The sequence below is a fragment of the Oryctolagus cuniculus genome, chromosome 21 (assembly GCF_051225735.1).
Source record: "Oryctolagus cuniculus isolate XC-2025 breed Fujian yellow rabbit chromosome 21, ASM5122573v1, whole genome shotgun sequence".
Lineage (NCBI taxonomy): Eukaryota > Metazoa > Chordata > Mammalia > Lagomorpha > Leporidae > Oryctolagus > Oryctolagus cuniculus.
In genome coordinates this window covers 38,083,976-38,156,064 of record NC_142887.1, presented here as the reverse complement: position 1 = coordinate 38,156,064, position 72,089 = coordinate 38,083,976, and the positions used below count along the sequence as shown (strand labels likewise).

At 40.0% G+C, this 72,089-nt stretch overlaps 1 pseudogene; it reads right to left on the bottom strand.

Moving 5' to 3' along the window:
* Positions 1-48,031: 48,031 nt before the first annotated feature.
* LOC149119940 (U6 spliceosomal RNA) lies at positions 48,032-48,099 on the bottom strand (annotated as a pseudogene).
* Positions 48,100-72,089: the final 23,990 nt, after the last annotated feature.

The window sequence follows — 72,089 nt, the reverse complement described above, 5'->3', positions numbered from 1 at the left end:
CACTGCACTCCCTGGCCACAGCAGAGGGCTGGCCTGGAAGAGGGGCAACCGGGACAGAATCCGCACCCAGACCGGGACTAGAACCTGGTGTGCTGGGGCCGCTAGGTGGAGGATTAGCTTAATGAGCCACGGAGCCGGCTGGGAATGGTGTTTTTCAAACAGGGCACAGCTCTTGGCCTGCTCCACTTCTGGCTTGCTGTCATTGTTTTGGGTGCCTCCGCTGATTTGAAGTTTCTTGAGCATCAATATCCTAAATGTTTTCTTGGTCTGAGTTGGTTTTCCTTCTTCCTTCCCAAATTTTGTATTCTGACACAATACAAACAAGAGTTTGGACAGAGTAGCCATTAGGAAATAAAAAACACAACAAATAGGCTTTTGAAGATACAGGTAACACGACCAAGGTGAGATTGTGTGTTTTGGAAAATCAAATGGAACAAGTTGGCTGTGGTGACAGATATTAACTGCCTCCGTTCAGGTTAATTCAGTCAGAATTCCACAGGCAGTCAGCTGGAGGGGTGGATGAATCCGGGAATAGCCGGTTTCATTGCAACTAAATGAAGCCCAATATCATTATGGATTCTTGCATTTCTTTGGCTTTATTCTGATATTTCTTATTTATCATGGTTTGTAATGAATTTTCTGATGTGAGCTTTGGTTTTGAGGCTGCAATATGGAGTTCAGGGCACCGGAGGAATGGTATTTTCCAATCAGGGCTCAGTAGCTGGCTAGCTCCAATTCTGGCTTGCTGTCATTGTTTTGGGTGCCTCCGCCGATTTGAGGTTTCTTGAGTGGCAATTTCCTAAACGTTTTCTGAGTCTCAGTTGTTTTTGTCCTCTTCCTTCCCAAATTTTGTATTCTGACGTAATACAAGCAAGATTTTGGACAGAATTGACATTATGAAATAAAAAACACATCAAATAGGCTTTTGAAAGCTACAGGTAACACGACCAAGGTGAGATTTTGTGTTTTGGAAAAAGATATGGAACACTTTTGCTGAGGTGACAGATATTAATTGCCTCCAAACCGAGTTTCACAGCGAATTTCATTTTAATTCAGTCAGAAACCACAGACACTCAGCTGGGAGGTACAGAAGAATCTGGAAACAGCCATTAACAAGGGAATAAATCAAGCCCAATATCACTAAGAACTCCTGCATTTCTTTGGATTTTTTCTGATTTTTCTTATTTATCATGGTTTGTAATGAATTTTCTGATCTGAGGTTTGGTTTTGAGGTTGCAATATCGAGTTCAGGACACCGGAGGAATGGTCTTTTTCAATCAGGGCACAGCTGTTGGCTTGCTCCAATTCTGTCTTGCTATCAAGGTTTTGGCTTCCTCAGCGGCCCTTTGTTACTTGAGCGGCAATTTCCTAAATGTTTTCTGGGTCTGAGTTGGTTTTGCCTTCTTCCTTCCCAAATTTTGTATTCTGACGCAATACAAAGAAGAGTTTGGACAGAGTAGCCATTATGAAATAAAAAACACAACAAATAGGCGTTTGAAGCTTAGAAATCTACAGGTAACACAACCAAGGTGAGTTTTTGTGTTTTGGAAAATCAAATGGAACACTTTGGCTGAAGTGACAGATATTAATTGCCTCCAAATTGAGTTTCACTGCGATTTTCAGGTTAATTCAGTCAGAATTCCACAAGCTGTCAGCTGGAGGGGTGGATGAATCCGGGAACAGCCGGTTTCCTTGCGACTAAATCAAGCCCAATATCATTATGGATTCTTGCATTTCTTTGGCTTTTTTCTCATTTTTCTTATTTATCATGGTTTGTAATGAATTTTCTGATGTGATCTTTGGTTTTGAGGCTGCAATATGGAGTTCAGGGCACCGGAGGAATGGTCTTTTTCAAACAGGTCACAGCTGTTGGCCTGCTCCAATTCTGGCTTGCTGCCATTTATTTGGGTGCCTCAGCTGACTTTCGGTTTCTTGAGTGGCAATTTCCTAAATGTTTTCTGGGTCTGAGTTGGTTTTGCCTTCTTCCTTCCCAAATTTTCTTTTCTGATGGCATACAAACAAGACTTTGGACAGAGTAGACATTATGAAATAAAAAACACATCAAATAGGCTTTTGAAAGCTACAGGTAACACGACCAAGGTGAGATTTTGTGTTTTGTAAAAAGACATGGAACACTTTTGCTGAGGTGACAGATATTAATTGCCTCCAAACCGAGTTTCACAGCGAATTTCATTTTAATTCAATCAGAAACCACAGACACTCAGCTGGGAGGTGTAGAAGAATCTGGAAACAGCCATTAACAAGGGAATAAATCAAGCCCAATATCACTAAGAACTCCTGCATTTCTTTGGATTTTTTCTGATTTTTCTTTTTTATCATGGTTTGTAATGAATTTTCTGATCTGAGGTTTGGTTTTGAGGTTGCAATATCGAGTTCAGGACACCGGAGGAATGGTCTTTTTCAATCAGGGCACAGCTGTTGGCTTGCTCCAATTCTGTCTTGCTTTCAAAGATTTGGGTTCCTCAGCGGCCCTTTGTTGCTTGAGCGGCAATTTCCTAAATGTTTTCTGGGTCTGAGTTGGTTTTGCTTTCTTCCTTCCCAATATTTGTATTCTGCCCAAATACAAACAGGAGTTTGGGCAGAGTAGCCATTATGAAACAAAAAACACAACAAATAGGCGTTTGAAGCTTAGAAATCTACAGGTAACACGACCGAGGTGAGTTTTTGTGTTTTAGAAAATAAAGTGGAACACTTTAGCTGAGGTGACAGTTATTAATTTCTTCCAAACTGAGTTTCACTGCGATTTTCAGGTTAATTCAGTCAGAATTCCACAGGCAGTCAGCTGCAGGGTTGGATGAATCCGGGAACAGCCGGTTTCCTTGCGAACAAATCCAGCCCAATATCATTCTGGATTCTTGCATTTTTGGGTATTTTCTCATTTTTCTTATGTATGAAGGTTTGTAATGAATTTTCTGATGTGAGCTTTGGTTTTGAGGCTGCAATATGGAGATCAGGGCACCGGAGGAATGGTCTTTTTCAATCAGGGCACAGCTGCTGGCTTGCTCCAATTCTGGCTTGCTGTCATTGTTTTGGGTGCCTCCGCCGATTTGAGGTTTCTTGAGTGGCAATTTCCTAAACGTTTTCTGAGTCTCAGATGGTTTTGTCCTCTTACTTCCCAAATTTTGTATTGTGACGCAATACAAACAAGAGTTTGGACAGAATAGACATTATGAAATAAAAAACACGTCAAATAGGCTTTTGAAAGCTACAGGTAACACGACCAAGGTGAGATTTTGTGTTTTGTAAAAAGACATGGAACACTTTTGCTGAGGTGACAGATATTAATTGCCTCCAAACCGAGTTTCACAGCGAATTTCATTTTAATTCAGCAGAAACCACAGACACTCAGTTGGGAGGTATAGAAGAATCTGGAAACAGCCATTAACAAGGGAATAAATCAAGCCCAATATCACTAAGAACTCCAGCATTTCTTTGGATTTTTTCTGATTTTTCTTATTTATCATGGTTTGTAATGAATTTTCTGATCTGAGGTTTGGTTTTGAGGTTGCAATATCGAGTTCAGGACACCGGAGGAATGGTCTTTTTCAAACAGGGCACAGCTGTTGGCTTGCTCCAATTCTGTCTTGCTTTCAAAGTTTTGGGTTCCTCAGCGGCCCTTTGTTGCTTGAGCGGCAATTTCCTAAATGTTTTCTGGGTCTAAGTTGGTTTTGCCTTCTTCCTTCCCAAATTTTGTATTCTGACGCCATGCAAACAAGAGTTTCGGCAGGGTAGCCATTATGAAATAAAAAACACCACAAATAGGCTTTTGAAGCTTAGAAATCTACAGGTAACACAACAAAGGTGAGTTTTTGTGTTTTGGAAAATAAAATGGAACACTTTGGCTGAGGTGACAGATATTAATTGCCTCCAAACTGAGTTTCACTGCGATTTTCAGGTGAATTCAGTCAGAATTCCACAGGCAGTCAGCTGGAGGGGTGGATGAATCCGGGAACAGCCCGTTTCCTTGCGACTGAATCAAGCCCAATGTCATTATGGATTCTTGCATTTCTTTGGCTTTTTTCTCATTTTTCTTATTTATCATGGTTTGTAATGAATTTTCTGATGTCAGCTTTGGTTTTGAGTCTGCAATATGGAGTTCAGGGCACCAGAGGTATGGTCTTTTTCAAACAGGGCACAGCTGTTGTGCTGCTCCAATTCTGGCTTGCTGTCATTGTTATGAGTTCCTCAGCCGATTTGTGGTTTCTTGAGCGGCAATTTCCTAAAGGTTTTCTGGGTCTGAGTTGGTTTTGCCTTCTTCCTTCCCAAATTTGTATTCTGACGCAATACAAACAAGAGTTTCAGCAGAGTAGCCATTAGGAAATAAAAAACACAACAAAAAGGCGTTTGAAGCTTAGAAATCTACAGGTAACACGAACAAAGTGAAGTTTTGTGTTTTGGAAAATCAAATGGAACACTTTGGCTGAGGTGACAGATATTAATTGCCTCCAAACTGAGTTTCACTGCGATTTTCAGGTTAATTCAGTCATAATTCCACAGGCCATCACCTGGAGGGGTGGATGAATCCGGGAACAGCTGGTTTCCTTGCGACTAAATCAAGCCCAATATCATTAAGGATTCTTGCATTTCTTTGGCTTTTTTCTCCTTTTTCTTATTTATCATGGTTTGTAATAAATTTTCTGATGTGAGCTTTGGTTTTGAGGCGGCAATATGGCGTTCAGGGCACCGGAGGAATGGTCTTTTTCAAACAGGTTACAGATGTTGGCTTGCTCCAATTCTGGCTTGCTGTCATTGTTTTGGGTGCCTCAGCTGACTTCTGGTTTCTTGAGCCACAATGTCCTAAATGTTTTCAGGGTCTGAGTTGGTTTTGCCTTCTTCCTTCCCAAATTTTGTATTCTGATGGAATACAAACAAGAGTTTGGACAGAGCAGTCATTATGAAATAAAAAACACAACAAATAGGCGTTTGAAGCTGATAAGTCTACTCGAAACACGACCAAGGTGAGTATTTGTGTTTTGGAAAATAAAATGGAACACTTTGTTGAGGTCACAGATATTAATGGCCTCCAAACTGAGTTTGACTGCGATTTTCAGGTTAATTCAGTGAGAATTCCACAGGCAGTCAGCAGGATGGGTGGATGAATCTGGGAGCAGCCGGTTTCCTTGCGACTAAATCCAGCCCAATATCAGAAAGGTCTCCTGTATTTCTTTGGCATTTTTCTCATTTTTTGATTTATCCTGCTTTGTAATGAATTTTCTGATGTGAGATTTGGTTTTGAGGCTGCAATATGGAGTTTAGGGCACAAGAGGAAGGTTTTTTTTTTTTTTAAACAGGGCACAGCTCTTGGCTTGCTCCAATTCTGGCTTGCTGTCCTTGTTTTGCATGCCTCAGCTCAATTTTGGTTTGTTGAGTGGCAATTTCCTAAATGTTTTCTGGGTCTGAGTTGGTTTTGCCTTCTTCCTTCCCAAATTTTGTATTCTGATGGAATACAAACAAGAGTTTGGACAGAGCAGTCATTATGAAATAAAAAACACAACAAATAGGCGTTTGAAGCTGATAAGTCTACTCGAAACACGACCAAGGTGAGTTTTTGTGTTTTGGAAAATGAAATGGAACACTTTGGCTGAGGTGACAGATATTAATTGCCTCCAAACTGAGTTTCACTGCGATTTTCAGGTTAATTCAGTCAGAATTCCACAGGCAGTCAGCTGGAGGGGTGGATGAATCCGGGAACAGCTGGTTTCCTTGCGACTAAATCAAGCCGAATGTCATTATGGATCTTGCGTTTCTTTGGCTTTTTTCTCATTTTTCTTATTTATCATGGTTTGTAATGAATTTTGTGATGTCAGCTTTGGTTTTGAGGCTGTAATATGGCGTTCAGGGCACCAGAGGTATGGTCTTTTTCAAACAGGGCACAGCTGTTGTGCTGCTCCAATTCTGGCTTGCTGTCATTGTTTTGAGTGCCTCAGCCGATTTGTGGTTTCTTGAGCGGCAATTTCCTAAAGGTTTTCTGGGTCTGAGTTGGTTTTGCCTTCTTCCTTCCCAAATGTTGTATTCTGACGCAATACAAACAAGAGTTTGGGCGGAGTAGCCATTATGAAATAAAAAACACAACAAAAAGGCGTTTGAAGCTTAGAAAAATACAGGTAACACGACCAAGGTGAGTTTTTGTGTTTTGGAAAATAAAATGGAACACTTTGTTGAGGTCACAGATATTAATAGCCTCCAAACTGAGTTTCACTGCGATTTTCAGGTGAATTCAGTCAGAAGTCCACAGGCAGTCAGCTGGAGGTGTGGATGAATCCGGGAACAGCCGGTTTCCTTGCGACTAAATCAAGCCCAATATCATTCTTGATTCTTGCATTTCTTTGGCTTTTTTCTCCTTTTTCTTATTTATCATGGTTTGTAATGAATTTTCTGATGTGAGCTTTGGTTTTGAGGTTGCAATATTGAGTTCAGGGCACCTGAGGAATGGTCTTTTTCAAACAGGGTACAGATGTTGGCTTGCTCCAATTCTGGCTTGCTGTCATTGTTTTGGGTGCCTCAGCTGACTTTTGGTTTCTTGAGCCACAATGTCCTAAATGTTTTCAGGGTCTGAGTTGGTTTTGCCTTCTTCCTTCCCAAATTTTGTATTCTGATGGAATACAAACAAGAGTTTGTACAGAGTAGTCATTATGAAATAAAAAACACAACAAATAGGCGTTTGAAGCTTATAAGTCTACTCGAAACACGACCAAGGTGAGTATTTGTGTTTTGGAAAATAAAATGGAAGACTTTGTTGAGGTCACAGATATTAATGGCCTCCAAACTGAGTTTGACTGCGATTTTCAGGTTAATTCAGTGAGAATTCCACAGGCAGTCAGCAGGATGGGTGGATGAATCTGGGAGCAGCCGGTTTCCTTGCGACTAAATCCAGCCCAATATCAGAAAGGTCTCCTGTATTTCTTTGGCATTTTTCTCATTTTTTGATTTATCCTGCTTTGTAATGAATTTTCTGATGTGAGATTTGGTTTTGAGGCTGCAATATGGAGTTTAGGGCACAAGAGGAAGGTTTTTTTTTTTTAAACAGGGCACAGCTCTTGGCTTGCTCCAATTCTGGCTTGCTGTCCTTGTTTTGCATGCCTCAGCTCAATTTTGGTTTGTTGAGTGGCAATTTCCTAAATGTTTTCTGGGTCTGAGTTGGTTTTGCTTTCTTCCTTCCAAAATTTTGTATTCTGTCGCATTACAAACAAGAGTTTGGACAGAGCAGCCATTATGAAATAAAAAACACAACAAATAGGTGTTAGAAGCTTAGAAATCTACAGGTAACACGACCAAGGTGAGTTTTTGTGTTTTGGAAAATGAAATGGAACACTTTGGCTGAGGTTACAGATATTAATTGCCTCCAAACTGAGTTTCACTGCGATTTTCAGGTTAATTCAGTCAGAATTCCACAGGCAGTCAGCTGGAGGGGTGGATGAATCCGGGAACAGCCCATTTCCTTGCGACTGAATCAAGCCCAATGTCATTATGGATTCTTGCGTTTCTTTGGCTTTTTTCTCATTTTTCTTATTTATCATGGTTTGTAATGAATTTTGTGATGTTAGCTTTGGTTTTGAGGCTGTAATATGGCGTTCAGGGCACCAGAGGTATGGTCTTTTTCAAACAGGGCACAGCTGTTGTGCTGCTCCAATTCTCGCTTGCTGTCATTGTTTTGGGTGCCTCAGCTGATTTGTGGTTTCTTGAGCGGCAATTTCCTAAAGGTTTTCTGGGTCTGAGTTGGTTTTGCCTTCTTCCTTCCCAAATGTTGTATTCTGACGCAATACAAACAAGAGTTTGGGCGGAGTAGCCATTATGAAATAAAAAACACAACAAAAAGGCGTTTGAAGCTTAGAAAAATACAGGTAACACGACCAAGGTGAGTTTTTGTGTTTTGGAAAATAAAATGGAACACTTTGTTGAGGTCACAGATATTAATAGCCTCCAAACTGAGTTTCACTGCGATTTTCAGGTGAATTCAGTCAGAAGTCCACAGGCAGTCAGCTGGAGGTGTGGATGAATCCGGGAACAGCCAGTTTCCTTGCGACTAAATCAAGCCCAATATCATTCTTGATTCTTGCATTTCTTTGGCTTTTTTCTCCTTTTTATAATTTATCATGGTTTGTAATGAATTTTCTGATGTGAGCTTTGGTTTTGAGGTTGCAATATTAAGTTCAGGGCACCTGAGGAATGGTCTTTTTCAAACAGGGTACAGATGTTGGCTTGCTCCAATTCTGGCTTCCTGTCATTGTTTTGGGAGCCTCAGCTGACTTTTGGTATCTTGAGCGGCAATGTCCTAAATGTTTTCTGGGTCTGAGTTGGTTTTCCCTTCTTCCTTCCCAAATATTGTATTCTGATGGAATACAAACAAGAGTTTGGACAGAGTAGTCATGATGAAATAAAAAACACAACAAATAGGCGTTTGAAGCTTATAAGTCTACTCGTAACGAGACCAAGGTGAGTTTTTGATTTCGGAAAATAAAATGGAACACTTTGGCTGAGGTGACAGATATTAATTGCCTCCAAACTGAGGTTCACTGCGATTTTCAGGTTAATTCAGTCATAATTCCACAGGCAGTCAGCTGGAGGGGTGGATGAATCTGGGAATAGCCGGTTTCCTTGCGACTAAATCAAGCCCAATATCATTATGGATTCTAGCATTTCTTTGGCTTTTTTCTCATTTTTCTTATTTATCATGGTTTGTAATGAATTTTCTGATGTGAGCTTTGGTTTTGAGGCTGCAATATGGAGTTCAGGGCACAAGAGGAAGGTTATTTTTCAAAAAGGGCACAGCTGTTGGTTTGCTCCAAGTCTGCCTTGCTGTCATTGTTTTGGGTGCCTCAGCTGACTTTTGGTTTCTTGAGCGGCAATTTCCTAAATGTTTTCTGGGTCTGAGAGGTTTTTACCTTCTTCCTTCCCAAATTTTGTATTGTGACGCAATACAAACATGAGTTCAGACAGAATAGCGATTATGAAATAAAAAACACAACAAATAGGCGTTTGAAGCTTAGAAATCTATAGGTTCATGACCAAGGTGAGATTTTGTGTTTTGAAAAATAAAATGGAACACTTTGGCTGAGGTGACAGATATTAATTGCCTCCAAACTGAGGTTCACTGCGATTTTCCTGTTAATTCAGTCATAATTCCACAGGCATCAGCTGGAGGGGTGCATGAATCTGGGAACAGCCGGTTTCCTAGCGACTCAATCAAGCCCAATATCATTATGGATTCTTGCATTTCTTTGGCTTTTGTCTCATTTTTCTTATTTATCATGGTTTGTAATGAATTTCCTGATGTGAGCTTTGGTTTTGAGGCTGCAATATGGAGTTCAGGGCACCGGAGGAAGGTTATTTTTCAAAAAGTGCACAGCTGTTGACTTGCTCCTATTCTGCCTTGCTATCATTGTTTTGGGTGCCTCAGCCGATTATTGGTCTTTTGAGCGACAATTTACTACATGTTTTCAGGGTCTGAGTTGGTTTTGCCTTCTTCCTTCCCAAATGTTGTGTTCTGACGCCATACAAACAAGAGTTTCGGCAGAGTAGCCATTATGCAATAAAATCACAACAAATAGGTTTTGAAGCTTATAAATCCATAGGTAACACGAGCAAGGTGAGTTTTTGTGTTTTGGAAAATAAAATGGAACACTTTGGCTGAGGTGACAGATATTAATTGCCTCCAAACTGAGTTTCACTGCGATTTTCAGGTGAATTCAGTCAGATCCACAGGCAGTCAGCTGGAGGTGTGGATGAATCCGGGAACAGCCGGTTTCCTTGCGACTAAATCAAGCCCAATATCATTCTTGATTCTTGCATTTCTTTGGCTTTTTTCTCCTATTTCTGATATAGCATGCTTTGTAATAAATTTTCTGATGTGAGCTTTGGTTTTGAGGCTGCAATATGGAGTTCAGGGCACCTGAGGAATGGTCTTTTTCAAACAGGGCACAGCTGTTGGCCTGCACCAATTCTGGCTTGCTGTCATTGTTTTGAGTGCCTCAGCCGATTTGTGGTTTCTTGAGCGGCAATTTCCTAAATGTTTTCTGGGTCTGAGTTGGTTTTGCCTTCTTCCTTCCCAAATTTTGTATTCTGACGCCATGCAAACAAGAGTTTCGGCAGGGTAGCCATTATGAAATAAAAAACACCACAAATAGGCTTTTGAAGCTTAGAAATCTACAGGTAACACAACAAAGGTGAGTTTTTGTGTTTTGGAAAATCAAATGGAACACTTTGGCTGAGGTGACAGATAGTAATTGCCTCCAAACTGAGTTTCCCTGGGATTTTCAGGTTAATTCAGTCAGAATTCCACAGGCAGTCAGCAGGAGGGCTGGATGAATCCGGGAACAGCCCGTTTTCTTGAGACTAAATGAAGACCAATATCATTATGGATTCTTGATTTCTTTGGCTTTTTTCTCATTTTTCTTATTTATCATGGTTTGTAATGAATTTTCTGATGTGAGCTTTGGTTTTGAGGCTGTAATATGGAGTTCAGGGCACCGGGGGAACGGTCTTTTTCAAACAGAGCACAGCTGTTGGCCTGCTCCAATTCTGGCTTGCTGTCATTGTTTTGGGTGCCTCCGCCAATTTGAGGTTTTTTGAGCAGCAATTTCTTAAAAGTTTTCTGGGTCTGAGTTGGTTTTGCCTTCTTCCTTCCCAAATTTTGTATTCTGATGCAATACAAACAAGAGTTTGGGCAGAGTGGCCATTATGAAATAAAAAACACAACAAATAGGTTTTGAAGCTTAGAAATCCAGAGGTAACATGACCAAGGTGAGTTTTTGTGTTTTGGAAAATCAAATGGAACAGTTTGGCTGAGGTGACATATATTAATTGCCTCCAAACTGAGTTTCACTGCGATTTTCCGGTTAATTCAGTCAGAATTCCACAGGCAGTCAGCTGGAGGGGTGGATGAATCTGGGAACAGCCGGTTTCCTTGAAACTAAATCCAGCCCAACATCATTATGGATTCTTGCATTTCTTTGGCTTTTGTCTCATTTTTCTGATTTATCATGGTATGTAATGAATTTTCTGATGTGAGCTTCGGTTTTGAGGCTGGCATATGGAGTTCAGGGCACAAGAGGAAGGTTCTTATTCAATCAGGGCACAGCTGCTGGGTTACTCCAATTCTGGCTTACTGTCATTGTTTTGGTTGCCTCCGCCGATTTGAGGTTTCTTGAGCATCAATTTCCTAAATGTTTTGTTCGTCTGAGTTGGTTTTCCTTCTTCCTTCCAAAATTTTGTATTCTGACCCAATACAAAAAAGAGTTTGGACAGACTTGCCATTTTGCCATAAAAAAAAAACACAATAAATAGGCGTTTGAAGCTTAGAAATCCACAGGTAATACGACCAAGGTGAGTTTTTGTGTTTTGGAAAATAAAATGGGACACTTTGGCTGAGGTGACAGATATTAATGGCCTCCAAACTGAGTTTCCCTGCGATTTTCCGGATAATTCCGTCAGAATTCCACAGGCAGTCAGCTGGAGGGGTGGATGAATCTGGGAATAGCCGGTTTCCTTTTGACTAAATCAAGCCCAATATCATTATGGATTCTTGCATTTCTTTGGCTTTTTTCTCATTTTTCTTATGTATCATGGTTTGTAATGAGTTTTCTGATGTGAGCTTTGGTTTTAAGCTGGCATATTCAGTTCAGGGCACCAGAGGAAGGTTGTTTTTCAATCAGGGCACAGCTGTTGGCCTGCTCCAATTCTGGCTTGCTGTCATTGTTTTGGGTGCCTCAGCTGATTTGTGGATTCTTGAGCATCAATTTCCTAAATGTTTTGTTCGTCTGAGTTGGTTTTCCTTCTTCCTTCCAAAATTTTGTATTCTGATGCAATACAAGCAACATTTTGACAGAGTAGCCATTATGAAAGAAAAAAAAAAAACAAAGCAAATTGGCCTTTCATGTTTAGAACTGTACAGGCAACGCAATCAAGATGAGTTTCTGTGTTTTGGAAAATGACTTGGACTCCTTCTGCCGAGGGGACAGATACTAATTTCCTCCAAATTGAGTGTGAGTGCAATTTTGAGGTGAATTCAATCAGAATTCCAAAGTCAGTCTGTTTAAGGGTGGGATGAATCCTGAAACAGCCAGTTTCCTTGTGTCTAAATCCTGCCAAATATCACAAAGGACTCTTGCATTTCTTTGGCTTTTTCACATTTCCCTTATTTATCATGGTTTGTAATGAATTTTCTGATGTGAGCTTTGGTTTTGAGGCTGCAATATGGAGTTCATGGCACAAGAGAATGGTTCTTTTTCAATTGGGGCACAGTTGTTGGCTTGCTCCAATTCTGGCTTGCTGTCATTGTTGGGTGCCTCAGCTGACTTTTGGTTTCTTGAGGGTCAGTTTGCTGAATATTTTCTGGGTCTGAGTTGGTTTTCCCTTCTTCATACCCAAATTGTGTATTCTCATGCAATACAAGCAAGATTGTCGACAGAGTAGCCATTATGAAAGAAAACAAAAAACACAGCAAATTGGCCTTTCAGGATTAGAAATCTACAGGCAACATGACCAAGATGAGTTTCTGTGGTTTGGAAAATGATATGGAACCCTTCTGCTGAGGGGAGAGATACTAATTCATCCAAATTGAATGTGAGTGGGATTTTGAGGTGAATTCAATCAGAAGTCCAAAGTCAGTCTGTGGATGGGGGGATGAATCTGGAAACAGCCAGGTTCCTTTTGTCTAATCCTGCCAAGTATCACAAAGGACTCTTGCATTTCTTTGGCTTTTTCACATTTCCATTATTCATCATGGTTTGTAATGAATTTTCTGATGTGAGCTTTGGTTTTGAGGCTGCAATATGGAGTTCAGGGTAACGGAGGAATGGTCTTTTTCAAACAGGGCACAGCTGTTGGCCTGCTCCAATTCTGGCTTGCTGTCATTGTTTTGGGTGCCTCAGCTGACTTTTAGTTTCTTGAGCGGCAATTTCCTAAATGTTTTCTGGGTCTGAATTGGGTTTGCCTTCTTCCTTCCCAAATGTTGTACTCTGATGCCATACAAACAAGAGTTTGGGGAGAGTAGCCATTATGAAATAAAAACACAACAAATAGGCATTTGAAGCTTATAAATCTACAGGTAACATGACCAAGGGGAGTTTTTGTGTTTTGGAAAATCAAATGGAACACTTTGGCTGAGGTGACAGATATTAATTGCCTCCAAACTGAGTTTCACTGCGATTTTCAGGTTAATTCAGTCAGAATTGCACAGGCAGTCAGCTGGAGGGGTGGATGAATCCGGGAACAGCCGGTTTCCTTGCGACTGAATCAAGCCGAATATCATTATGAATTCTTGCATTTCTTTGGCTTTTTTCTCATCTTTCTTATTTATCATGGTTTAAATGAATTTTCTGATGTGAGCTTTGGTTTTGAGGCTGCAGTATGGAGTTCACGGCACTGGAAGTATGGTCATTTTAAACAGGGTACAGCTGTGGCTTGCTCCAATTCTGGCTTGCCTTCATTGTTTTGGGTGCCTCAGCTGATTTTGGTTTCTTGAGCGGCAATTTTTTAAATGTTTTCTGGGTCTGAGTTGGTTTTACCGTCTTCGTTTACAAATTTTCTTTCTGCTGCCATACAAACAGGAGTTTGGGCAGAATAGCCATTATGAAATAAAAAACACAACAAATAGGCGTTTGAAGCTTAGAAATCTACAGGTAACATGACCAAGGTGAGTTTTTGTGTTTTGGAAAATCAAATGGAACACTTTGGCTGAGGTGACAGATAGTAATTGCCTCCAAACGGAGTTTCACTGTGATTTTCAGGTTAATTCAGTTAGAAATCCACAGGCAGTCAGCTGGAGGTGTGGATGAATCCGGGAACAGCCGGTTTCCTTGTGACTATTCAGGCCAAATGTCATTATGGATTCTTGCATTTCTTTGGATTTTTTCTATGTTTTCTTATTTATCATGGATTGTAATGAATTTTCTGATGTGAACTTTGGTTTTGAGGCTGCAATATGGAGTTCAGGGCACCAGAGGAATGGTCTTTTTCAAACAGGGCACAGCTGTTGGCCTGCTCCAATTCTGGCTTCCTGTCATTGTTTTGAGTACCTCAGCCAATTTGTGGATTCTGTGAGGCAATTTCCTAAATGTTTTCTGGGTCTGAGTTGGTTTTGCCTTCTTCCTTCCCAAATTTTGTATTCTGAGGGCATACAAACAAGAGTTTGGGGAGAGTAGCCATTATGAAATGAAACACAAAACAAACAGGCATTTGAAGCTTAGAAATCTACAGGTAACATGACCAAGGTGAGTTTTTGTGTTTTGGAATATAAAATCGAACACTTTGGCTGTGGTGACAGATATTAATTGCCTCCAAACTGAGTTTCACTGCGATTTTCATGTTAATTCAGTCAGAATTGAACAGGCAGTCAGCTGGAGGGGTGGATGAATCCGGGAACAGCCGGTTTCCTTGTGACTGAAGCAAGCCCAATATCATTATGGATTCTAGCATTTCTTAGGCTTTTTTCTCCTTTTTCTTATTTATCATGGTTTGTAATGAATTTTCTGATGTGAGCTTTGGTTTTGAGGCTGCAATTTGGAGTTCAGGGAGCAAGAGGAAGGCTCTTTTTCAAACAGGGCACAGAAGTTGGCCTGCTCCAATTCTGGCTTGCTGTCATTGTTTTGGGTGCCTCAGCCGATATGTGGTTTGTGAGCGGCAATTTCCTAAATGTTTTCTGGGTCTGAGTTGGTTTTGCCTTATTCCTTCCCAAATTTTGTATTCTGACGCCATACAAACAAGAATTTCGGCAGAGTAGCCATTATGAAATAGAAAAACACAACAAATAGGCGTTTGAAGCTTACAAATCTACAAGTAACACGACCAAGGTGAGATTTGTGTTTTGCAAAATCAAATGGAACACTTTCGCTGAGGTGACAGATATTAATTGCCTCCAAAGTGAGTTTCACTGCGATTTTCAGGTTAATTCAGTCAGAATTACACAGGCAGTCAGCTGGAGGGGCGGATGATTCCGGGAACAGCTGGTTTCCTTGCGACTGAATCAAGCCCAATATCATTATGGATTCTTGCTTTTCTTTTCTTTTTTCTCCTTTTTCTTATTTATCATGGTTTGTAATGAATTTTCTGATGTGAGCTTTGGTTCTGAGGCTGGCATATTGAGTTCAGGGCAGAAGAGGAAGGTTCTTTTTCAAACAGGGCACAGCTGTTGGCTTGCTCTAATTCTGGCTTGCTGTCATTGCTTTGGGTGCCTCAGCTAACTTTTGGTTTCTTGAGCGGCAATTTCCTGAATATTTTCTGGGTCTGAGTTGGTTTTGCCTTCTTCCTTCCCAAATTTTGTATTCTGACGCCAAACAAACAAGAGTTTGGGCAGAGTAGCCATTATGAAATAAAAAACACAACAAATAGGCGTTTGAAGCTTAGAAATCTACAGGTAACATGACCAAGGTGATTTTTTGTGTTTTGGAAAATAAAATGGAACACTTTGGCTGAGGTGACAGATATTAATTGCCTCCAAACTGAGTTTCACTGCGATTTTCAGGTTAATTCAGTCAGAATTCCACAGGCAGTCAACTGGAGGGGTGAATGAATCCACGAACAGCCGGCTTCCATGTGACTAAATCAAGCCCAATAACATTACGGATTCTTCCAATTCTTTGGCTTTTTTCTCCTTTTTCTTATTTATCATGGTTTGTAATGAATTTTCTGATGTGAGCTTTGGTTGAGGCTGCAATATGGAGTTCAGGGAGCAAGAGGAAGGTTCTGTTTCAAACAGGGCACAGCTATTGGCCTGCCCCAATTCTGGCTTGCTTTCATTGTTTTGGGATCCTCAGCTGATTGGTGGTTTCTTGAGTGGCAATTTGCGAAATGTTTTCTGGGTCTGAGTTGGTTTTGCCTTCTTCCTTCCCAAATTTTGTATTCTGACGCCATACAAACAAGAGTTTGGGTAGAATAGCCATTATGAAATAAAAAACACAAGAAATAGGCGTTTGAAGCTTAGAAATCTACAGGTAACACGACCAAGGTGAGTTTTTGTGTTTTGCAAAATAAAATGGAACACTTTAGCTGAGGTGACAGATATTAATTGTCTCCTATATGAGTTTCACTGCTATTTTGAGGTTAATTCAGTCAGAATTCCATAGGCAGTCAGCTGGATGGGTGGATGAATCCGGGAACAGCCGGTTTCCTTGCGACTATATCAAGCCCGATATCATTACAGATTCTTGCATTTCTTTGGCTTTTTTCTCATTTTTCTTATTTATCATGGTTTGTAATGAATTTTCTGATGTGAGCTTTGGTTCTGAGGCTGGCATATTGAGTTCAGGGTAAAAGAGGAAGGTTCTTTTTCAAACAGGGTACCGCTGTTGGCTTGCTCCAATTATGGCTTGCTGTCATTGTTGTGGGTGCCTCAGCTGACTTGGTTTCTTGAGTGGCAATTTCCTAAATGTTTTCTGGGTCTGAGTTGGTTTTGCCTTCTTCCTTCCCAAATTTTGTATTCTGACGCCATACAAACAAGAGTTTGGGCAGAGTAGCTATTATGAAATAAAAAACACAACAAATAGGCATTTGAAGCTTAGAAATCTACAGGTAACATGACCAAGGTGAGTTTTTGTGTTTTGGAAAATCAAATGGAACACTTTGGCTGAGGTGACAGATATTAATTGCCTCCAAACTGAGTTTCACTGCGATTTTCAGGTTAATTCAGTCAGAATTCCACAGGCAGTGAGCTGGAGCAGAGGATGAATCCAGCTACAGCCGGTTTCCTTGTGACTAATAAGGCCAAATGTCATTATGGATTCTTGCATTTCTTTGGCTTTTTTCTCTGATTTCCTATTTATCATGGTTTGTAATGAATTTTCTGATGTGAGCTTTGGTTTTATGGCTGCAATATGGAGTTCAGAGCACCGGGGGAATGGTCTTTTTCAAACAGGGCACAGCAGTTGGCCTGCTCCAATTCTGGCTTGCTGTCATTGTTTTGGGTGCCTCAGCCGATATGTGGTTTGTGAGTGGCAATTTCCTAAATGTTTTCTGGGTCTGAGTTGGTTTTGCCTTCTTCCTACCCAAATTTTGTATTCTGACGCCATACAAACAAGAGTTTCGGCAGAGTAGCCATTATGAAATAGAAAAACACAACAAATAGGCGTTTGAAGCTTACAAATCTACAGGTAACACGACCAAGGTGAGATTTGTGTTTTGCAAAATCAAATGGAACACTTTGGCTGAGGTGACAGATATTAATAGCCTCCAAAGTGAGTTTCACTGCGATTTTCAGGTTAATTCAGTCAGAATTACACAGGCAGTCAGCTGGAGGGGCGGATGATTCCGGGAACAGCCGGTTTCCTTGCGACTGAATCAAGCCCAATATCATTATGGATTCTTGCTTTTCTTTTCTTTTTTCTCCTTTTTCTTATTTATCATGGTTTGTAATGAATTTTCTGATGTGAGCTTTGGTTCTGAGGCTGGCATATTGAGTTCAGGGCAGAAGAGGAAGGTTCTTTTTCAAACAGGGCACAGCTGTTGGCTTGCTCTAATTCTGGCTTGCTGTCATTGCTTTGGGTGCCTCAGCTAACTTTTGGTTTCTTGAGCGGCAATTTCCTGAATATTTTCTGGGTCTGAGTTGGTTTTGCCTTCTTCCTTCCCAAATTTTGTATTCTGACGCCAAACAAACAAGAGTTTGGGCAGAGTAGCCATTATGAAATAAAAAACACAACAAATAGGCGTTTGAAGCTTAGAAATCTACAGGTAACATGACCAAGGTGATTTTTTGTGTTTTGGAAAATAAAATGGAACACTTTGGCTGAGGTGACAGATATTAATTGCCTCCAAACTGAGTTTCACTGCGATTTTCAGGTTAATTCAGTCAGCATTCCACAGGCAGTCAACTGGAGGGGTGAATGAATCTGCGAACAGCCGGCTTCCATGTGACTAAATGAAGCCCAGTAACATAACGGATTCTTGCATTTCTTTGGCTTTTTTCTCCTTTTTCTTATTTATCATGGTTTGTAATGAATTTTCTGATATGAGCTTTGGTTTTGAGGCTGCAAAATGGAGTTCAAGGAGCAAGAGGAATGTTCTGTTTCAAACAGGGCACAGCTATTGGCCTGCCTCAATTCTGGCTTGCTTTCATTGTTTGGGTTCCTCAGCTGATTTGTGGTTTCTTGAGTGGCAATTTGCTAAATGTTTTCTGGGTCTGAGTTGGTTTTGCCTTCTTCCTTCCCAAATTTTGTATTCTGACGCCATACAAACAAGAGTTTGGGTAGAATAGCCATTATGAAATAAAAAACACAACAAATAGGCATTTGAAGTTTAGAAATCTACAGGTAACACGACCAAGGTGAGTTTTTGTGTTTTGCAAAATAAAATGGAACACTTTAGCTGAGGTGACAAATATTAATTGTCTCCAAACTGAGTTTCACTGCTATTTTGAGGTTAATTCAGTAAAAATTCCATAGGCAGTCAGCTGGATGGGTGGATGAATCTGGGAGCAACCGGTTTCCTTGCGACTATATCAAGCCCGATATCATTACGGATTCTTGCATTTCTTTGTCTTTTTTCTCCTTTTTCTTATTTATCATGGTTTGTAATGAATTTTCTGATGTGAGCTTTGGTTCTGAGGCTGGCATATTGAGTTCAGGGCAGAAGAGGAAGGTTCTTTTTCAAACATGGTACAGCTGTTGGCTTGCTCCAATTATGGCTTGCTGTCATTGTTGTGGGTGCCTCAGCTGACTTAGTTTCTTGAGTGACAATTTCCTAAATGTTTTCTGGGCCTGAGTTGGTTTTGCCTTCTTCCTTCCCAAATTTTGTATTCTGACGCCATACAAACAAGAGTTTGGGCAGAGTAGCCATTATGAAATAAAAAACACAACAAATAGGCATTTGAAGCTTAGAAATCTACAGGTAACATGACCAAGGTGAGTTTTTGTGTTTTGGAAAATCAAATGGAACACTTTGGCTGAGGTGACAGATATTAATTGCCTCCAAACTGAGTTTCACTGCGATTTTCAGGTTAATTCAGTCAGAATTCCACAGGCAGTGAGCTGGAGCAGAGGATGAATCCAGCTACAGCCGGTTTCCTTGTGACTAATAAGGCCAAATATCATTATGGATTCTTGCATTTCTTTGGCTTTTTTCTCATTTTTCTTATTTATCATGGTTTGTAACGAATTTTCTGATGTGAGCTTTGGTTTTATGGCGGCAATATGGAGTTCAGGGCACCGGGGGAATGGTCTTTTTCAACAGGGCACAGCTGTTGGCCTGCTCCAATTCTGGCTTGCTGTCATTGTTGTGGGTGCCTCAGCCGATATGTGGTTTGTGAGCGGCAATTTCCTAAATGTTTTCTGGGTCTGAGTTGGTTTTGCCTTCTTCCTTCCCAAATTTTGTATTCTGACGGCATACAAACAAGAGTTTGGGGAGAGTAGCCATTATGAAATGAAACACACAACAAATAGGCATTTGAAGCTTAGAAATCTACAGGTAACACGACCAAGGTGTGTTTTTGTGTTTTGGAAAATCAAATGGAAACTTTGGCTGAGGTGATAGATATTAATTGCCTCAAAACTGAGTTTCACTGCGATTTTCAGGTAAATTCAGTCAGAATTACACAGGCAGTCAGCTGGAGGGGTGGATGATTCCGGGAACAGCCGGTTTCCTTGCGACTGAATCAAGCCCAATATCATTATGGATTCTTGCTTGTCTTTGTCTATTTTCTCCTTTTTCTTATTTATCATGGTTTGTAATGAATTTTCTGATGTGAGCTTTGGTTCTGAGGCTGGCATATTGAGTTCAGGGCAGAAGAGGAAGGTTCTTTTTCAAACAGGGCACAGCTGTTGGCTTGCTCTAATTCTGGCTTGCTGTCATTGCTTTGGGTGCCTCAGCTAACTTTTGGTTTCTTGAGCGGCAATTTCCTGAATATTTTCTGGGTCTGAGTTGGTTTTGCCTTCTTCCTTCCCAAATTTTGTATTCTGACGCCAAACAAACAAGAGTTTGGGCAGAGTAGCCATTATGAAATAAAAAACACAACAAATAGGCGTTTGAAGCTTAGAAATCTACAGGTAACATGACCAAGGTGATTTTTTGTGTTTTGGAAAATAAAATGGAACACTTTGGCTGAGGTGACAGATATTAATTGCCTCCAAACTGAGTTTCACTGCGATTTTCAGGTTAATTCAGTCAGCATTCCACAGGCAGTCAACTGGAGGGGTGAATGAATCCGCGAACAGCCGGCTTCCATGTGACTAAATGAAGCCCAGTAACATAACGGATTCTTGCATTTCTTTGGCTTTTTTCTCCTTTTTCTTATTTATCATGGTTTGTAATGAATTTTCTGATATGAGCTTTGGTTTTGAGGCTGCAAAATGGAGTTCAGGGAGTAAGAGGAATGTTCTGTTTCAAACAGGGCACAGCTATTGGCCTGCCTCAATTCTGGCTTGCTTTCATTGTTTGGGTTCCTCAGCTGATTTGTGGTTTCTTGAGTGGCAATTTGCTAAATGTTTTCTGGGTCTGAGTTGGTTTTGCCTTCTTCCTTCCCAAATTTTGTATTCTGACGCCATACAAACAAGAGTTTGGGTAGAATAGCCATTATGAAATAAAAAACACAACAAATAGGCATTTGAAGTTTAGAAATCTACAGGTAACACGACCAAGGTGAGTTTTTGTGTTTTGCAAAATAAAATGGAACACTTTAGCTGAGGTGACAAATATTAATTGTCTCCAAACTGAGTTTCACTGCTATTTTGAGGTTAATTCAGTAAAAATTCCATAGGCAGTCAGCTGGATGGGTGGATGAATCTGGGAGCAACCGGTTTCCTTGCGACTATATCAAGCCCGATATCATTACGGATTCTTGCATTTCTTTGTCTTTTTTCTCCTTTTTCTTATTTATCATTGTTTGTAATGAATTTTCTGATGTGAGCTTTGGTTCTGAGGCTGGCATATTGAGTTCAGGGTAAAAGAGGAAGGTTCTTTTTCAAACATGGTACAGCTGTTGGCTTGCTCCAATTATGGCTTGCTGTCATTGTTGTGGGTGCCTCAGCTGACTTAGTTTCTTGAGTGACAATTTCCTAAATGTTTTCTGGGCCTGAGTTGGTTTTGCCTTCTTCCTTCCCAAATTTTGTATTCTGACGCCATACAAACAAGAGTTTGGGCAGAGTAGCCATTATGAAATAAAAAACACAACAAAAAGGCGTTTGAAGCTTAGAAATCTACAGGTAACATGACCAAGGTGAGTTTTTGTGTTTTGGAAAATCAAATGGAACACTTTGGCTGAGGTGACAGATATTAATTGCCTCCAAACTGAGTTTCACTGCGATTTTCAGGTTAATTCAGTCAGAATTCCACAGGCAGTGAGCTGGAGCAGAGGATGAATCCAGCTACAGCCGGTTTCCTTGTGACTAATAAGGCCAAATATCATTATGGATTCTTGCATTTCTTTGGCTTTTTTCTCATTTTTCTTATTTATCATGGTTTGTAACGAATTTTCTGATGTGAGCTTTGGTTTTATGGCGGCAATATGGAGTTCAGGGCACCGGGGGAATGGTCTTTTTCAACAAGGCACAGCTGTTGGCCTGCTCCAATTCTGGCTTGCTGTCATTGTTTTGGGTGCCTCAGCCGATATGTGGTTTGTGAGCGGCAATTTCCTAAATGTTTTCTGGGTCTGAGTTGGTTTTGCCTTCTTCCTTCCCAAATATTGTATTCTGAGGGCATACAAACAAGAGTTTGGGGAGAGTAGCCATTATGAAATGAAACACACAACAAATAGGCATTTGAAGCTTAGAAATCTACAGGTAACACGACCAAGGTGTGTTTTTGTGTTTTGGAAAATCAAATGGAACACTTTGGCTGAGGTGATAGATATTAATTGCCTCAAAACTGAGTTTCACTGCGATTTTCAGGTTAATTCAGTCAGAATTACACAGGCAGTCAGCTGGAGGGGTGGATGATTCCGGGAACAGCCGGTTTCCTTGCGACTGAATCAAGCCCAATATCATCATGGATTCTTGCTTTTCTTTTGTTTTTTTCTCCTTTTTCTTATTTATCATGGTTTGTAATGAATTTTCTGATGTGAGCTTTGGTTCTGAGGCTGGCATATTGAGTTCAGGGCAGAAGAGGAAGGTTCTTTTTCAAACAGGGCACAGCTGTTGGCTTGCTCTAATTCTGGCTTGCTGTCATTGCTTTGGGTGGCTCAGCTGACTTTTGGTTTCTTGAGCGGCAATTTCCTAAATGTTTTCTGGGTCCGAGTTGGTTTTGCCTTCTTCCTTCCCAAATGTTGTATTCTGACGCAATACAAACAAGAGTTTGGACAGAGTAGCCATTATGAATTAAAAAAGACAACAAATAGGCGTTTGACCTTAGAAATCTACAGGTAACACGACCAAGGTGAGTTTTTGTGTTTTGGAAAATAAAATGGGACACTTTGGCTGAGGTGACAGATATTAATGGCCTCCAAACTGAGTTTCACTGCGATTTTCAGGTTAATTCAGTCAGAATTGCACAGGCAGTCAGCTGGAGCAGTGGATGAATCCGGGTACAGCAGGTTTCCTTGCGACTATATCAACTCTGATTTCATTATGGATTCTTCCATTTCTTTGGCTTTTTTCTCCTTTTTCTTATTTATCATGGTTTGTAATGAATTTTCCGATGTGAGCTTTGGTTTTGAGGCTGCAATATGGACTTCAGGGCACCGGAGGAATGGTCTTTTTCAAGCAGGGCACAGCTGTTGGCCTGCTTCAATTCTGGCTTGCTGTCTTTGTTTTGGGTGCCTCAGCCGATTTGTGGTTTCTTGAGCAGCAATTTCCTAAATGTTTTCTGGGTCTCAGTTGCTTTTCCCTTCTACCTTTCCAAATTTTGTATTCTGACGCCATACAAACAAGACTGTGGGCAGAGTAGCCATTATGAAATAAAACACAAAACAAATAGGCGTTTGAAGCTTAGAAATCTACAGGAAACACGACCAAGGTGAGGTTTTGTGTTTTGGAAAATCAAATGGAACACTTTGGCTGAGGTGACAGATATTAATTGCCTCCAAACTGAGTTTCCCTGCGATTTTCAGGTTAATTCAGTCAGAAATCCACAGGCCGTCAGCTGGAGGGGTGGATGAATCCGGAAACAGCCGGTTCCCTTGCGACTAAATCAAGCCCAATATCATTATGGTTTCTGGTATTTCTTTGGCTTTTTTCCCTTTTCTCTAATTTATCATGGTTTGTAATGAATTTTCTGATGTGAGCTTTGGTTTTGAGGCTGCAATATGGAGTTCAGGGCACAAGAGGAAGGTTCTTTTTCAAAATGGGTAAAGCTGTTGGCTTGCTCCAATTCTGGCTTGCTGTCATTGTTTTGGGTGCCTCAGCCGATTTGTATTTCTTGAGCGGCAATTTCCTAAATGTTTTCTGGGTCCGAGTTGGTTTTGCCTTCTTCCATCCCAAATATTGTATTCTGATGGAATACAAACAAGAGTTTGGACAGAGTAGCCATTATGAATTAAAAAAGACAACAAATAGGCGTTTGACCTTAGAAATCTACAGGTAACACGACCAAGGTGAGTTTTTGTGTTTTGGAAAATGAAATGGAACAGTTTGGCTGAAGTGACAGATATTAATTGCCTCCAAACTGAGTTTCACTGCGATTTTCAGGTTAATTCAGTCAGAATTCCACAGGCAGTCAGCTGGAGGGGTGGATGAACCCAGGAACAGCTGGTTTCCTTGCAACTTAATCAAGAACAATATCATTATGGATTCTTGCATTTTTTTGGTTTTTTCTCATTTTTCTTATTTATCATGGTTTGTAATAAATTTTCTGTTGTAAGCTTTGGTTTTGAGGCTGGTATATTGAGTTCAGGGCACAAGAGGAAGGTTTTTTTTCTATCAGGGCACAGCTGTTGGCTTGCTCAAATTCTGGCTTGCTGTCCTTGTTTTGAGTGCCTCAGCCGATTTTGGTTTCTTGAGCAGGAATTTCCTAAATGTTTTCTGGGTCTGAGTTGGTTTTGCCTTCTTCGTTCCCAAATTTTGTATTCTGACGCCATACAAACAAGAGTTTCAGTGGAGTAGCCATTATGAAATAAAAACACAACACATAAGCGTTTGAACCTTAGAAATCTACAGGCAACACAACCAAGGTGAGTTTTTGTGTTTTGGAAAATAAAATGAAACAGTTTGGCTGAGGTGACAGATATTAATTGCCTCCAAACTGAGTTTCCCTGGGATTTTCTGGTTAATTCAGTCAGAATTCCACAGGCAGTCAGCTGGAGCAGTGGATGAATCTGGGAACAGCCGGTTTCCTTGCGACTATATCAACTCCGATATCATTATGGATTCTTGCATTTCTTTGGCTTTTTTCTGCTTTTTCTTATTTATCATGGTTTGTAATGAATTTTCTGATGTGAGCTTTGGTTTTGAGGCTGGCAAATTGAGTTCAGGGCACGAGAGGAATGGTCTTTTTCGATCAGGTCACAGCTGTTGGCTTGCTCCAATTCTGGCTTGCTGTCCTTGTTTTGGGTGCCTCAGCCGATTTGTGGTTTCTTGAGCCTCAATTTCCTAAATGTTTTCTGGGTCTGAGTTGCTTTTCCCTTCTTCCTTTCCAAATTTTGTATTCTGACGCCATACAAACAAGACTGTGGGCAGAGTAGCCATTATGAAATAAAACACAAAACAAATAGGCATTTGAAGCTTAGAAATCTACAGGAAACACGACCAAGGTGAGGTTTTGTGTTTTGGAAAATCAAATGGAACACTTTGGCTGAGGTGACAGATGTTAATTGCCTCCAAACTGAGTTTCCCTGCGATTTTCAGGTTAATTCAGTCAGAAATCCACAGGCAGTCAGCTGGAGGGCTGGATGAATCCGGGAACAGCCGGTTTCCTTGCAACTAAATCAAGCCCAATATCATTATGGTTTCTTGGATTTCTTTGGCTTTTTTCTCTTTTCTCTAATTTATCATGGTTTGTAATGAATTTTCTGATGAGAGCTTTGGTTTTGAGGCTGCAATATGGAGTTCAGGGCACAAGAGGAAGGTTCTTTTTCAAAATGGGTAAAGCTGTTGGCTTGCTCCAATTCTGGCTTGCTGTCATTGTTTTGGGTGCCTCAGCCGATTTGTATTTCTTGAGCGGCAATTTCCTAAATGTTTTCTGGGTCTGAGTTGGTTTTGCCTTCTTCCTTCCCAAATGTTGTATTCTGACGCAATACAAACAAGAGTTTGGACAGAGTAGCCATTATGAATTAAAAAAGACAACAAATAGGCGTTTGAACCTTAGAAATCTACAGGTAACACGACCAAGGTGAGGTTTTGTGTTTTGGAAAATCAAATGGAACTCGTTGGCTGAAGTGACAGATATTAATTGCCTCCAAACTGAGTTTCACTGCGATTTTCAGGTTAATTCAGTCAGAATTCCACAGGCAGTCAGCTGGAGGGGTGGATGAACCCGGGAACAGCTGGTTTCCTTGCAACTTAATCAAGAACAATATCATTATGGATTCTTGCATTTTTTTTGGTTTTTTCTCCTTTTTCTTATTTATCATGGTTTGTAATGAATTTTCGGATGTAAGCTTTGGTTTTGAGGCTGGTATATTGAGTTCAGGGCACAAGAGGAAGGTTCTTTTTCAATCAGGGCACAGCTGTTGGCTTGCTCAAATTCTGGCTTGCTGTCGTAGTTTTGAGTTCCTCAGCCGATTTGTGGTTTCTTGAGCGGCAATTTCGTAAATGTTTTCTGGGTCTGAGTTTGTTTTGCCTTCTTCCTTCCCAAATGTTGTATTCTGACGCAATACAAACAAGAGTTTGGACAGAGTAGCCATTATGAAATAAAAATAACACTACAAATAGGCGTTTGAAGATTATATTCTACAGGTAACACGACCGAGGTGAGTTTTTGTGTTTTGCAAAATAAAATGAAACAGTTTGGCTGAGGTGAAAGATATTAATTGCCTCCAAACTGAGTTTCCCTGCGATTTTCAGGTTAATTCAGTCAGAATTCCACAGGCAGTCAGCTGGAGCAGTGGATGAATCTGGGAACAGCCGGTTTCCTTGCGACTATATCAACTCCGATATCATTATGGATTCTTGCATTTCTTTGGCTTTTTTCTCCTTTTTATTATTTATCATGGTTTGTAATGAATTTTCTGATGTGAGCTTTGGTTTTGAGGCTGGCAAATTGAGTTCAGGGCACGAGAGGAATGGTCTTTTTCAATCAGGGCACAGCTGTTGGCTTGCTCCAATTCTGGCTTGCTGTCCTTGTTTTGGGTGCCTCGGCCATTAGGAAAGAAAAAAAAAAACACAGAAAATTGCCCTTTCGGGAGTAGAAATCTACAGGCAGCACGACCAATATGAGTTTCTGTGTTTGGGAAATGACATGGAACCCTTTTCCTGAGGGGACAGATTCTAACTCCCTAAAAAGGGGGTGTGAGTGCGATTTTGTGGTCAATTCACTCAGAATTCCAAAGTCAGTCTGTGGAAGGGGGCAATGAATCTGGAACCAGCCAGTTTCCTTGTGTCTAAATCCAGCCAAATATCACAAAGGACTCTTGCATTTCTTTGGCTTTTTCACATTTCCCTTATTTATCATGGTTTGTAATGAATTTTCTAATGTGAGCTTTGGTTTTGAGGTGGCAATATTGAGTTCAGGGCACAAGAGGAATGGTCTTTTTCAAACAGGGCACAGCTGTTGGCTTGCTCCAATTCTGGCTTCCTGTCATTGTTTTGGGTGCCTCAGCCGATTTGTGGTTTCTTGAGTGGCAATTTCCTACATATTTTCTGGGTCTGAGTCGGTTTTGCCTTCTTATTCCCAAATTTTGTATTCTGATGCAATAGAAGCAAGATTTTGTACAGAGTAGACATTATGAAAGCAAAAAAAAAAAAACACAGCGCATTGTTTTTTTTGGATTAGAAATCTACAGGCAACACGACCAAGATGAGTTTCTGTGTTTTGGAAAATGATATGGAACCCTTCTGCTGAGGGGACAGATACTAATACCCTCCAAATTGAGTGTGAGTGCGATTTTGAGATGAATTCAATCAGGTTCCAAAGTCAGTCTGTGGAAGGGGGACGAATGTGGAAACAGCCAGTTTCCTTGTGTCTAAATCCAGTCCAATATTACAAAGGACTCTTGCATTTCTTTGGTTTTTCCACATTTCCCTTATTTATCATGGTTTGTAATGAATTTTCTGATATGAGCTTTGGTTTTGAGGCGGCAATATGGAGTTCAGGGTAACAGAGGAATGGTCTTTTTCAAACAGGGCACAGCTGTTGGCTTGCTCCAATTCTGGCTTGCTGTCATTGTTTTGGGTGCCTCAGCTGACTTTTGGTTTCTTGAGCGGCAATTTCCTAAATGTTTTCTGGGTCTGAGTTGGTTTTGCCTTCTTCCTTCCCAAATTTTGTATTCTGACACCATACAAACAAGAGTTTGGACAGAGTAGCCATTATGAATTAAAAAAGACAACTAATAGGTGTTTGAAGCTTAGAAATTTACAGGCAACATGACCAAGGTGAGTTTTTGTGTTTTGGAAAATCAAATGGAACACTTTGGCTGAGGTGACAGATATTAATTGCCTCCAAACTGAGTTTCACTGTGATTTTCAGGTTAATTCAGTCAGAATTCCACAAGCAGTCAGCTGGAGGGGTGAATGAATCCGGGAACGGCCGGTTTCCCTGCGACTAAATCAAGCCCAATATCATTATGGATTTTTGCATTTCTTTGGCTTTTTTCTCTTTTTTCTTATTTATCATGGTTTGTAATGAATTTTCTGATGTGAGCTTTTGTTTTGAGCCGGCAATATTGAGTTCAGGGCACAAGAGGAATGGTCTTTTTCAATCAGGGCACAGCTGTTGGCTTGCTCCAATTCTGGCTTGCTGTCCTTGTTTTGGGTGCCTCAGCTGACTTTTGGTTTCTTGAGTGGCAGTTTCCTACATGTTTTCTGGGTCTGAGTCAGTTTTGCCTTCTTCCTTCCCAAATTTTGTATTCTGATGCAATACAAGCAAGATTTTGGACAGAGTTAGCTCTGTGTCCATTCTTCTGTCTCTTTACTAGATGAATAAAAAGACAGTGTAAAATGATTTGTAAAGAACTATAAGGGGTCAGCGCTGTGCTGCTGCTGCCAATTGAGGAGTGAAGCAGGAGATGGAAAACACCTCTCTCTCTCTCTCTCTCTCTCTCTCTGTGCCTCTCCTTCTCTGTTACTCTGACTTCTAAATAAAAAAATGAATCTTAAAAGAAGTATAAACATCAATAAAACACAAATGAAAATTGTATTCTCAAAACTGGATATTAAACCATGCCTTCTACACCTCTGTTAAAAGTTACATTCTATCATAGTCATTTATGATTTCTAGGGCCAAAGTAGTAAATAAGATTTTTCTGGAAGAGACAGAGGTTATGAGGGAGCCAGGATTTGGGGTCAGTTAGCAGAAGTGAGTGTCACTCTTTCAGATTTGATGCAGGAAAGGAACAGCAACTGATCCCTGAGATTTTGGTGTGTGAAGGAAAGGAAGGAGGGACTTAACAAAAGCAAATGCCCTCTGGTTGTGGGCACCCACCCCTGACTGCAGCTTTTCGGAGGAACAGCTGGTGTCTCTAGGGATGCTGCAGCCTGGACTCCATTTCCCAGAGTTCCCAGTAGCTCCAAGGTATTCTGCTTTCCAAATACCTGTGGGCATGCACCTGCCACTGCCAGTCCCTGGGGCTCAGAGTTGGACCAGGGGAGTTCATTCCTTGATCAGTGTCAACCCTGGGGGCTATGCTGCTCCTTCTCTGGCATTTACTGCAACTCCTGCTCTGCACGTGCGATCCCAGGCAGTTTCCGAGTGCTCACCCTGAGCCTGCCTCCTGCTGCTTCTTCCCTCTTCATCCACCAACTGTGGGTCCCACATGCCAGGGACTCTCTTCTCCACACTCCCAATTTCACTCCCCGTGTATCTGGAAGAAAGGGTACCTGCTCCAGGGACTTTCTGCTGCAGGTTTGGCATGCAGGAAGGGGCGGAGACACATGTGGGAGAAGTGTGCCAGCGATCCTGGCAGCTTCTCCCGAGGTCAGGGCTGGGACCCGGGCTGCTCTGTCTCCCACCTCTATTTCCCAGGCTCAAAGTGCCCGGACTCTCTCCTGCAGTACCTCACCTAAACTGTCCCTAATGTGCTTTATTTAGTGGTTACAGGAGAGAGGGGGCAGTGTTCTGGGAACCTGCACTCACAGGGAAGGAAGGCAGAAAGACTCCTGATCTCCACAGTTAAATAAGCCGGGTTCCCACTGTGGGTGGTCTCAGAATGCAGTCTGGCCTGGTCTCTTGATGTTTCCTGGGCTGGTTCCTGCAGGGTCGGGCTGGATGGCCCTCAGGAGGGAGCCTGGGGCAGCAGAGGGGTGGGCAGGAGGATCTGTCTAGGATCTGCCCCACTGCTCTCATCCTGCACCTCATCTTCCTGGTGGGGAGCAGTGTGAAGCGTGAATAGCTGCTTTGTGTGTTGATCCCTCTCAAGTATTAATTATCAAATTTTTCCAATGTGGAATTTGAAGCTGTTCCAGAAACATGGGGTGGGAAATCTCCCTTCTTTCAAACAGGCACAGAGACAGTGGAGGATCCAAGGAGTTTCTATTAATGGCCCTAGGCTCAGCTGGAATGATTTCCTGAGAATTGAGCATCAAATTCAAGTTTCTTAGCTGTTACAGCATTGGTGGGTTTAAATGGCAGCCTACATGATTAGAACCACATTTCCAATGGTCAGTGGGTCCAGTATGTTTGTAAAAGAGATTCCAGGGACAGATTTATTAGGACAGATTTATGACTGGAGTTTACAAAAGCAGAACTTAGGACATCTTCCCTCCCTAGACAAGATTTCAGTGGGCAGCTGTTTCACTCATTAATTGTGAGCATCCACTTTTAAAGGTTTGTGTTGGATGGGGTCCACTTCTCTTTCTTTGATGATGTATTTGGCTGCTTTTCATTTTCTGTCTTCAGCTATCTCTTCTCCTGTTAGCAAGGCTGTCAACTGTTTTGACCTGCCACTGATCCCTTTGCAAATTGAGAAGGGAACCAAAATTAATGCAAGTCTACTGTGTTGTCAATAACTGGAGCTACTTTTTTAAAGATTTATTTACTCATTTGAAAGAGTTACACAGAGAGGAGAGAGAGAGAGAGAGAAAGAGAGAGAGGTCTTCCATCCGATGGTTCATTCCCCAATTGGCAGCAATAGCTGGAGGTATGCCAATTTGGAGCCAGTAGCCAGGAGCTCCTTCTGAGATGAAGCTGTTTTTTTAAATAATTATTTATTTATTTGAAAGGCAGAACTCTGTCCAGGTCTCATAGGTGGGTGCAGGAGATGAGGGATTTGGGCCAACTTCTACTGTTTTCCCAGTCCACAGCAGAGAGCTGGATGGGAAGTGCAGCAGCCAGGATCCCAACCGGCACCCATATAGGATGCTGACAAGGCAGCAGTAGCTTTACCCACTATGCAACAGTGCTGCCCACTAACGGGAGCTCTTTTAATCTGAGTTTGCATAAAGAGGAGAATTACAGCATCATAAATACAGATAAGTAACAGTTTTTCTCTGCCCAGCACTTTATATTACCCAGTGCTCCACTGAGAATCTTACATTCCACACTGTGTAATTAAGAAGGCCAGTTACTTATCTTATTTTGGGTTCTGTGTTTAAACCCATGACACTTTTGACATGGGAGGATATTAGTTCTACAATTTCATAGAGACTGGTCTTTGGAAGCATCGATAGAAGTTATAACTGTGAGAGTGGTAAGAAAGAAGAGGGGAAGAAATAAGTGCCCCTTACCTCCCTCAGAGATGTCCACAAGTGCAGTAGACGATATGCCCTTATGGTTGACTTTCTGGGACAAACTGTGTTTGAGTGCTTCACATGTTCTGATAGAAAGGTGTTGCCACCAGGTTTTTAGTATATTTTGTTAGTTTTTAAAGATTTATTTATTTATTTGAAAATCAGAGTTACACAGAGAGAGAAGGAGAGGCAGAGAGAGAGAGAGAGAGAGAGAGAGAGAGAGGTCTTCCATCAGGTTCATTTCCCCAATGGCTTCATCATTGTGAACTTTGCTCAGTTCCTGACCTATACCTTTCCTTTAACCTAGTACTTTGCCATGTAGTAGCCCATGAAAACTGCAGACTGCATAAATTAATGAATACTTGGAGGGTTGTGATTTCTTAGAGGAACATCATGAGATAGGAGGAATAAAACAAAACAAAAGTATCCTCCGTATATAGAAGGTACACTGTTTTTGCAAGCCACAGCGAAGAGGAAGAAGCAGGAAAGTAGTGAGACTGGAAAGTTTGCGGCAAAGGTAATAGGCACTGGTCAAGAATTTAACAAGCCCATTAGGAAAACATTAAGGTTTCCTTACTTCCATGTAGACTCTGCCCTCTTATGGTGAACAGGGTCCTCTAAACCCACTTGTTGCACAAATGAAAACCCAAGCATTGTCTTCTCCCACAGATGGAGTCTGCTATTGGTTTTGATTTACATTTCCCTAATGGCTAGTGATATTGGGCATGTTCATCTATGTCTTGACCATTGAGATTTCTTCTTCTGAGAAACATCTGTTTTGATCCTTGCCCATTTCTTAGCTGTACATTTTGCTTCTTATTTGGAGATTTTCCCAGTTCTATATATGTATGTTCTGGCTATCAATCTTTTGTCATAATCAGAGTTTTCAATGTTTCCTGCCATTCTGTCCATTGTATGTTCACTCTGTTGATTACTTTGTTGTGAAGATGTATCTTAATATGATATGCTCAAATTTCTATATTTTATTTTTGTTACTTGTGCTTTTGGAATCTTACCCAAAACTGTTATCTATGCTTATGTTTTATAGTTTCTCATATGTTTACTTAGTTTCTGGTTTTATATTTAGACTTTTAATTCACCTTGAGTTGCTTTTACATAGTGTATGAGGTTTTGGGTATATTTTCAGGCTTCTACATATGGATAATCACTTTCCTTTAAACCATATGCTAAAGGGGTTCTTCTTTCTCCTGTTTGTTTTCTTTCCTTTGTTAAATAGGAGTTGCCTGTAGAAAAGTCGGTTTATTTCAGCTGCCTATACTTTTACATTGAACTATGAGTCTGTTTTCCAACAGTGCTAACACTGTTTCTATATTTTTAAGATTTATTTATTTATTGGAAAGGCCAGATGCTTCTTCCAAGTCTCTCATGTGGGTGCCAGCACCGTAGAACACGGTCCATCTTCCACCAATTTCCCAGGTGCATTAGTAGGGAGCTGGATTGGAAGTGGAGCACCTGGTCTCCTAGCAGCAACATATGGGATGCATGCACAGCAGGTCAAGGCTTTAATCCACTACACCACAGCACCAAACACTTCCTTATTTACTTCTGCTGTGATCTTTCATTATTCACTTTTTTCTACTGCCCTGCAACTTGACTCCTTCCTGTTTTTTTTCTGGGTCCTGGACGATGGTAGTAGGTGGCTTCTGGGATCTTTTTGTGTTAGTAGATACTTGGTAATCTAAAATCACAGTTTTTAGTTTCTATATTTCTCTGCTAATCACTAGGACCTTCTGGATGACAATAGAAAATGCTGGCAGAAATGAGGATATATTAATTTGCTAAGAAAATACCACAGAGAATATGATTTAAATCATGGAATTTTACTTCTCAGAGTTGTAGAGCTTGAAAATATCAGATCAAGGTGCTTAAATAGGCTCGATTTTTCCAGAAGCCTTTCTCCGATGTGACAGACACATCTACCATTTGATCTGCTTAAAAGCACTTTCTTCAGGTAGAGTCATGTTGCTGGTTAGCACTTCCATGTTAGAGTTTTAGGGAGGCACATTTCAGTCCATAACAGCAAAAGGGGCCCTGTGGTCTACTTCAATGACAGCCATCTCTGCGGAGGACAGAAAGTTTGGAATCAGCGTTAGGATTTCTCACAGTATTACTGTCAGTGCTATCTCCATCAAATGTGCATTCATGTACACACAAATCTACCTGTACTCATAAACACATTCAACAGTGGAAATGCCTGATGCTTGTGTATGGGTAACATCAATATAATAATCCATAAGATGGCCTATTAGCAGACATTAAAAAGAGAATTAGAAAGAATGACAACAAAATCTTCAGTTACCTATATTTATGTCTATATGTATGATATTCAGTATTTATAGTTGCTAAAAGATGAATACTGATGTGTGGGAATAAAAGCTAAACCTTACCTTGCAATATTGCAGCCTAGTCTACATGAAAGATGTCTTCCTAAAACCATTCACTGGGCCCACTCTGTGGCATAGTAGATTAAGCATCCACCTGCAGCACCAGCATCCCACATGGGCACCAGTTTGAGTCCCTGCTCCTGCACTTCCAATCCAGCTCTTTACTAATGGCCTAGGAAAGCAGTGCAATATGCCCTGAGTTCTTGGGCCCCTGCACCCATGTGAGAGACCTGGAGGAAGCTGCTGGCTCCTGGCTTCTGGCACCTGGCTTCAGATCGGCCCAGCTCCAGCCATTCTGGCCATTTAGGGGTGAACCAGTCGATAGAAGACCTCTCTTTCTCTTCCTCTCTATATCTGTAACTCTGCCTCACAATAAAGAAATACATTTTTTAAAAACCTTTCACATGTTAAATTTCTTAATTGTTTTAAAGATTTATTTATTTATGTACAAGTCGAGTTACAGACAGAGAGGAGAGACAGAGAGAAAGAGAGAGGTCTTCCATCTGGTGTTCACTCCCTAATTGATTGCAACTTCCAGAGCTGTGCTGATCTGAAGCCAGGAGCCAGGAGCTAGTTCCCGGTCTCCCAGATGGGTACAGGGGCCCAAAGACTTGGGCCATCTTCTACTACTTTGCCAGGCCATAGCAGAGAGCAGGATCAGAAGTGGAGCAGCTGAGTATTGAACCGGCCCCCATATGGGATGCTGGCGCTTCAGACCAGGGTGTTAACCTGCTCCACCACAGCACCGGTCCAACATTTTAAATTTCTGATACTCTAAAGTAGTACAGGACTGCATTACATCTAGGAAAGATGCATTTAAAAATTATAAATCAAGTGCATTTTAGCAGAAGTTTTAACAAATACTTCTGATTTTCTCAGCATTATATATAAATAAATGACATAATGAGTCATTGTCAGATTTTTAGCTTTTGACAGCCACTTATAATATTTCACAGCTTTTTGAAATGTATTGCTAGTGTGTTTTTCTCAACACATGCACTGGATTTTACCAGTTTAGTGCACATGGAGTTGCCTCTTATAGGATTTGCATTTTAATGGGTTTTCATGGCACATGTAATCAACATCTGCAAAGCCTCTAAAACACATAAATAATAACATGAATCAGGCTTTTTTCTTAAATATTAATTTATTTATTTGAAAGAGTTGCACAAATAGAGAAGAGGTAGAGAGAGAGAGACAGACAGACAGAGACAGAGAGGTCTTCCATCGGCTGGTTTACTCCCAGTTGGCCGCAATGACTGGTCTGTGTCAATCTGAAGCCAGGAGCTTCTTCAGGGTCTTTCACATGTGTGCAAGGCCCCAAGGACTTGGGCCACCTTCTAATGCTTTCCCAGGACATAGCAGAGAGCTGGTTCAGAAGTGGAGCAGCCGCGACTTGAACTGGCACCCATATGGCTTGCCAACACTGCAGGCAACAACTTTATCTGCTATGCCACAGCGCCAGCCCCACATTGCATCTTTTTAAGATGATATGGATTTAAGTTCATGAGAAATTATTAGCATAGTGGGAACTGATAGATATGCATGAAGCAGGATGGACTTGTTAGGAATGGTGATGTTAATTTTCTTATAAAATAAATAAATAAGAAATTAAATATGGTCAGACATAAATGAAGACTAAATTTTATTAGTGGTAATCCAGAAAACACTGATCTCAGGTCTTTTTCTTCCAGTGTTAAGTTTATATTTTTAAATGCATATTAAGTGAACAAATTTCATGTAATTTATATATACAGATTGAAGAGCAAACTGATAACATCCTATCCTATCTTCCCTTGTTCTCATATTTCCAACTCCCTCCTTCTTGTTTTATTTTCTTTTAATTTTGACAGCTGCATGCTTTGATTTTATTTTAGAATCACAAGCTTTAACCCTCTACAAAATAAAGAATTCAGCAAGTAGTAGCAGAAATATCAATGAGTATATGTTGTGTACTCTATCAAAGAGTACAGAAAAGTGCTATGAACAATACTCAAATCTCAAAATGTCAATTTAACTCATATGCTGCTTTTTGTTGTCTATATATTAATTACCACCAGTCAGAGAAAACATATGGTATTTGTCTTTTGGGGACTGGCTTCTTTCATGAAGCATACTTGTTTCCAGTTCATCCATTTAGTTACAGAAGATGGGATTTCATTCTCAATTATGGTTGAATAGTATTTTACACTGTATATATAGCTCATATTTTTGTTCCAGTCACCAGTTGATGGACATCTGGGTTGATTCCATGTTAGCTATTGTGAATTGAGCTGTAATAAACATGAGGGTACAGATAACTCATGCCTGTGCATAATCTATTTCATTTCATGCGGATAAATTCCCAGTAGTCAGATGGCAGGATCACATGGTATGTTTGTTTTCAGATTTCTGAGGAACTTTGATACTGCCTTCCATAATGGTTGCACTAGCTTCATTCCCACCAACAGTGGATTAGGGTACCTTTTTCTCTCCCTCTCCACCAGCCTTTATTGTTTGTTGACCTTTTCAAAAGAATTATTTATTTGAAAGATTGAGTTACAGAGATGGAGAGGCAGAGGCAGAGAGACAGAAGTATTTTATCTGCTTGTTTATGCTCCATATGGCCCAACAGGTAGTGCTGGTCCAATCGGAAGCCAGAGTCAGGAGCATCTCCCTGGTCACCCATGCGGGTGCAGGGACCTAGGCACTTGGGCCATCCTCCACTGCCCTCCCAGTCCAGTGCAGAAAGCTGGACTGGAATAGCAGCAACCGGGACCAGAACTGGCACCCATATGGGATGCCGTCTCCACGGGTGGAGGATCAACCCAGTGTGCTATGGCACTGGCCCCCATCAGGGATATTTTTCTATAGTACTCTCTCTCCACTGTATCTTTTTCTAGTTGAAGAATTAAGGTGATGCAGGATTAATAGAAGGAGTTTGAGAGGATTGTCTCTCTTTCAATTGTGTTGAATAGTTTGAGAAGCATTAGTTCTTTAAAAGTCCTGTAGAATTCAATAGTGAGGCTGTCTGATCCTGGACTTTTGCTTGTTGGGAGGGTCTTTATTACTCATCCAATCTCTGTCTTGGTTTTTGATTTGTTTAGCTTTTCTATGTGTCTTCATGACTCAATTTTGGTATATTGTGTATGTCCAGGAATCTGTTGATTTTTACTCTAGGATTTCCAATTTGTTAGCAGTCACAACAGATGCCCACATCCTATATTGCAGTGCTAATCTGAGTTTTGGGTACTACACTTCCAAATCAGCTTCATGTTAATATCCCTGGGAAGCAATGTATAATAGCTCAAATTCTTTCATTCCTGTCGTCAAATTGGAGAACTGTAACCTCAATGGGGACTTGAGAACCTGGTCTTGCACAGTGGTAGCCATATAGAAAGTGAACCAGCAGATGGGAGATCTCTCTGCTTCTCTTTCCTTCTCTCTTTGTCTCTGTGTGCCTCTGCCTTTTTTATCATATTAAAATATTTAATTACTTACTTGAAAGAGTTACAGAGAGAGGGAGAGACAGAAATCTTCCACCACCTAATTCATTTTTGAGATGACTTTAATAGCCAGAGTGTGGCCAGGTTGAAGCCAGGAGCTTTCCCTCCGATGTGCATGGCAGCAAGGAGCTTTTCCTGCAATGTGCGTGGCAGCATCCCAGGCACTTGGGCCATCTTTCCCTGCTTTTTCAGTCCATTGGTAAGGAGCTGGATCAGAAATGGAATAGCTGGTACTTAAACTGGTGCACATACAGGATGCCAATGTAACAGATAGCAGCTTTGTCCACTGCACCACAACCACCAGCTCCTCTATCTGCCTTTCCAATAAATAAATCTTTTGAAAAAGAACTGAAGGTAGTAAAAGTCATCATGACTGAGCAATGGCAAATTTATTGAAGTGATCTATTTTCTTAAAGATCCTTTTATGAATTTGAAAGGCAGCACTAGATGGAGAGAATGGGAGAGATTGATCTTCCTCCTGGTTTGTTCACTCCTCAAATGGCTGCAATGACTGCGGCTAGGCCAGACTGATATCAGGAGCCAGGGGCTTCTTCCAGGTCTCTCACAAGGGTGCAGGAGCCCCAATATTTGAGTCACCCTGTGCTGCTTTTCCAGACACATTAGCAGAGAACTGGATCCGTTTGGAGCATTAATGTCTATGATACTCTCCTTGCAGTTGAAGGATTTAGAATCCATTTTGATTATGGGTGGGCCAAGTACAATGTCTTCCAATTGTCCAAGGTTTGGATTAGATGGGTTCTGAGAAATTTTGTTAAAATAGTTATTAATCTTGTTTAGACAAGGTCATAGTCAAAGTGGAGGTTCTCTCCTCCCTTCAGAGAAAGGTACCTCCTTCTTTGATGACCTGTTCTGTCCACTGGGATCTCACTCGCAGAGATCTTTTGCCAGAGTGTCTTGGCTTTCCATGCCTGAAATACTCTCATGAGCTTTTCAGCCAGCTCTGAATGCCTTTAGGGCTGATTCTGAGGCCAGAGTGCTATTTAGGACATCTGCCATTCTATGAGTCTGCTGAGTATCTCACTTCCCATGTTGGATCACTCTCCCCTTTATTTACTCCATCGGTTAGCGTTAGCAGGTACTAGACTTGTCTATGTGCTCCCTTTGACTCCCAGTCCCTCCACCATGACCAACTGTGAACTGAAACTGATCACCTGGAACAGTGAGATGGCATTGGTACATGCCACCTCAATGGGATTGAATTGGAATCCCCTGGTATGCTTCCAACTCCACCACTTGGGGCAAGTCAGCCTGAGCATGTCCCAAATTATACATCTCTTCCCTCTCCCATTCCCACCACCATGTTCAACAGGGATCACATTTCAGTTAATTTTCAACACTTAAGAATAACTGTGCATCAATTACAGATCTAAACCAGTCATATTAAGTAGAACAGATAAAAAAAAACTACTAAGAGGGATAATGTATTAAGTTGTTCATTAACAGTCAGGGCTATGCTGATCAAGCCACCGTTTCCCATAGTGTCCACCTCACTCCAACAGGTTTCCCTCTTGGTGTTCAGTCAGTCGTCACTGATCAGGGAGAACATATGGTATTTGTCCCTTTGGGACTGGCTTATTTCACTCAGCATGATGTGTTCCAGATTCCTCCATTTTGTTGCAAATGACTGGATTTCGTTGTTTCTTACTGCGGTATAGTATTCTAAAGAGTACATATCCCATAATTTCTTTATCCAGTCTATCGTTGATGGGCATTTAGGTTGGTTCCAGGTCTTAGCTATTGTGAATTGTGCTGCAATAAACATTAGGGTGCAGACCTCTTTTTTGTTTGCCAATTTAAATTCCTTTGGGTAAATTCCAAGGAGTGGGATGGCTGGGTCGAACCGTAGGTTATCTACGACCTTGTCTAAACAAGATAAGAGTCGGAGAACTCAGAGGGCTTCCATAGCCTTGGAAACTCATGACTGGAGCATAGGGAGATTACTGATGCCATAGACAGGAGTGTCAATTGGTAAAGTCAACAACAGGAGTCACTGTGCACTTACTCCTCATGTAGGATCTCTATCCTTAATGTGCTGTACATTGAGATTTAATGCTATAACGAGTACTCAAACAATATATTTCACTTTGTGTTTCTATGGGGGTGCAAACTGTTGAAATCCTTACTTAATGCATACTAAACTGATCCTCTGTTAAAAAAAAAAAAAGAAATTATCAATTCCCAACTTGACTCTCACTGGGATTAAACATGACAATAGGTCTGCTCTGATTTCATCATCATTTAAAAAAAACATCATCTATTATTTTTCACTTTATGTTTCTGTGTGGGAGCAAACTGTTGAAATCCATACTTGATGTATACTAAGCTGATCTTCTGTATATTAAGATAATCAAAAATGAATCTTGATGTGAATGGAAGGGGAGAGGGAGTGGGAAAGGGGAGGGTTGTGGGTGGGAGGGACGGTATGGGGGGGAAGCCATTGTAATCCATAAGTCGTACTTTGGAAATTTATATGCATTAAATAAAAATTAAAAAAATAGTTATTAATCATAACTCTCAGTTTAAGCTTTTCTTACCAAATTTTCATGTTTGCTGATGTTTATGTCTATGGGAAAATTGGGTCTCTGGATTGCAACCAATGAAAGCATCCAGACTAACAGTAATAAGGTCAACAGTCAGCAGAATGATGTCCAGCTGAACTGAAATAGCTTTTCTTATTTGGTAGAGGGGTTACCTCCTGCATTATGCTGACATACTGACATAGACAGTAGATATTGGAGCCTGTCCCTTCTGCCAAATGGAGAATACCATATTTTGGTCCATCATATATATATTTATATATTATAATATATATTATATATTATACTATATATTTCTATACATAATATAGAATTGCATATAATTATTATAAATATATAATTGTATATAATTATTATATATGAATTTGTTATTTATATATAAATAATTATTTCTGATCCAGCTCCTTACCAATGGATTGAAAAAGCAGTGAAAGATGCTCCAAGTACCTGGATTCCTGGGACACACATCAGAGGAAAAGCTCCTGGTTTCAACCTGGCCACACTCTGGCTATTGAAGTCATCTCAATAATATATATATATATATATAAAATACATATAATAAATTATATAATATTATCTGTTTATAATTATATATTATATAATATATTGTATGATAAATTATAATATATTTTATATATGAATATATTTATATACATAAATATATAAATAAATGTAAATATATATATAAGGAATTTATTTATGTAGTTGACAGGTTTACTTACAGAGAGTGAGAAGAAGAGACACAGAAAGGTCTTCCATATGCTCATTTACTCCCCTAATGACTGCAATGTCTGCAGCTGGGCCAATCTGAGCTAGGAGCTTCCAGGTCTCCCATATTTTGGCAGGGACCAAAGCACTTGGAACAGCTTCTACTGCTTTCCCAGGCTATTGCAGAGAGCTGGATGGGAAAAGGAGAAATGGGGACTAGAACTGGTGCTCATATGGGGTGCCAGCATTGCAGGTAAAGGATTACACCACTGCACCACAGTGCTGGCCCCAGTCTATCCTTTATTAAGGAGATCTCAGTAATCATGTTCAGGTATTGCTGTCCTATATTCATGGCCAAAGTCCTAGCAGGCAACATGGTTTGGAGAATCATAAGCACAAGGTGTGTAGGAGACTTCATTTCTCATACAGCACAGTTAATAACAAGGTTCCAAGAGGGGAAATTACTTGCATCATAGTCTTTGAGAACTAATGGACATCACAGGTGATCTAAAGAATTTAGAAGGTTTGTGAGCCCCTAGAGTGAAAAAGTCACTGGGAGCACAAGGACAGTGCCTAGAGTTTATTTTGATGGATTTTAGCCCCTTTCATTGGAGGGAGGCCCGAAGAAGCTGGACTGATTAGTAAACCTCAGAAGTGTCTTTTCAAGGTGAAGGCAAACTGAGACTGAGGGGTTTTTGGAAAAATGTTGAACAAAAGACATTTCCCACACGTGGTTAAGACACATCATTTATCTACTGATTTTCATCAGATCTGTTAACATTAGGTATAAGGTACAGTGGACATGGTGGATGGCATATAGCAATATGATTTTAGTAATATATCATGAGGTGCTTTTTTTAAATGGATTTAGCAGGTAAAATTGGGCTACCTAATGGGATGTAGCTGGAATAATCACCTTTTTGTTAAATAAATCTGAGGTAATAAATGTTAGTGTATGAAGACATTGAGTTTTCTTTTATTGGGCCTTCTTGGTTATTTTAATCTGGGATCTGCGAATTCTCATTTTCTTTATTTTATTCCTCATCATGTCGGACCAACTCTGCTGCTTTGGGGATTTTTTTAGTACATCTGACATTTGGAAATTTAGACAATAGTATAGTTAAAATGAGATGTACCAAGTAAAGTATTTATTTTTATTCTGATACATATTTTGGAATTCTTCTAAAATTCCTATTGAGTATCCTTGTTAAATTTAGTTGCATCCCAGGTTAAGACTTATTGGAGGCAGGCTCCATGGCTCAATAAGCTAATCCTCCACCTGCGGTGCAGGCACACCAAGTTCTAGTCCTGCTGGGAGAGCCAGATTCTGTCCCAGTTGCTCCACTTCCAGTCCAGCTCTCTGCTATGGCCCAGGAGTGCAATGGAGGATGGCCAAAGTGCTTGGGCCCCGTACCTGCATGGGAGACCAGGAGGAAGCACTTGGCTCCTGGCTTTGGATCAGCGCCATGTGCCAGCCGCAGCACACTGGCGGCAGCGGTCACTAGGGGGTAAACCAACAGAAAAAGGAAGACCTTTCTCTCTGTCTCTCTCACTGTCCACTCTGCCTGTCAAAATAAAAAATAATTTTTATAAAAAGACTTATTGGAGCCACTTTAGTGATTACACCCATGAAACTTTGTTAATAAATGCAAATAGAACCTGGGAAAATTGATGTATATCTTATGCTGTAGAGACTTAAGATTGAACATCTTTTTTTAATCTTTTTTAATTATATAATTTAAAAACAAATTTTAGATTTTTTTTTTTACTTTACTAAGTCACAGCTCTGGCCCCATTAATATGACTTAACAATGTTTTTTCCTCTCAGAATTATCTCTATTGTTTCAGTTAACTGCATGCCTTTTCTTTACATTCAGATTCCCTCAGCTGTCAAAGCTTATTCATCTTAATTCTGTTGTTCCTATTTCCCTCCCTTTTATTCTGTCCCTAGGCTAATTGAGATCATGATTCTCCATTCCTTCTGTGTGGTGTCACAGTAGGCTTGAAGTGTTCTTTTTCTCTTCTGATTTCTAAAGAAAGAAATTATGTATTCCCCCAGTTTAGATATTTTAATAATGCACTCTAAAACAAAGGTTAAATGTTCTTAATTTGACAAGAATTTTCGGGGCCAGTGGTGTGGCATAGTGGGTAGAGCCACCACTTGCAGTGCTGGCAGCTCATATGGATCCAGATCTCTGCTATAGCCTGGGAAAGCAGTAGAAGATGGCCCAAGTCCTGGGCCCCTGCACCCATGTGGGAGACCTGGAAGAAGCTCCTTGCTCCTGGCTTTGGATTGGCACAACTCTGGCCATTGCAGCCAACTGGGGAGAGAACCAGTGGATGGAAGACCCCTCTCTCTTCTCTGCCTCTCTCTGTGCAACTCTGACTTTAAAATAAATAAATAAATCTTTAAAAAAAGATTTTTTTCTAATTTTAGATTTGTTCTACTTCATTGCCACTTCAGGGTGTGTGTAAGGAGTGCATATCCAGTTTTTCTATTTTGGAATTTTGGGATTTTGTATTAGCTCTGCTGTGTATTCATTTTTCTTGAGCATTGGTGATATCTTCTCCTTAGTTGTATTAAGAGAGAGAGCAATAGCCCTCATGTCTTTTTAGGTAAGTAAGACATATTAAAAACAGAGCATTCAGTATACATTCATAGTATTTTGACTTGTTCAATTGATTTTCCTGACCTCCCTTGGATATTCTTGGTCTTTGCTGTACAACTTTCTATACTCATTAATTCTTTGATATTCCCAAATCCAGAAAATGAATGACTCAACAGCTGTGTTCCTGTATTTGCTGGGACTCAGGGTAAGAAGCAAAGTGGAGGTGTTCAGGAATCTAAAGTTACATGCTACATAGCAAAGCACATCATTTCCTATACAAAGTGACTGGGAAATCCAGAATCTTTTGCACACATATTGGATCCTGAACTATTACTGGACTATTCAGTAAGATTTTAATGTATTTATTTTCTGTGTGTGTGTTTGTATTTCTAAATAAACTCTGCTGGGCTACTTAACATTAACATGTATTGCAGAATTCTTTCATCAGTTTTTACTTTTAAAAAGTTTCTCTTTCAGTTTTATGGGAGAGGGTAGAAGTTTCCTGCTATGTAACTGAAAGTTCATTCATTCATTAAAGTTAAAAATATTTGTTGCAAATTGGTAGAATACTATTAATTCTCATGTGATTTACATGAAACTAAATACATTCTCTATTTTGTTTTGCTTAAAATTTCTGCATGTGTGGACTTCTTTTTTCCTTCTTGCCCCAAATCCCTTTGTGTATTGGGATGGCAAATGGGTTTTACACTGGAGAAAACATGTTATTTTGGCAAAGAAGTACTTAGCCTTCCTGCTTCAAGTATTCAAATATTGCATTGGAAATCAGTATATTTGTTTACTGTACAAATGTCCTTCATACAATTTTGTAATCTTCTGGGATGGGAGAGGAAGCAGGAAATAGGAGGATTATGGGTGGGAGGGATGTTTTGGGGGAGGGGAAGCCACTGTAATCCAAAAGCTGTACTTTGGAAATTTATATTTATTAAAAAAATTAAACAATTTTGTAATCTTCATCTTCCTTTTTATTTCATCCTTTTTAAAAAAAGATTCATTTATTTTACTTGAAAATCAGAGTTACACAGAGAAGGAGAGAGAGAGAGAGAGAGCAGTCTTCCAACCGCTGGTTCACTCCCCATTTGGCCACAATGGCTGGAGCTCTGCCAATCCAAAGCCAGGAGCCAGCAGCTTCTTTTGGGTCTCCTATGCAGGTGCAGGAGCCCAAGGGCCTGGGCCATCCTCTACTGCTGGATAGTAAGTCTTACTTGCCTAAAAAGATGGATAGTAATTTGAGTAGCCAGGACTTGAACTGGCACCCAATTGGAATGTCAGCACTGCAAGCCACAGCTCTACTTGCTACTCCACAGCATCGGCCCCCTAAATTCTTATGAGTATTGCTACACGATTGGAATTTATAATTGATAATGCTGAACAATTGAAACTGTCTTATTTACAATTGTAGGACTGGATATGGCAGTTCTACTTGAAGTAAAGTATGTAGCCTGCTTATTGTATGATTTTCGGAAAAGCATGTATTTATATATAACAGCAGATCTGTTAATCATTTAAAAGTGAATTGTCATGATTACCCAGATGTAAAGAATGCAATATGTGCTAATGAGTTAGCAGTCACAGACATTTAGAATTAGAGGGATTTTAGAACTTTTTCAATACTGCAGTTTTTATGAAAAACTAATAATTTTTTTTATTTGACAGGTAGAGTTATATACAGTGAGAAATCAGAAAGGCCTTCCTTCCATTGGTTCAGTCCCCAGATGGCTGCCACAGTTGGAGCTGTGCCCATCCAAAGCCAGGAGTCAGGTGCTTTCTCCTGGTCTCCCATCCGGGTGCAGGGCCCAAGCACTTGGGCCATCCTCTACTGCCTTCCCGGGCCATAGCAGAAAGCTGGACTGAAAGAGGAGCAACCAGGACTAGAACACTTTGCCCATAAGGGATACCAGCACCACAGGTGGAGAATTAACCAAGTGAGCCACGGCGCTGGCCCCCGATAAATTTACTCTTAACAAAATATCAAAATATCTTATTTAGTATAAAGTTAGTAGTGAAAAGAGACTACCTTGTTGAACACAGAAATTTGAGATTATATTTCTTGGTATTAATTTGCATCTTAAGGCTTATTGCCTAGTTTATTTCAATATTTCAATCTAATATTCCTAATAATATCTTGTACTTAGTGGTTCACTGTGTGCCAGACAATATTCTTTTGATTTTTTAAAAGATTTATTTATTTATTTATTTGGAAGTCAGAGTTACACAGATAGTGAACAAGAGGAAGAGAGAGAGAGAGAGAGGTCCTCCATCTGCTGGTTCACTCCCCAGATGGCCTAAAAGGTCAGAGATATGCCAATCTGAAACCAGGAGCCAGGACCTCTTCAGGGTCTCCCATGCAGATTCAGGGGCCCAAGGACTTGGGCCAACTTCCTACTGCTCTCCCAGGCTATAGCAGACAGCTGAATGGAAAGTGGAGCAGCCTGGACTTGAACCGGCCTCCATATGGGATGCCCCCACTGCATGCAGTGGCTTTACTAGCTACACCACAGCACTGGCCTCAAGACAATGCTCTAAAATGATGCATTAATTATTCCCAAATATTGAAAAGTGGCATGGTACACATTTGAATGTGTTGTTTTGTACTAGTTGTAGAAACAGTTTAAAATATATTTAGATTTAAAAATGTAAGCTTTGATCTAAAGGTTTACTTTCCCTTAAGGTGCCTGTTTGGAAACTGAGAGATCATTGAAGTCTCAAGACAGAGTACAACTGATCTTATCCAAGCCTCCTTTATCACATGAGGATGCTAAATGCCAAGCCCAGAGAAGTAAAGTGAATTGTTCAAGGTCACATAGGTAAGTTGTGGCAGGGATAATTCTGTATTAGCATTAGGTATCCTGATACATAGGCCACTGTTCTGTCAATTTTGTACTCCTTCTGGAGTTAAAGATTCTAAGTTGTGGAAAATTGAATTTGGAAATTTAGTGGTTGCTATGTTGTTATGGTGAGAAATTTCTGTGTATAGCTATGAGTTGCTTAAATTTTATTCAATATATTTTTCTAGTATGTTTGCTATTTATTTGAAATGTATAACAAGTAGCTTCATCTATTTGCCAAAAGAATTTTTAAAGATTTATTTATATTATTTGAAAGTCAGAATTACACAGAGAGAGAAGGACAGGCAGAGAGAGTGGTCTTCCATTCACTGGTTCACTCCACAGTTGGCCTCCATGGCTGGAGCTGTGCTGACTGGAAGGCAGGAGCCAGGAGCCTCTTCCTGGTCTCCTATGCAGGTGCAGGGGCCCAAGGACTTGCACCATTTTATAGTGTTTCCCAGGCCATAGCAGAGAGCTGGATAGGAAGTGGAGCAGCCAGGTCTTGAACTGATGCCCCTATGGAATACCAGCACTGCAGGTGGCAGCCTCACCCACTATGCCACAGTGCCAGCCCTTGCCAAAAGAATTTATAGAAGCTATTCCATATATACACTTAACAATTATTTAGTTACTTGACATGAACTATCCCTGCATATTTGAAAATTTTGAATGGTATCACTTGGGTTTTAAGAATGTTATATTTTAGGTCTCTTAATATTTTTAGTGATGATGTTTTAAAGGCCCTTTCTGTTTTATGAAAAATGATAAGGATTTTGTTTTACAATGGCCATAGTATTACTACTTAAAGCAATAGATTAAATAAAACTTTTAAACAAAGTCATTTAATACTGAATTCTAACACACTGGTATATTTTAAAGTGAGAAGCCGGACTTCTTTCAGATATTCTAAAGAAGAATGATAATCAAAATTGAAGACATCTACAGTTTTTAATCACTTGTTTTAAATATTGGTCATAATGGTCCAATTTTGAGTTTAATTTTAATTAGCTTTTAAATGATTCAATATGTTTTATAGAAAAAATTCGGAGAACATAATTATATACTCAACCTCCCTCCCTTCTTTTTCCTTCTTTGTCATTTTTTTTAGCTTATGAAATGACATTTTCAGTTTACATTACATTAAAAAGGGTTCTTGAATCAAGGGACAAGTTTAACAGGCAAAAAGCAAAAAGATCGTAATTTAGAGGGAATATAGACAATGGCTCTAAACAATATTTGAATATCACATCTAAACAATATTTGAATAAATTGATAAATATTTTAATTTCTCCTACTAAAATGCTCAAAGTCTTTAATTATTTATCAAATATTAGTGCAAAATTATGGATTTAAATGATCCCAAAAAGTGATGAATTTTTGTGTAATAAAGTCCAATTTTTGTCAAGGCTTTTTGACAGTCTCACAGAAAACTTATGTTTGTGAATGGGAAGAATAATACCAAAATATCCATACTACCAAAAGCAATTTGCAAATTCAATGTAATCCCAATCAACATACCAACGATGTTCTCAGAGCTAGAAAAAATGATGCTAAAATTCACATAGAAACATGAGAGATGCTTAACATCTAAAGCAATATTATAAAGCAAAAAAAAGCTGGAGACATCACACCATATTTTAAGACATATTACAGGGGTCAGCACTATGACAAAGCAGGTAAAGTCACCGTCTGCAGTGCCGGCATCTCATATGGGTGCCAGTATGTTTCCCAGCTGCTCCACTTCTTATACCCCTCTCTGGTATAGCCTGAGAAAAAAGTAGAAAATGGCCAAAGTCTTTGGGCCCCTGCACCTGCATAGAGACCTGGAAGAAGCTCCTGACACTTGGATTCAGATCAACAGAGCTCCGGCCATTGTGACCATTTGGGGAGTAAACCAGTGGATGGAAGACCTCTCTCTCTCTCTGCCTCTACCTCTCTGTAACTCTGCCTTTCAAATAAATATACTGCAAAAAAAAAAGAAGAAGTGTTAGCACTGATATAATAACAGACACATAGTTCAATGGAAAAGACTTGGTAGCATAGAAATAAACCCAAATTTCTACCAGCAACTCATATTTAACAAAGGAACTAAAATGAACTGGAGAAAGAAGAATCTCTTTCACAAGTGGTGCAGAGGAACTTGATTATCCATATGTAGAAGCCTGAAAAGAGACTCCAACATCTCTTACACTATGTGAAAGTGAACTCACAGTGAATTAAAATGTAATCATAAGACCCAAACCCAAGTACACATAGGGAAACTCTAAATATTGTCAACACACAATAGCTTTTGGGTAAGATTCCAATAGCAATAGTCACAAAAATAAAAACAGAGACATTTGAGTATATCCAACTAAGATACTTCTTCACAACAAAGTAAACATCAGAGTGTAGATACAATGAACAGATGGCAGGAAAAATTAAAACTCTGAATGTTTACAGATTTCCAGAACATTTACATGAATTGGAAAAACTCCAAAAAATACAGTGAAGAAACAGGCAAGGATCTGAATAGACATTTCTCAGAAGAAATGTACATGGTCAAAACATGTGAATATGCCCGATGTCACTAGCCATTATGTAAATATAAATCAGAACACCATATCAGTCTCCAACACCTGTGGGAGAATACAACACTCAGGTGTTTGTGTGTGCAGCAAGTGGGTTTAGAGGACCCTGTTCACCTCTGGAGAGCAGAGCCTACAGGGAGGTAAAGAAACCTTACTGCGCAGGGGCATGCTAATCTTCTCTGTATCATTCCAATTTTAGTATATGTGCTGCCGAAGCGAGCACATGTGCTGCCGAAGCGAGAAAGAGATGAAAAGAATTTATCTCAGCTAGCCACTAATATTCAAGAAACAAGGTCTTCAGGAAAGCCAACTCAACTGACATTTTCATGTCATTGTTAAATAAAGGAAAAATTATCTAGGTTCAGCAATACGTAGTTTATAAGAGAAAGACTACAGAGTAATTTCCTTGGCATAGAAATAACTTTTTTTTTTTTTTTTTTTTTTTTTTTTTATCCATGAGGGCTTGCTATCACCACCACACACCCACATCCCATATACAAATGCCTGGCTTGAGTGGTAGCTTCTCTGCTTTGAGGCAAGTTTCTGCTAGTGTGCACCCTGGGAGGAGACGGAGGATGGCAGAAGTGCTTGGGTCCCTGCACCCAAATGGGACATCCAGAATGAATTCCCAGTTCCTGGTTTTGGCTTGGTCAAGCTTTGGCTATTGCAAGTGTCTGGGGAGTGAAGCAGTGGTTCCCTCTTCCTGTCACTCTGCCTTTCAAATCAATAACTGTTGTTGGTAATGACTAATAATGATATTCACTGATTGTCAAATTTTGAATCTATTAATTATAGACAATTTCTCTTTGTATTTTTAAACTTTCATAATGTTCTGTAGCCAATTTCATCACTAGAAATAAAAACTTTTCCTCAAAAAAAAAAAAAAAGAAACCTTACTGCTTTCCTAATGTGCTTATTAAGTTCTTGACCAGCGCCTGTTAGTCTTGCCACAAACTTTCTAGTCTTACTACTTTCCTTCTTCTTCTTCTTCTTCTCTGTGACTTGTAAAATAGTATACATTCTATATACTGTGGATACTTTTGATTTATTTTATTCCTTCGGTCTCCTATGAAGTTCCTCCACAAAAGCACAGCCCTCAAAATATTCATTCATTTATGCAGTCTGCAGATTTCATGAGCTACTAAATTCCAAGTAGTATGTTAAAGGCAAGATCTGGGCCTAAGAGAAAAGTGGTCTAAATTCTGTGCCTAGAAGAGGATTTGGGACATAGTAGAACTTCAGTGAAGTGCTATGTGAATGACATGCACTCATTAAATGAGTAATCTAAAGCATACACTTCATTTAAGCAACACAGCAGCCCTACTCACCTCAGGTAGAGCAATTGAGAGGAATAATGTGAACAAAAATAAGACATCAATAAGTTGAATAATAACAGAGAAAAAACAAAATGAGATAGATGCCAACATTACTGAGCTATTTTTGAGGAATTAAATTGATAGAGGGGCTGGCATTGTGGCCAAGTGGGGAAAGCTGCAATCTGTGAGGCCAGCATAACATCTGAGTTCCACTTTGAGTTTAGGAATCTCCACTTCCAATTTAGCTCACTGCTAAACACCTGGGAAACCAGCAGAAGATGGACGAAGGACTCAGGTCCTTGCCACTCATGTGGGAGACTTGGATGAAGCTCCTGACTCCAGCATGCCCCAGGCTCAACTGTTGAAACTCTCTGGGGTGTGAGCCAGCAGATGAAAGCTATCTATGTCTTTCCCTCTCTCTCTAAATCCACCTTTCAAATAATAAAGATTTAATAAACAAATTAACTGATTTCAAAATACACAAAAACATGAACAATACTATATCATTTTTATGCCAAACTGATAAAAAATAACAAATGCTAGAGAGCACATGGGAAAAGAAAACCACCATATATGGTAGGTGAAAACACAAGTTAGTACAGATGTTATGCAGAACAGTATGGTCATTCCTTAAAAAGGATAAAAATTGGGGCTGGCGCTGTTGTGCAGTGAGTTAAAGCCCTGGCCTGAAGGGCCAGCATCCCATTTGGGTGCCAGTTCTAGTTCCAGCTGCTCTTCTTCCAATACAGCTCTCTGCTATCTCCTGGGATAGCAGTAGAAGATGGCCCAAGTCCTTGGGCCCATGCACCCATGAGGGAGACCCAGAGGAAGCTCCTGTCTCCAGGTTTCAGAATGGCATAACTCTGGCCTTTGTAGTCATCTGTAGAGCGAACCAGCTAATGGAGGACCTCTCTGTGTCTCTACCTCTATTGTAACTCTTTCAAATAAATAACAAAAATTAAACTAAGATAAAAATTGACCTACCATGTGAGAGTTATCTTGCTCTTGGCTATATAGAATAAGGAAATTTTATTAGAAGGAAAGGAGGAGAGCATATCAAAGATACAGCAATTTTCCCATAACACAGCCACTATAACACAGTTCACTGCAGCCAGGATGTGAAACCAATCTAGCTGTCCATCAGTGAAAAACAATGGACAGGGCAACCTCTTTTAGATACAAAAAAAGAACAAAATATTATTAAATTAATTGAAATAAGCCAGAAGCAGGAACACAAATGTCACCTGGTCCTTGTCACATGTGGAAGTGAAAGAAAATAATGGATCTGAACACAGAACTGTGATTACTAGAGGCTGAGAAGGGAAGCAGCTAGGGATAGAGGGGGATTGGATAATAGGTATCAAAAATCAAAGAGGCAGAAAGAACTTCTGGTGTTCCATAATATAATGAGATGACTACATTCAACCATATTAGGTTCTGTGTAAAGAACTGAAGGAGAGGAGCTGGTAGTCTCAAATCATGGAGAAGAATTAGAAACTGTAGTTGCTTGGGGGCCAGCATTGTGGCACAGTGGGCTAACACCCTGGCCTGAAGCACCAGCATCCCCTGTGGGTACCAGTTCTAGTCCTGGCTGCTCCTCTTCTGATCCAACTCTCTGCTATGGCCTGGGAAAGCAGTAGAAGATGGCCCAAGTCCTTGGGTCCCTGCACCCAAGTGGGAGATCTGGAAGAAGCTCCTGGTTCCTGGAATCAGATTGGCAGAGCTCCGGCCATTGTGGCCATCTGGGGAGTGAACCGGCAGAGGAAGACCTCTCTCTCTCTCTGCTGCTACTTCTCTCTGTAACTCTGTCTTTCAAATAAATAACTCTTTAAAAACTTAATAAAACTGTAGTTGCTTAGCTTGATCACTTTTTACTGCATAAATGTGTGCAAATATTGCACTACACCCTGTAATAATGCATGACTAGGACACATTAATCACAAATTATTTCAATGAAATTTTAAAAATTAGAAGCATTTCTTTATATTAACAATGAACTATTTGAAAATGAAATTAGAGAAACATTTCCATGCATAGCAGCATAAGAACCAGGAACCAATGTCTTCAATGTTATCAGTGATGAATCAGATTCACAGCCCCCAGCACTCAGTTTTTGCCATATACTTTACCATGGCAATTGTGGGCATATAGTAGTAAATCAATGGACAGGAATCCTTTGTCTCTAAATCTGCTAAATAAATAAACAAGGAATTCATCAAAGAAAAAGAGATATCAATTTGGATGCCAGGCACAAAAACACATGCACTTGAGCTATCCTCCAGTTTGTGATGCCAACAAATCTTTCAGACATGTTACATTTTCAGAGACTTTTCTGTAATCTTGCTAAGCTTTCTGGAAATCGGCCTTATAGCAAAGGGTTTCCCAATTCCATTACACTCATGATATTTCTTTTGTGTGATATATTAGTTTACCATCTAGAGATAATTTATGGTACAAAACTTTTCTATGCATGCATGTTTTCTCATTTGTGAGTCTATTCATGGGAATTGAAGACTGATTTATAACAGAAATACATTTTCCAAATTCATTGCATAGACTTTTGTTCCTTATGAATTCTCTGAAGTCTGTTGATGTCTAATTTCTGGCTAAAGGTTTTGTTGTATTTACAGCATGCAAAGACTATCACCTTTTGTGAATTCTGTGTCTATACAAGCCTGAAATAAAGAAAATGTTTTTGCACAATCAGTATACGCCTAAGAAACCACCTGTGTCAATTCTCTGATGTACCATTGACTTCTGACTCTAATAATATTTATAAGCTTTCTCCTTTACATGAGTCTCTGTTGGATAGGATGTGATTTCCAGCAAAAGGTTTTGTCACAATACTTACATGAATTTTGGAGAAAAGCTCTTCCACATTCATTATATTGTTAAGGTCTCTCCCTTGTTCAAATTCCATGATGGATTATGAGGCATTACCTATGTGAAATGACTTTCTCACATTTATTTCATTCATTAGATATATATGTTGTGCATTCTGATATAAGGAGAGATTTGGGCAGAGCTTTCCAACACTCATTACACCCATAAGGTTTCTCTCCCACGTGAATTCCCTGTTGTCTTATGAGGTATGGCTTCTAATTAAAGGGATTTTACTTTCAAAGGAGTTTTTCCCTATATGAATTTGATGATGTACAATGAGGGCTGAATTATGGTAAAAGGCTCTGAGTCATTACATTCATAAAATTGCTCCCCATGAGAATTCTTTTATGTTTGATGAGGTCTGATTTGCACCACAAAGGCTATTCACATGTATTATATTCATGCATTTCTCCCCTTGGTGAATTCTCTAATATTTCATGAGATATAACTTGCACAAAAAGGTCAAGTAGAAAATTCCCTGTGTGGATACTCTGATATCTTATGAGTTATGAAGTACAGCAAAGAGGCTTTCCACCATCCTTCCATCCATAAAACCTACCTAAATTGAGCAACAAAGATATAGAAAACCTAAACACACACATAACCAGATGGAAATGATACCAGTATTAAAGACCATCACTACCAAGAAAACCCCAAAACTGGAAGGCTTCACTGCTGAATTCTAACAGACATTTAAAGCACTAACTGCAATTCTTCTCAAGTTATTCAAAACAATTGAGAGAGAGGCGATTCTCCCAAATTCTTTCTATGAAGCCAACATCACCTTCATTCCTAAACTTGAAAAAAGTGCAACAAAGAAAGTAATTATAGACCAATTTCCCTGATGAACATACATGCAAAGATCTGCAACAGAATTCTGGCCAATTGAATCCAACAATGCATCAGAAAGATCATCCACCCAGACCAAGTGGGATTTATCCTTGGTATGCAAGGATGGGACCAAAGGCTTTTCCACAGTCATTTCATTTATAAGCTTTCTCCATGGTGTGAAGGCTCTGATACTTTCTGAGGTTTGACTTCTCAGCAAAGGTTTTTCCACAGTCATTGCAATCATAAGGTTTCCCCCAGTACAAATTGTCTGATGCTTTGTGAGCTTTGATTTCTCAGCAAAGGCTTTTCCACAATGATTGCATTCATAAGGTTTCTCCCCTCTGTGAATTCTCTGATGATTTATGAGGTTTGCCTTCTGGCCAAAGGATTTTCCATAGTAATTGCATTCATAAGGTTTCTCACCTGTGTGAATTCTCTGATGATTTATGAGGTTTGCCTTCTGGCCAAAGGATTTTCCACAGTCATTACATTCAAAAGGTTTCTCACCTGTGTGAATTCTCTGATGATTTATGAGGTGTTTCTTCTGGCCAAAGAACTTCCCACAGTCATTAGATTTGTAAGATTTCAACCCTGTGTGAATTCTCTGATGTCTAATGAGATCTGACTTCTGGTGAGTGGTTTCCACACAATCATTACACACATGAGGGTTTTCCACAATATGAGTGCTGTGATGGAGGGTATTTAATACTGAATGAATTCCCACAAGGTTTACATGCATAGGATTTCTTCCCTATATTTGGTCTATGATTCAGTCTAACATGTGATTGGTAAATGACAGGTTCCACAGTCCCAATATACTTATAAATGTTCTCTCTTTTCAGGTGAATACAATCAGAATTCCACAGTCAGTCAGCTGGGAGGGGTGGATGAATCCGGAAACAGCTGGTTTCCTTGTACTAAAACAAGCGCCATATCACGAAGGACTCTTGCATTTCTTTTTCTTTTTTGCATTTTTCACATTTTCTTATTTATCATGGTTTGTAATAAATTTTCTGATGTGGGTTGTGGTTTTGAGGCTGGCTTAAGGAGTTCAGGGAACCAGAGGAATGGTCTTTTTCAATTAGGGCACAGCTGTTGTTTCTCTCCAATTCTGGCTTTCTGTAATTGCTTTGGGTGCCTCAGGCAATTTTTCACTTTGAGCGACTTTTTCCTAAATGCTTTGTTGGTCTGAGTTGGTTTTGCCTTTTTCCTTTTCAAATTGTGTATTCTGATGCAATACAAACAAGGGTTTAGAACGAGGATCCATCAGGAAATTGAAAAACAGAACATATTGGGTTTTCATGATTAGAAATCATAGGCAACATGACCAAGATGAGTTTTTGGGTTTTGGAAAATGACATAGAACCCTTCCACTGAGGGGCAGATATTAATTTCCTCCAAATCGAGAGTGAGTGCGATTTTCAGGTGAATTCAATCAGAATTCCACAGCCAGTCAGCTAGGAGGGGTGGATGAATCCGGGAACAGCTGGTTTCCTTGCAACTAAATCAAGCCCAATATCACAAAGGACTCTTGCATTTCTTTGGCTTCTTTCTCTTTTTTCTTTTTATCATGGTTTGTAATGAATTTTCTGATGTGAGCTTTGGTTTTGAGGCTGCAATATAGAGTTCAGTGCACAGGAGGAATGGTCTTTTTCAAACAGAGCATAGCTGTTGGCCTGCTTCAATTCTGGCTTGCTGTCATTGTTTTGGGTGCCTCAGCCGATTTGTGGTTTCTTGTGTGGCAATTTCCTAAATGTTTTCTGGGTCTGAGTTGGCTTTGCCTTCTTCATTCCCAAATTCTGTATTCTGACGCAACACAAACAAGAGTTTGGACAGAGTAGCCATTATGAAATAAAAAACATTACAAATGGGCATTTGAAGAATATAAATCTACAGGTAACACGACCAAGGTGAGTTTTTGTGTTTTGGAAAATCAAATGGAACACTTTGGCTGAGGTGACAGATATTAATTGCCTCCAAAATGAGTTTCACTATGATTTTCAGGTTAATTCAGACAGAATTCCACAGGCATCAGCTGGAGGTGTGGATGAATCCGGGAACATTCGGTATTCTTGAGACTAAATCAAGTCCAATATCATCATGGATTCTTGCATTTTTTTGGCTTTTTTCTCATTTTTCTTATTTATCATGGTTTGTAATGAATTTTCTGATGTGAGCTTTGGTTTTGAGGCTGGCATATTGAGTTCAGGGCACAAGAGGAAGGTTCTTTTTCAACCAGGGCACAGCTGTTGGCTTGCTCCACTTCTGGCTTGCTATCATTGTTTTGGGTGCCTCAGCCGATTTGTGGTTTCTTGAGTGCCAATTTCCTAAATGTTTTCTGGGTCTGAGTCGGTTTTGCCTTCCTATTCCCAAATTTTGTATTCTGATGCAATACAAGCATGTTTTGGAGAGTAGCCATTATGAAAGAAAAAAAAAAAAACACAGCGCATTGCCCTTTCAGGATTAGAAATCTACAGGCAACACAACCAAGATGAGTTTCTGTGTTTTGGAAAATGACATAGAACGCTTCTGCTGAGGGGACAGATTCTAATTCCCTCCAAAATGAGTGTGAGTGCGATTTTGAGGTGAATTCAATCAGAATTCCAAAGTCAGTCTGTGGAAGGGGGGGATGAATCTGGAAACAGCCAGTTTCTTTGTGTCTAAATCCAGCCAAATATCACAAAGGACTCTTGCATTTCTTTGGCTTTTTCACATTTCCCTTATTTATCATGGTTTGTAATGAATTTTCTGATGTGAGCTTTGGTTTTGAGGCTGCAATATAGAGTTCAGGGCACCGGAGGAATGGTCTTTTTCAAACAGGACACATCTGTTGGTTTACTCCAATTCTGGCTATTGTCTTTGTTTTGGGTGCCTCAGCTGAAATTTGGTTTCTTGAGTTTCACTGGGATTGTCAGGTTAATTCAGTCAGAATTCCACAGGCAGTCAGCTTTAGTGGTGGATGAATCTGGGAACAGCCAGTTTCCTTGCAACTAAATCAAACCCAATATCATTATGGATTCTTGCATTTCTTTGGCTTTTTCACTTTTTTCTTATTTATCATGGTTTGTAATGAATTTTCTGATGTGAGCTTTGGTTTTGAGGCTGCAATATGGAGTTCAGGGCACAAGAGGATGGTTCTTTTTCAATCAGGGCACAGCTGTTGGCTTGCTCCACTTCTGGCTTGCTGTCATTGTTTTGAGTGCCTCAGCCGATTTGTGGTTTCTTGTGTGGCAATTTCCCAAATGTTTTCAGGGTCTGAGTTGGCTTTGCCTTCTTCCTTCCCAAATTTTGTATTCTGATGCAATGCAAAGAAAAGTTTGTATAGAGTAGCCATTATGAAATAAAAAACCTAACAAATATGCATTTGAAGCTTAGAAATCTATAGGGAACATGACCAAGGTGAGTTTTTGTGTTTTGGAAAAAAAATGGAACACTTTGGCTGAGGTGACAGATATTAACTGCCTCCAAACTGAGTTTCACTGTGATTTTCAGGTTAATTCAGTCAGAATTCCACAGGCAGTCAGCTGGAGGGGTGGATGAATCCGGGAACAGCCGGTTGCCTAGCGATTAAATCAAGCCCTATATCATTATGGATTCTTGCATTTTTTTGGCTTTTTTCTCTTTTTTCTTATTTATCATGGTTTGTAATGAATTTTCTGATGTGAGCTTTGGTTTTGAGGCTGGCGTATTGAGTTCAGGGCACAAGAGGAAGGTTCTTTTTCAATCAGGGCACAGCTGTTGGCTTGCTCCAATTCTGGCTTGCTGTCATTGTTTTGGGTGCCTCAGCCGATTTGTGGTTTCTTGAGTGCCAATTTCCTAAATGCTTTCTGGGTCTGAGTCGGTTTTGCCTTCTTCCCAAATTTTGTATTCTGATGCAATACAAGCAAGATTTTGGAGAGTAGCCATTATGAAAGAAAGAAAAAAAAACACAGTGCATTGCCCTTTCAGGATTAGAAATCTACAGGCAACACAACCAAGATGAGTTTCTGTGTTTTGGAAAATGACATAGAATGCTTCTGCTGAGGGGACAGATTCGAATTCCCTCCCAAATGAGTGTGAGTGCGATTTTGAGGTGAATTCAATCAGAATTCCAAAGTCAATCTGTGGAAGGGAGGGATGTATCTGGAAACAGCCAGTTTCTTTGTGTCTAAATCCAGCCAAATATCACAAAGGACTCTTGCATTTCTTTGGCTTTTTCACATTTCCCTTATTTATCATGGTTTGTAATGAATTTTCTGATGTGAGCTTTGGTTTTGAGGCTGGCATATTGAGTTCAGGGCACAAGAGGAAGGTTCTTTTTCAATCAGGGCACAGCTGTTGGCTTGCTCCACTTCTGGCTTGCTGTCATTGTTTTGGGTGCCTCAGCTGATTTGTGGTTTCTTGTGTGGCAATTTCCTAAATGTTTTCGGGGTCTGAGTTGGTTTTGCCTTCTTCCTTCCCAAATTTTGTATTCTGATGCAATACAAGCAAGATTTTGGACAGAGTAGCCATTATGAAAGAAAAAAAAAAAAAACACAGAAATTGCCCTTTCAGGATTAGAAATCCATAGGCAACACAACCAAGATGAGATTCTGTGTTTTGGAAAATGACATGGAACGCTTCTGCTGAGGTGACAGATTCTAATTCCCTTCAAATGGAGTGTGAGAGCGATTTTGAGGTGAATTCAATCAGAATTCCAAAGTCGGTCTGTGGAAGGGGGGGATGAATCTGGAAACAGCCAGTTTCTTTGTGTCTAAATCCTGCCAAATATCACAAAGGACTCTTGCATTTCTTTGGCTTTTTCACATTTCCCTTATTTATCATGGTTTGTAATGAATTTTCTGATGTGAGCTTTGGTTTTGAGGCTGGCATATTGAGTTCAGGGCACAAGAGGAAGGTTCTTTTTCAATCAGGGCACAGCTGTTGGCTTGCTCCACTTTTGGCTTGCTGTCATTGTTTTGGGTGCCTCAGCCGATTTGTGGTTTCTTGAGTGCCAATTTCCTAAATGTTTTCTGGGTCTGAGTCGGTTTTGCCTTCTTATTCCCAAATTTTGTATTCTGATGCAATACAAGCAAGATTTTGGAGAGTAGCCATTATGAAAGAAAGAAAAAAAAAAAAACACAGCGCATTGCCCTTTCAGGATTAGAAATCTACAGGCAACACGACCAAGATGAGTTTCTGTGTTTTGGAAAATGACATAGAACGCTTCTGCTGAGGGGACAGATTCTGATTCCCTCCAAAATGAGTGTGAGTGCGATTTTGAGGTGAATTCAATCAGAATTCCAAAGTCAGTCTGTGGAAGGGGAGGATGAATCTGGAAACAGCCAGTTTCTTTGTGTCTAAATCCAGCCAAATATCACAAAGGACTCTTGCATTTCTTTGGCTTTTTCACATTTCCCTTATTTATCATGGTTTGTAATGAATTTTCTGATGTGAGCTTTGGTTTTGAGGCTGCAATATAGAGTTCAGGGCACCTGAGGAATGGTCTTTTTCAAACAGGGCACAGCTGTTGGTGTGCTCCAATTCTGGCTATTGTCTTTGTTTTGGGTGCCTCAGCTGAAATTTGGTTTCTTGAGTTTCACTGCGATTGTCAGGTTAATTCAGTCAGAATTCCACAGGCAGTCAGCTTTAGTGGTGGATGAATCTGGGAACAGCCGGTTTCCTTGCAACTAAATCAAACCCAATATCATTATGGATTCTTGCATTTTTTTGGCTTTTTTCTCTTTTTTCTTATTTATCATGGTTTGTAATGAATTTTCTGATGTGAGCTTTGGTTTTTTGGCTGGCATATTGAGTTCAGGGCACAAGAGGAAGGTTGTTTTTCAATCAGGGCACAGCTGTTGGCTTGCTCCACTTCTGGCTTGCTGTCATTGTTTTGAGTGCCTCAGCCGATTTGTGGTTTCTTGTGTGGCAATTTCCCAAATGTTTTCAGGGTCTGAGTTGGCTTTGCCTTCTTCCTTCCCAAATTTTGTATTCTGATGCAATGCAAAGAAGAGTTTGTACAGAATACCCATTATGAAAGAAAAAACACAACAAATAGGCGTTTGAAGCTTAGAAATCTACAAGTAACATGACCAAGGTGAGTTTTTGTGTTTATGAAAATAAAATGGAACACTTTGGCTGAGGTGACAGATATTAATTGCCTCCAAACTGAGTTTCACTGTGATTTTCAGGTTAATTCAGTCAGAATTCCACAGGCTGTCAGCTGGAGGGGTGGATGTATCTGGGAACAGCCGGTTTCCTAGCGACTAAATCAAGCCCTATATCATTATGGATTCTTGCATTTTTTTGGCTTTTTTCTCTTTTTTCTTATTTATCATGGTTTGTAATGAATTTTCTGATGTGAGCTTTGGTTTTGAGGCTGGCATATTGAGTTCAGGGCACAAGAGGAAGGTTCTTTTTCAATCAGGGCACAGCTGTTGGCTTGCTCCACTTCTGGCTTGCTGTCATTGTTTTGGGTGCCTCAGCTGATTTGTGGTTTCTTGTGTGGCAATTTCCTAAATGTTTTCGGGGTCTGAGTTGGTTTTGCCTTCTTCCTTCCCAATTTTTGTATTCTGATGCAATACAAGCAAGATTTTGGACAGAGTAGCCATTATGAAAGAAAAAAAAAATACAGCAAATTGACCTTTCAGGATTAGAAATCCATAGGCAACACAACCAAGGTGAGATTCTGTGTTTTGGAAAATGACATGGAACGCTTCTGCTGAGGGGACAGATTCTAATGCCCTCCAAATGGAGTGTGAGAGCGATCTTGAGGTGAATTCAATCAGAATTCCAAAGTCGGTCTGTGGAAGGGGGGGATGAATCTGGAAACAGCCAGTTTCTTTGTGTCTAAATCCTGCCAAATATCACAAAGGACTCTTGCATTTCTTTGGCTTTTTCTTTTATTCTAATTTATCATGGTTTGTAATGAATTTTCTGATGTGAGCTTTGGTTTTGAGGCTGCAATATGGAGTTCAGGGCACAAGAGGAAGGTTCTTTTTCAATCAGGGCACAGCTGTTGGCTTGCTCCAATTCTGGCTTGCTGTCATTGTTTTGGGTGCCTCAGCCGATTTGTGGTTTCTTGAGTGCCAATTTCCTAAATGTTTTCTGGGTCTGAGTCGGTTTTGCCTTCTTATTCCCAAATTTTGTATTCTGATGCAATACAAGCAAGATTTTGGAGAGTAGCCATTATGAAAGAAAAAAAAAAAAGCGCATTGCCCTTTCAGGATTAGAAATCTACAGGCAACACGACCAAGATGAGTTTCTGTGTTTTGGAAAATGACATAGAACGCTTCTGCTGAGGGGACAGATTGTAATTCCCTCCAAATGGAGTGTGAGAGCGATTTTGAGGTGAATTCAATCAGAATTCCAAAGTCAGTCTGTGGAAGGGGGGAATGAATCTGGAAACAGCCAGTTTCTTTGTGTCTAAATCCAGCCAAATATCACAAACTCTTGCATTTCTTTGGCTTTTTCACATTTCCCTTATTTATCATGGTTTGTAATGAATTTTCTGATGTGAGCTTTGGTTTTCAGACTGCAATATAGAGTTCAGGGCACCTGAGGAATGGTCTTTTTCAAACAGGGCACAGCTGTTGGTGTGCTCCAATTCTGGCTATTGTCTTTGTTTGGGTGCCTCAGCTGAAATTTGGTTTCTTGAGTTTCACTGCGATTGTCAGGTTAATTCAGTCAGAATTCCACAGGCAGTCAGCTTTAGTGGTGGATGAATCTGGGAACAGCCGGTTTCCTTGCAACTAAATCAAACCCAATATCATTATGGATTCTTGCATTTTTTTGGCTTTTTTCTCTTTTTTCTTATTTATCATGGTTTGTAATGAATTTTCTGATGTGAGCTTTGGTTTTGAGGCTGGCATATTGAGTTCAGGGCACAAGAGGAAGGTTGTTTTTCAATCAGGGCACAGCTGTTGGCTTGCTCCACTTCTGGCTTGCTGTCATTGTTTTGAGTGCCTCAGCCGATTTGTGGTTTCTTGTGTGGCAATTTCCCAAATGTTTCAGGGTCTGAGTCGGCTTTGCCTTCTTCCTTCCCAAATTTTGTATTCTGATGCAATGCAAAGAAGAGTTTGTACAGAATAGCCATTATGAAAGAAGAAACACAACAAATAGGCGTTTGAAGCTTAGAAATCTACAGGTAACATGACCAAGGTGAGTTTTTGTGTTTTGGAAAATCAAATGGAACACTTTGGCTGAGGTGACAGATATTAATTGCCTCCAAACTGAGTTTCACTGTGATTTTCAGGTTAATTCAGTCAGAATTCCACAGGCAGTCAGCTGGAGGGGTGGATGAATCCGGGAACAGCCGGTTTCCTTGTGACTAAATCAAGCCTTATATCATTATGGATTCTTGCATTTTTTTGGCTTTTTTCTCTTTTGTCGTATTTATCATGGTTTGTAATGAATTTTCTGATGTGAGCTTTGGTTTTGAGGCTGCAATATAGAGTTCAGGGCACTGGAGGAATGGTCTTTTTCAATCAGGGCACAGCTGTTTGCGTGCTCTAATTCTGGCTTCCTGTCAGTGTTTTGGGTGCCTCAGCTGAAATTTGGTTTCTTGAGTTTCACTGCGATTGTCAGGTTAATTAAGTCAGAATTCCACAGGCAGTCAGCTTTAGTGGTGGATGAATCTGGGAACAGCCGGTTTCCTTGCAACTAAATCAAACCCAATATCATTATGGATTCTTGCATTTCTTTGGCTTTTTTCTCTTTTTTCTTATTTATCATGGTTTGTAATGAATTTTCTGATGTGAGCTTTGGTTTAGAGGCTGCAATATGCAGTTCAGGGAACCGGAGGAGGGTCTTTTTCAATCAGGGCACAGCTGTTGGCTTGCTCCAATTCTGGCTTGCTGTCATTGTTTTGGGTGCCTCAGCCGATTTGTGGTTTCTTGAGTGCCAATTTCCTAAATGTTTTCTGCATCTGAGTCGGTTTTGCCTTCCCAAATTATTTCCAAATTTTGTATTTTGATGCAATACAAGCAAGATTTTGGAGAGTAGCCATTATGAAAGAAAGAAAAAAAAAAACACAGCGAATTGCCCTTTCAGGATTATAAATCTACAGGCTACACGACCAAGATGAGTTTCTGTGTTTTGGAAAATGACAAGGAACCCTTCTGCTGAGGGGACAGATTCTAATTCCCTCCAAATTGAGTGTGAGTGCGATTTTGAGGTGAATTCAATCAGAATTCCAAAGTCAGTCTGTGGAAGGGGGGTATGAATCTGGAAACAGCCAGTTTCCTTGTATCTGAATCCAGCCAAATATCAAAAAGGACTCTTGCATTTCTTTGGCTTTTTCACATTTCCCTGATTTATCATGGTTTGTAATGAATTTTCTGATGTGAGCTTGGTTTTGAGGCTGCAATATGGAGTTCAGGGTACTGGAGGACCTGTCTTTTTCAAAGAGGGTACAGTTGTTGGCTTGCTGCAATTCTGGCTTGCTGTCATTGTTTTGGGTTCCTCAGCCAATTTGTGGTTTCCTGTGTGGCAATTTCCTAAATGTTCTCTGGGTCTGAGTTGGCTTTGCCTTCTTCCTTCCCAAATTTTGTATTCTGATGCAATACAAGCGAGATTTTCGACAGAGTAGCCATTATGAAATAAAAAACACAACTAATAGGTGTTTGAAGCATACAAATCTACAGGTAACATGACCAAGTTGTTTTTGTGTTTTGGAAAATGAAATGGAACATTTTGGCTGAGGTGACAGATATTAATTGCCTCCAAACTCAGTTTCACTGCGATTTTCAGGTTAATTCAGTTAATTCAGTTAGGATTCCACAGGCTTGCATTTCTTCAGCTTTTTCACATTTCCCTTATTTATCATGGTTTGTATGAATTTTCTGATGTGAGCTTAGATTTGAGGCTGGCATATTGAGTTCAGGGCACAAGAGGAAGGTTCTTTTTCAATCAGGGCACAGCTGTTGGCTTGCTCCACTTCTGGCTTGCTGTCATTGTTTTGGGTGCCTCAGCTGATTTGTGGTTTCTTGAGCGGCAATTTCCTAAATGTTTTCTGGGTCTGCGTTGGTTTTGCCTTCTTCCTTCCCAAATTTTGCATTCTGACGCAATACAAACAAGAGTTTGGACAGAGTAGCAATTATGAAAAAAAAAAACAAAACAAATAGGCATTTGAAGTTTTGAAATCTACAAGTAAGAAGACTAAGGTGAGTTTTTGAGTTTTGGAAGATAAAATGGAACACTTTGGCTGAGGTGACAGATATTAATTGCCTCCAAACCGAGTTTCACTGCGATTTTCAAGTTAATTCAGTCAGAAACCACAGACATTCAGCTGGGAGGTGTGGATGAATCTGGAAACAGCCGTTTACATGGCAAAAAATCAAGCCCAATATTACTAAGAACTCCTGCATTTCTTTGGCTTTTTTCTCATTTTTCTTATTTATCATGGTTTGTAATGAATTTTCTGATGTGAGCTTTGGTTTTGAGGCTGGTATATTGAGTTCAGGGCACAAGAGGAAGGTTCTTTTTCAATCAGGGCACAGCTGTTGGCTTGCTCCAATTCTGGCTTGCTGTCATTGTTTTGGGTGCCTCAGCCGATTTGTGGTTTCTTGAGCGGCAATTTCCTAAATGTTTTCTGGGTCTGAGTCGGTTTGGCCTTCTTATTCCCAAATTTTGTATTCTGATGCAATACAAGCAAGATTTTGGCAGAGTAGCCATTATAAAAGAAAAAAAAAAAACACAGCAAATTGCCCTTTCAGGATTAGAAATCTACAGGCAACGCGACCAAGATGAGTTTCTGTGTTTTGGAAAATGACATGGAACACTTCTGCTGAGGGGACAGATTCTAATTCCCTCCATATTGAGTGTGAGTGCGATTTTGAGGTGAATTCAATCAGAATTCCAAGGTCTGTCTGTGGAAGGGGGGGATGAATCTGGAAACAGCCAGTTTCTTTGTGTCTAAATCCAGCCAAATACCACAAAGGACTCTTGAATTTCTTTGGCTTTCTCAGATTTCCCTTATTTATCATGGTTTGTAATGAATTTTCTGATGGGAGCTTTGGTTTTGAGGCTGCAATATGGAGTTCTGGGCACTGGATTAATGGTCTTGTTCAATCAGGGCACAGCTGTTGGCTTGCTCCAATTCTGTCTTGCTTTCAAGGTTTTGGGTGCCTCAGCTGATTTGTGGTTTCTTGAGCGGCAATTTCCTAAATGTTTTCTGGGTCTGAGTTGGTTTTCCCTTCTTCCTTCCCAAATTTAGTATTCTGATGCAATGCAAAGAAGAGTTTGTACAGAGTAGCCATTATGAAATAAACAACACAACAAATAGGCGTTTCAAGATTTTAAATCTGCAGGTAACACGACCAAAGTGAGTTTTTTTGTTTTGGAAAATAAAAGGGAAAACTTTGGCTGAGGTGACAGATATTAATTGCCTCCAAACGGAGTTTCACTGTGATTTTCGGGTTCATTCTGTGAGAATTCCACAGGCAGTCAGCTTTAGGCGTGGATGAATCCGGGAACTGCTGGCTTCCATGCGACTAAATCAAGCCCAATATCATTATGGATTCTTGCATTTCTTTGGCTTTTTTTCTGATTTTTTTTATTTATCATTGTTTGTAATGAATTTTCTGATGTGAGCTTTGGTTTTGAGGCTGGCATATTGAGTTCAGGGCACAAGAGGAAGGTTCTTTTTCAATCAGGGCACAGCTGTTGTCTTGCTGCAATTCTGCTTGCTGTCATTGTTTTGGGTGCCTCAGCTGATTTGTGGATTCTTGTGTTGCAGTTTCCTAAATGTTTTCTGGGTTTGAGTCGGATTTGCCTTCTTATTCCCAAATTTTGTGTTCTGATGCAACATAAGCAAGATTTGGACAGAGTAGCCATTATGAAAGAAAAAAAAAAAAACAGCAAATTGCCCTTTCAGGATTAGAAATCTATAGGCAACACGACCAAGATGAGTTTCTGTGTTTTGGAAAATGACATGGAACGCTTCTGCTTAGGGGACAGATTCTAATTCCCTCCAAATTGAGTGTGAGTGCGATTTTGAGGTGAATTCAATCAGAATTCCAAAGTCTGTCTGTGGAAGGGGGGGGATGAATCCGGAAACAGCCAGTTACCTTCTGTCTAAATTCAGCCAAATACCACAAAGGACTCTTGAATTTCTTTGGCTTTCTCAGATTTCCCTTATTTATCATGGTTTCTAATGAATTTTCTGATGTGAGCTTTGGTTTTGAGGATGGAATATGGAGTTCAGGGCACTGGATTAATGGTCTTGTTCAATCAGGGCACAGCTGTTGGCTTGCTCCAATTCTGTCTTGCTTTCAAGGTTTTGGGTGCCTCAGCCGATTTGTGGTTTCTTGAGCGGCAATTTCCTAAATGTTTTCTTGGTCTGAGTTGGTTTTCCCTTCTTCCTTCCCACATTTTGTATTCTGACGCAATACAAACAAGAGTTTTGACAGAGTAGCCATTATGAAATAAAAAAAAAAAAACAACAACAACAAATTAGCGTTTGAAGCTTATAAATCTAAGGGTAACATGACCAAGGTGAGTTTTTGTGATTTGGAAAATAAAATGGAACACTTTGGCTGAGGTGACTGATATTATTGCCTCCAAACTGAGTCTTACTGCGATTTTCAGGTTAATTCAGTCGGAATTCCACAAGCAGTCAGCTGGAACTGTGGATGAATCTGGGAACAGCCGGTTTCCTTGCAACTAAATCAAGCCCACTATCATTATGGATTCTTGCATTTCTTTGGCTTTTTCTCCATTTTCTTATTTATCATGGTTTGTAATGAATTTTCTGATGTGAGCTTTGGTTTTGAGGCTGCAATATTGAGTTCAGGGCACAAGAGGAAGGTTCTTTTTCAATCAGGGCACAGCTGTTGGCTTGCTCCAATTCTGGCTTGCTGTCATTGTTTTGGGTGCCTCAGCCGATTTGTGGTTTCTTGAGCGGCAATTTCCTTAATGTTTTCTGGGTCTGAGTCGGTTTTGCCTTCTTATTCCCATATTTTGTATTCTGATGCAATACAAGCAAGATTTGGACAGAGTAGCCATTATGAAAGAAAAAAAAAACACAGAAATTGCCCTTTCAGGATTAGAAATCTGCTGGCAACATGATCAAGATTAGTTTCTGTGTTTTGGAAAATGACATGGAACGCTTCTGCTGAGGGGACAGATTCTAATGCCCTCCAAATGGAGTGTGAGAGCGATCTTGAGGTGAATTCAATCAGAATTCCAAAGTCGGTCTGTGGAAGGGGAGGATGAATCTTTAAACAGCCAGTTTCCTTGTGTCTAAATCCAGCCAAATATCACTAAGAACTCGTGCATTTCTTTGGCTTTTGTCTCATTTTTCTGATTTATCATGGTTTGTAATGAATTTTCTGATGTGAGCTTTGGTTTTGAGGCTGGCATATTGAGTTCAGGGCACCGGATCAATGGTCTTTTTCAAACAGGACACAGCTGTTGCCTTGTTGCAATTCTGGCTTGCTGTCATTGTTTTGCGTGCCTCAGCTGTTTTTGGTTTCTTTAGTGGCAATTTCCTACATGTTTTCTGGGTCTGAGTTGGTTTTGCCTTCTTCCTTCCCAAATTTTGTATTCTGACGTAATACAAACAAGAGTTTGGACAGAGTAGCCATTATGAAATAAAAAACACAACAAATATGCGTTTGAAGCTTATATATGTACATGTAACACGAGCAAGGTAAGTTTTTGTGTTTATGAAAATAAAATTGAACACTCTGGCTGAGGTGACAGATATTAATTGCCTCCAAAACCGAGTTTCACTGCGATTTTTTTGTTAATTCATTCAGAAACCAAAGACACTCAGTTGGGAGGTGTGGATGAATCTGGAAACAGCCGTTTACATGGCCATAATTCAAGCGCAATATCCCTAAGAACTCCTGCATTTCTTTGGCTTTTTTCTCATTTTTCTTATTTATCATGGTTTGTAATGAATTTTCCGATGTGAGCTTTGCTTTTGAGGCTGGCATATTGAGCTCAGGGCACAAGAGGAAGGTTCTTTTTCAATCAGGGCACAGCTGTTGGCTTGCTCCAATTCTGGCTTGCTGTCATTGTTGTAGGTTCCTCAGCTGACTTTTGGATTCTTGAGTGGCAATTTCCCAAATGTTTTCTGGGTCTGAGTCGGTTTTGCCTTCTTCCTTGCCAAATTTTGTATTCTGACGCAATACAAACAAGAGCTTGGGCAGAGTAGCCATTATGAAATAAAAAACAAAACAAATAGGCATTTGAAGTTTTGAAATCTACAGGTAAGAAGACTAAGGTGAGTTTTTGAGTTTTGGAAGATAAAATGGAACACTTTGGCTGAGGTGACAGATATTAATTGCCTCCAAACCGAGTTTCACTGCGATATTCAGGTTAATTCAGTCAGAAACCACAGATACTCAGCTGGGAGGTGTGGATTAATCTGGAAACAGCCGTTTACATGGCAATAAATCAAGCCCAATATTACTAAGAACTCCTGCATTTCTTTGGCTTTTTTCTCATTTTTCTTATTTATCATGATTTGTAATGAATTTTCTGATGTGAGCTTTGGTTTTGAGGCTGGTATATTGAGCTCAGGGCACAAGAGGAAGGTTCTTTTTCAATCAGGGCACAGATGTTGGCTTGCTGCAATTCTGGCTTGCTGTCATTGTTTTGGGTGCCTCAGCCGATTTGTGGTTTCTTGAGCGGCAATTTCCTAAATGTTTTCTGGGTCTGAGTCGGTTTGGCCTTCTTATTCCCATATTTTGTATTCTGATGCAATACAAGCAAGATTTTGGCAGAGTAGCCATTATGAAAGAAAAAAAAAAAAAACACAGCAAATTGCCCTTTCAGGATTAGAAATCTACAGGCAACTCGACCAAGATGAGTTTCTGTGTTTTGGAAAATGACATGGAACACTTCTGCTGAGGGGACAGATTCTAATTCCCTCCAAATTGAGTGTGAGTGCGATTTTGAGGTGAATTCAATCAGAATTCCAAACTCAGTCTGTGGAAGGGGGGGATGAATCTTTAAACAACCAGTTTCTTTGTGTCTAAATCCAGCCAAATACCACAAAGGACTCTTGAATTTCTTTGGCTTTCTCAGATTTCCCTTATTTATCATGGTTTGTAATGAATTTTCTGATGTGAGCTTTGGTTTTGAGGCTGGCATATTGAGTTCAGGGCACAAGAGGAAGGTTCTTTTTCAATCAGGGCACAGCTGTTGTCTTGCTGCAATTCTGCTTGCTGTCATTGTTTTGGGTGCCTCAGCTGATTTGTGGATTCTTGTGTTCCAGTTTCCTAAATGTTTTCTAGGTCTGAGTCGGATTTGCCTTCTTATTCCCAAATTTTGTATTCTGATGCAACATAAGCAAGATTTGGACAGAGTAGCCATTATGAAAGAAAAAAAAACACAGCAAATTGCCCTTTCAGGATTAGAAATCTATAGGCAACACGACCAAGATGAGTTTCTGTGTTTTGGAAAATGACATGGAACACTTCTGCTGAGGGGACAGATTCTAATTCCCTCTAAATTGAGTGTGAGTGCGATTTTGAGGTGAATTCAATCAGAATTCCAAAGTCTGTCTGTGGAAGGGGGGGATGAATCCGGAAACAGCCAGTTTCTTTGTGTCTAAATCCAGCCAAATACCACAAAGGACTCTTGAATTTCTTTGGCTTTCTCAGATTTCCCTTATTTATCATGGTTTCTAATGAATTTTCTGATGTGAGCTTTGGTTTTGAGGATGGAATATGGAGTTCAGGGCACTGGATTAATGGTCTTTTTCAATCAGGGCACAGCTGTTGGCTTGCTCCAATTCTGTCTTGCTTTCAAGGTTTTGGGTGCCTCAGCCGATTTGTGGTTTCTTGAGCGGCAATTTCCTAAATGTTTTCTAGGTCTGAGTTAGTTTTCCCTTCTTCCTTCCCACATTTTGTATTCTGACGCAATACAAACAAGAGTTTGGACAGAGTAGCCATCATGAAATAAAAAAAAAAAAAAAAAAAAAAAAAAAACAAATTAGCGTTTGAAGCTTATGAATCTAAGGATAACACGACCAAGGTGAGTTTTTGTGATTTGGAAAATCAAATGGAACACTTTGGCTGAGGTGACTGATATTATTGCCTCCAAACTGAGTCTTACTGCGATTTTCAGGTTAATTCAGTGAGAATTCCACAGGCAGTCAGCTGGAGGGGTGGATGAATCCGGGAACAGCGGGTTTCCTTGCAACTAATTCAAGCCACTATGATTATGGATTCTTGCATTTCTTTGGCTTTTTTCTCTTTTTTCTTATTTATGATGATTTGTAATGAATTTTTTGATGTGAGCTTTGGTTTTGAGGCTGGCATATTGAGTTCAGGGCACAAGAGGAAGGTTCTTTTTCAATCAGGGCACAGCTGTTGGCTTGCTCCAATTCTGGCTTGCTGTCATTGTTTTGGGAACCTCAGCCGATTTGTGGTTTCTTGAGCGGCAATTTCCTTAATGTTTTCTGGGTCTGAGTCGGTTTTGCCTTCTTATTCCCATATTTTGTATTCTGATGCAATACAAGCAAGATTTGGACAGAGTAGCCATTATGAAAGAAAAAAAAAAAACACAGAAATTGCCCTTTCAGGATTAGAAATCTGCTGGCAACAGGATCAAGATTAGTTTCTGTGTTTTGGAAAATGACATGGAACCCTTCTGCTGAGGGGACAGATTCTAATTCCCTCCAAATTGAGTGTGAGTGCAATTTTGAGGTGAAATCAATCAGAATTCCAAAGTCAGTCAGTGGAAGGGGGGGATGAATCTTTAAACAGCCAGTTTCCTTGTGTCTAAATCCAGCCAAATATCACTAAGAACTCGTGCATTTCTTTGGCTTTTGTCTCATTTTTCTGATTTATCATGGTTTGTAATGAATTTTCTGATGTGAGCTTTGGTTTTGAGGCTGGCATATTGAGTTCAGGGCACCGGATCAATGGTCTTTTTCAAACAGGACACAGCTGTTGGCTTGTTGCAATTCTGGCTTGCTGTCATTGTTTTGCGTGCCTCAGCTGTTTTTGGTTTCTTTAGCGGCAATTTCCTACATGTTTTCTGGGTCTGAGTTGGTTTTGCCTTCTTCCTTTCCAAATTTTCTATTCTGACGTAATACAAACAAGAGTTTGGACAGAGTAGCCATTATGAAATAAAAAACACAACATTACGCATTTGAAGCTTAGAAATCGATAGGTAACACGACTAAGGTGAGTTTTTGTGTTTTGGAAAATAAAATGGAACACTTTGGCTGAGGTGACAGATATTAATAGTCTCCAAACTGAGTTTCACTGCGATTTTCAGGTTAATTCATTCAGAGGTCCACAGGCAGTCAGCTGGAAGGGTGGATGGATCTGGGAACTGCCGGTTTCGTTGTGACTGAATCAAGCCCAATATCATTATGGATTCTTGCATTTCCTTGGCTATTTTCTCATTTTTCTTTTTATCATGGTTTGTAATGAATTTTCTGATGTGAGCTTTGGTTTTGATGCTGGCATATTGGGTTCAGGGCACAAGAGGAAGGTTCTTTTTCAATCAGGGCACAGCTATTGGTTTGCTACAATTCTGTCTTGCTTTAAAGGTTTTGGGTGCCTCAGCGTTGTTGTTTTTTGATCCACATTTTCTGAATGTTTTCTGGGTCTGAGTTGGTTTTGCCTTCTTCCTTCCCAAATTTTCTGACGCAATACAAACAAGAGTTTGGACAGAGTAGCCATTATGAAATTAAAAACACAACATTACGCATTTGAAGCTTAGAAATCGATAGGTAACACGACCAAGGTGAGTTTTTGTGTTTTAGAAAGTGTCATGGAACACTTCTGCTGAGGGGACAATTTCTAATTCCCTCCAAAGTGAGTTTCACTGCGATTTCCAGGTTAATTCAGTCAGAATACACATTCACTCAGCTGGGAGGTGTGGAAGAATCTGGAAACAGCAGTTTACATGGGAATAAATGAAGCCCAATATCACTAAGAACTCCTGCATTTCTTTGGCTTTTTTCTCATTTTTCTTATTTATCATGGTTTGTAATGAATTTTCTGATGTGAGCTTTGGTTTTGAGGCTGGCATATTGAGTTCAGGGCACAAGAGGAAGGTTCTTTTTCAATCAGGGCACAGCTGTTGGCTTGCTCCAATTCTGGCTTGCTGTCCTTGTTTTGGGTGCCTCAGCTGACATTTGGTTTCTTGAGCGGCAATTTCCTAAATGTTTTCTTGGTCGGAGTTGGTTTTGCCTTCTTCCTTCCCAAATTTTGTATTCTGACGCAATATAAACTAGAGTTTGGACAGAGTAGCCATTATGAAATAAAAAACACAACACATAGGCGTTTGAAGCTTAGAAATCTACAGGTAACACGACCAAGGTGAGTTTTTGTGTTTTGGAAAATAAAATGGAACACTTTGGCTGAGGTGACAGATATTAATTGCCTCCAAACTGAGTTTCACTGTGATTTTCAGGTTAATTCAGTGAGAATTGCACAGGCAGTCCCCTGGAGGGGTGGATGAATCCAGGACTAGCCGGATTTCTTACGACTAAATCAAGCCCAATATCATTGTGGATTCTTGCATTTCTTTGGATTTTTTCTCTTTTTTCTTATTTATCATGGTTGGTAATGAATTTTTGATGTGAGCTTTGGATTTGAGGCTGCAATAAGAACTTCCGGGCACAAGAGAAATGTTCTTTTTCAATCAGGGCACAGCTGTTGGCTTGCTCCAATTCTGGCTTGCTGTCATTGTTTTGGGTGCCTCAGCAAATTTGAGGTTTCTTGAGTGGCAATTTCCTAAATGTTTTCTGGGTCTGACACGGTTTTTTCTTCTTATTCCCAAATTTTTTATTCTGACTCAATACAAACAAGAGTTTGGACAGAGTAGCCATTATGAAATAAAAAACACAACAAATAAGCGTTTGAAGCTTAGAAATCTACAGGTAACACGACCAAGGTGAGTTTTTGTGTTTTGGAAAATAAAATGGAACACTTTGGCTCAGGTGACATATATTAATTGCCTCCAAACTGAGTTTCCCTGTGATTTTCAGGTTAATTCAGTGAGAATTGCACAGGCAGTCACCTCGAGGGGTGGACGAATCCAGGAATAGCCGGATTCCTTACAACTAAATCAACCCCAATATCATTATGGATTCTTGCATTTCTTTGGCTTTTTTCTCATTTTTGTTATGTATGATGGTTTGTAATGAATTTTCTGATGTGCGCTTTGTTTTTGAGGTTGGCAATTGAGTTCAGGGCACAAGAGGATGGTTCTTTTTCAATCAGGGCACAGCTGTTGGCTTGCTCCAATT